A 72,089-nucleotide genomic window follows, 5' to 3' on the forward strand; every position below is an offset into this window, starting at 1 on the left:
ATGTCAACTCGTAACCTGACAATCGAGCACTAGTTAAATGCTGTGTCTTGGTTCTGTTTAACAACGTGTCCACTGCATGTGGAACCATTACGATTAATGTGTTATTCATCACTAAACCAGCAGACTGTTGGATAGAAACAGCAGCTGCCGCTGCCGCTCTTAAGCAGCTCGGTAGTGCCTTAGCTACTGGGTCTAAGGTTGAAGAGAAATAGGCGCATGGACGCTCCCTGTCTCCAAACTGTTGTGTCAAAACTGCTAACGCACAACCTTCTTTCTCATGGAAATACAATGTAAAAGGCTTGCTGTAGTTGGGGGTACCCAACACAGGAGCTGAACATAATGCATCACGTAATTCGACAAAACTTTTCTGACAATCTTCAGACCATGGGACGGGATTTGGTGTATCTTTACAAGTTAATGCCACCAAGGGTTTGGCTATTAACGAAAAATTAGGTATCCATAGTCTGCAATATGATGTAATACCCAAGAAAGCACGCACTTCTCTCTGTGTTCTTGGCACACTCATTGCTGCAACAGCCCTGATTCTCTCTGGGGTCAGTTGCCTTCCCTCCTTCGAAAAGAGATGACCTAAATAGGTCACTTCTTTTTGACAATACTGTAACTTTGAAAGGGACACTTTGTGGTGTAAATCAGACAAATGACGCAATAATGACAATGTTGCTTCTTTGCAGATCTCCTTAGTATCTGCAGCAACTAGCAAATCATCGACATATTGAAGGAGAGTGGCGCCATCAGGTAACATAAGAGTGTCAAGTTGTGCTTTCAAAGCCTGACTATAGATAGATGGACTTTCACAATAGCCTTGAGGAGCTCTCTTAAATCTGAAGCTTCGTCCTCCCAAATTGAAGCCAAAAATGTCCCTGCTCTCTTCTGCAATAGGGATGCTGAAGAAAGCATTTTTCAGGTCTATCACTGAAAACCAAGTGGCTGAAGCTGGAATCATTGTCAACAATGCATTGATATCGGGGACGACTGGAAACTGTGGCACAACTATTTTGTTCACCTCTCCAAGATCAATTACAAACCTATAAACAGGTGGCTGAGTAGGGTCAGTATGCTTCAAGACAGGCAAAACAGGACTATTGCAAACGTTGCCTCTTGTCTCTTCAATTACATCCTTCTCAATCAGATCACGAATAATTGCCAACAACGCTTTTTCCCCTTCACTAGAGATCTTGTATTGGGGAATACGTGGCATTTTAACATTGGCTTGTAATGTTATCACATATGGCTGAATTTCCAAAAGACCTACATCATTAGGTCCAGTAGCCCAAAGAGTATTAGGAAGAGACGAAAATTCTGGTGGAAATCTATCCTTTGACAAATACATTGGTGAAACCACTTTCTTACCCAATGTGAGTTGCACTCCAGAAGGAGAGCAATACAATGTTGCATACAATCTCTTTAACAGATCTAATCCTAACAAGTTCTCGCCACAACCTGTCGTCAAAATAAGGGGTGTTTCAAATTTACAAGGTCCAACAGAAAGAGATATAGGGTTAGAAATCAGATTTCTAACTGGGGCGCCGGAAAATCCTACTGATACATTTGTTTCGCCAGACAAAGGTGCGCCAGGGAGTTTTGAGTGCATAATAGAACTCTTGGTAGCACCAGTATCCAACAGAAAAGGTTCTGACACACCTGATGCAATCACCTTAACATAAGGCCCACTCTGATCTACTGGAACTGAAACAACTCCCTCTCTTTGTCTATGGCTGTCCTAGCAATCATTACTGTCCCAATGCTCATCCTCTGTATAGTAATCATCAGTATAGTATTGAGCCGTCCTACCAGATGCATTAACCTGTTGATCAAATCTGTTCATTAAGTTTTGAGGGGGGAATGGGCGCGCGCTCTGGGGAACATATCCACGTCCTCTTCCTCTAGGTGCTTGTGGAACACCTCGACCTCTTAAACCAGAAGTACCATTTGCGCGCTGTAGCAAAGCAGGGCAACTATACTTGAAATGACCCTCTTCCTTGCAATATGAACACTGATTGGGACCTACTGGGATACGTGGTTGGGCATACTCGGCTCTTTGCGAGTTTCTCTGAAACGGTTGGGGCTGATAGTTATTCTGATAGTTGTTCTGTGCACCACTATTTTGACCACCACGTGGCGGGTACGCTTGTTGTAACAGAACCTTCGTTTTCAATTCTTTTGTTTTCTTCTCTACTCTATCTCTCTCATCTTTATCTCTATTTTCATAGTACTGTGCAGTAGCCAATATCTGCGCTGAAGAGGAAACTGCCCAAGAACTTTCTGAGTCTTTTAACTTTTTACACAACTCAGGAAGCAGATTATGCACAAATTTATCGACGAACAAACGTTGACCACCTTCCGTGCTCATATCTTGACCACTGTGGTCCACAAATGTTTCTTCAAACCTGGTGAAGAAATCTGATACCGTTTCTTCTTTCATTTGCTTACATGCAGACAATTTATCCCAGTTTACACGCATCACAGGCATTATAGTTTTCATGTAATCAATAATCCTATCAGGAAGCTCTGTCACTAAAGGCTCAGGTTTAGCACCACCAATTTGTCGGGCATCTGCAGCAGCAATATTAGCCCATGTGTCACCTAACTCTTGAGCATGGTCTGTATGGCGAATCTTTCCCCATAAAGGCTGTGGAACAACATTCCCAAACAACATGTCTATGTCAGCTAAATTCATAATGCAAGACCCCGCAGTCTGTGACAATTCCTTGTAATACCCTGTAGGATTCTTACGGGGATCAGGCAATGTCTGCTTAAGGGCTAAAACTTCAGCTCGTTTCCATGGAACGTGTACCCATACACGCTGGAAATGAGGCAGGACAGGTGGATTAGCATTTGGGTCCCCTTCCCTCCTTTGTGGGGGAACTTCTCTCATGGGGTACTGTTTCCCTTTCTGTTTAGCAGAAGAATCATATTTAAACAATAACCTGGAAACACCTTCAGTCCTAAACGACAATAACATCGCAACTGCTTTCTCGACATCTGAACCCACAATCAAACCTGTCGCAAAATTGAACCGTACACAACACAACTTAGGCGGATTGGGCTCCAAACCATTTTCCTCTAAATCCTCAGAAAGAAAAGTACACATTTTCTCATAAACGTATCTCTGTTTCGGTTCTTCCCACTGATGGAAGACATCCATAACAGACTCTAGTTCATATCTCGCTGGTTCAGTAACCCATTTATGCGCCAAATAATTCAGTGTCTCTTTCTCCATACCATCAGGCAATTGGCTACGCAATTGTTTACGCTCTGAAACTGGGGTCGTAGCTAATGACCCAAAGAGAGGGGATAAAAGACTAGTCACAGTGTTTGTCATTCTCTGACGGATAGAGGGAGAGGTTGACAAATGAACAGGAGGAAAAACAGAATGAGACAAGGCAGAGACAGAAGCAGTGTCAGAAACAATACCAGGAGTGGTAGTCGCTATAGTAGTCAAAGTTGTTGGAAGTAAAGGCAGAGCAGATGTCAAAGCCGGTGGCCCTTGAGGAGGCTGCACCGGAGGAATAGGAACCAACTGAAGAATAGCTGGTGGGTGCTGGGGAGGAGCAGGAGGCAATGCAACCACTGGTTGTGCAACTAGAGGTTGCGGAGGTGCCGTGGCATTCTGCGCATAGGGTGGTGGCGAACTTAGCAAATGCGACATTAGGGGATCTTTTTCAGAGTCTTTTGCTGCATCTTGCTGAAGAGGCGGCAAAACTGGATAGCATTTATCTACTGTCATTTTATGTCGCCTATGCAACTGCTCATTCAACTGTTCTACTTCGTTATCTTTAAACTGTATAGCAGCTTGCATAATCGAAATACCTTTTTCTCTCTTATTTTTCTTAGCTAATTTAATTTCCTTTTGCTTGGCTTCCTTACGCCATAAGCGGAAAGAATCAAACATTGCCGGCCGGGCTTTCTTCTTAAAAAGTCTAACTTCGAGGTTATCTAAGATTTCTGTGTCAAAGCTACCATTTTGGGGCCATTTTAAAACACCATCTTTTCTGGTGTAACGGATCCATACTTCATTATATGTGATGGGGCCTACTCCGTGCTTCACATATAGTTCATAGGTTGGAGTTCCAATCGGAGGAACCGGACATGAGTCCTCCAACCGGGAGTCCCTTTTACAACCAAGACAAAACAAATTTCCAAGTCTGCTAAGACCAGGCATCTTCGCTCACTAGTCTAGCTTCAAACTTCAAAGGATTATCGTTTACGATAGTCTCGTGAATACACGAGTCCTTCGGCTTTGGTACTTGCAAGTTCCAAATCAAAGTGATCCTGAAGGGATACCAAACCAAATGTCCAACTAAGGACCAAACCAAGTGTCCAACTAAGGACTGGGAGACGCTCCACTGATACTTAACTGAAAATATTGATGACGTCACCAGAAGACTCGTCTTATCGTTTCGCTCTACCAAACATCAAGGGTCCAAATCAGGGCGATAGCCAGGGCAGCAGTCCTTCGTAGCCATCGGGAAGCGGGGAACCTCGCAGCAAAGACTTTCGGACCACGTCGATATGCAGGGGTCGATGAAGTGGCGGCCTTCCTCCAGAATTTTCACACGAAGCTCCTCACGGACCTCAGGCTTGGACCGGTACCGCTGGTATCGCCCCACGTTGGGCGCCAACTGAGGTACTGGGTTTTTCAGAACCGGTACTGATCCGGTATCCCAGTGGTGCCAGGGTACACCCAAAGACCTCGGGTACTTTCCTGATTCAGACCACAGAAACTCAGAGTCTTCTAGGTGAAGTCAAAGATCGAATTTATTGGCTGCAACCAAGTAAGAAGCGTCCTAGAAGTACAACAGCACGGTTTGTATGTTCTCAGGAGACTGTCTTTCAATGCAAAGTCAGGTTTCCTTATATACAGTTTTTTAAGCTTCAGGCAAACATTCTTGACATTTTGGTTGGTCATTCACATGTTTTCACTACAAAGGAAAAAACTGTGTCATGATGAAACCTCATATTTCATGTCATCCAACCCATAATAAATTACCCGGCAAGGCCTAGTATTTTACATCAGATAAGTGTGGACCCCCAATAAAAACGGGCACCTCCCCCTCGTAAAGTAAGAAGAAGAAAAGAGCAGGTGCAGGTGTGAGCAAGATTAGGCAGGGTGTGTGAGCGATAATAAGGGTTTTATGGCATGGTGTGCCTTGATGCTATCTGATTCGGCCACTGGGAGAGGGACTGACCAAACAGGTTTGGCCTGAGGCAATGGTTCCAGCTTGCCCAGGTCAGAGAAAAGTCAATCAAGGTGTACGTGTCCTTGGAATCAAATCTGACAGTATTATAAGCCTATGTGAGGGCAACTTTTTAAAAATGGCTGCCGTGTATAAAATGGGAGCCACGAGTGCAGGACGAAAGTGGCGATTTCGAGGTGAAAACGCTGCTGGAATTGAGCGAAAATGCTCATGCTTAGTGTACTAGTCATTATCGGTCTTTTGATACTAAAATCGTACTGCTGTGGCAAAGTAAATTACATGGGTCCAGAATTTTTAGAACCACATAGCCCTGAGAAGGGGATTGGCTACCTTATCAGGTATGGACCTATCAGGAGGGGTCTCTGACTTCACCTGCTGGCACTGGCCACTCAGAGCCCTCCAGAGTGCCCCCACAACTTGCAAAGCAAGTTGGCTGAAGTCTGGGACACACTGGAGGATCTCTGGGCACCACCCCTGGGGTGTTGATGGACAGGGGAGTGGTCACTCCCCTTTCCTTTGTCCAGTTTCTCACCAGAGCAGGGGAGAAGGGGTCCCTGAACCGGTGTAGATTGGTTTATGCAAGGAGGGCACCATTTGTGCCCTTCAGAGCATTTCCAGAGGCTGGGGGAGGCTACCCCGCCCCAGCCTGTGACACCTATTTTCAAAGGGAGAGGGTGTAACACCCTGCTCTCAGAGGAAATGGTTTGTTCTGCCTTCCTGGGACTGGACTGCCCAGACCCCAGGAGGGCAGAACCCTGTCTGTGAGGTGGCAGCAGCTGTAGCTGCAGTGCAAGCCTCAGAGAGCTGATTTGGCAGTACCTGGGGTCCATGGTGGAGCCCACAGGATTCATGGAATTGTCTCCCGAGTACCGGATTTGGAATAGGGGGACAATTCCATGATCTTAGACATGTTACATGGCCTTATTCGGAGTTACCATTGTGAAGCTACATATAGGTATTGACCTATATGTAGTGCACGCGTGTAATGGCGTCCCCGCACTGACAAAGTCCAGGGAAATGGCCCTGAACTATGTGGGGGCACCTTTGCTAGTGCAAGGCTGCCCTTACACTTAGTAACTTTGCACCTAGCCTTCAGCAAGTCAAGGTTAGACATATAGGTGATTTATAAGTTACTTAAGTGCAGTGAAAATGGCTGTGAAATAGTGTGTGCACTATTTCACGCAGGCTGCAATGGCAGTCCTGTGTAAGGGTTTGTCTGAGCTCCCTATGGGTGACAAAAGAAATGCTGCATCCCATATGGATCTCCTGGAACCCCAATGCCCTGGGTACCTAGGTACCATATACTAGGGACTTATAAGAGGGGTCCAGTGTGCAATTGACATTGGTAAATGAAGTCACTGGCCTACAGTGACAAATTTAAAAGCAGAGAGAGCATAAGCACTGAGGCCCATATTTGTACTTTTTGACGCAAACCAGCACCGGCGCTGGTTTGCGTAAAAAAAATTACCGCCGGCTAACGCCATTCCTACGCACTAGGCGGTTCACCTTATTTAAGGATTGACGTTAGCTGGTGCTGCGGGCTGGTCAGAGTAAAAAAAAAAGCCTCTAACCAGGCAGCTCCGGCGTAGGGAAAAGTGGGGGTTGTGCGTCAAAAAATGGTGCAAGTCAGGTTTGAGTAAAAAATCATGGCTCAAACCGGACTTACACCATTTTTTGACGCACAACCCCCATCAAAATGACTCCTGTCTTAACAAAGACAGGAGTCATGCCCCCTTGCCCAATGGCCATGCCCAGGGGACTTCTGTCCCCTGGGCATGGCCATTGGGCACAGTGGCATGTAGGGGGCCCAAGTTAGCCCCCCCATGCCACTTAAAAAAAATAAAAGAATTATACTTACACCAACTTACCTGTACTTACCTGGGATGGGTCCCCCATCCATGGGTGTCCTCTGGGGGGGCGAGGGTGGCAGGGGGTGGCAGGGGTGTCCCTGGGGGCAGGGAAGGGCACCTCTGCACTGCTTCAATGGTCAGAGACCATGGAAGTGGGCCCAGATGTCCCTTAACGCCTGCCCTCACCCAGGCGTTAAAAAACGGCGCACAGGGTTTTTAAGGCCCGCCCCCTCCTGTGCATCAAAATGACGTACGAGTATAAATAAGGCACACATTCCTTAAAGTCATTTTTGGGGTGGAAACGCCTACCTTGCATGTCATTAACACAAGGCGGTTTCCCACATCCAGAAAATGACGCACACAGAGGAATTTTGAAATTCGCAGGGTCGGGCGTCAAAGTATAAATATGGGGCAAGGTTTGTGCTGAATGTGCGTCAAAATTTTTGAAGCACATTCGGCGAAAACAGTATAAATATGCCCCTAAGGTTCTGATTAGCAGAGCCTCAGTGACACAGTTAGGCACCACACAGGCATACATACAGTATTAGGCCACAAACTATGAGCACTGGGGTCCTGGCTAGCAGGATCCCAGTGAGACAGGCAAAACACACTGACATATAGATTTTTATCTATGAGCACTGGGGTCCTGGCTAGCAGGATCCCCGTGACACTGTAAAAACACACGGACACACACTCACAAACAGGTCAAAAGTGGGGGTAACCATGCTAGAAAGAGGCTACTTTCCTACAGCTGGGCAGTAAGGAAAGTAAAGACATTTGACTTACTCTACTGCACAGTAAGGTAGATGGCTTAGATAGGTAGGTAGAGCTTTTGCAACAGAAAAATAGATGGGCGTCACTGATCTCTCTACAGAAGAAGAGCTCCCTTCTTTATTCATCCAAGCAATTATTCAATCATCCTTTCATTTTTCCCCTATATGCACCCACAGCCACCATGATTTAAGCTTTACTTTCTCATCGTGATCGGTTCCATGAACCTCCCACACTATAGCTACAGCAGTGGTTGGGTTATTTATGGCCTCTTCTGTCTGCAACTCTGCAAAAGTACACATAATATATGCTAAAAATATGTAAAAATTTAAACTGAATGTAACTTACCTCCGAGTGGAAGCCACATGCTATTTGGAAAAAAGTTAGCATTGTAGAACGCAACACAATAAAAATACATTACTCTCCAAGCTCTGAGATCTCGATACCTAGCAGGTCGAACAGGTCCTGCTCGCGGTTGCCTGTTATCCACCCAACGGTATGTCAGCTGCAGGGTGGTGCGCTGGACCTGGATGGGAGCCCAGACCAACCGGCATTACCTAGTCTAGTGCTTCTGATGTTCCTGCAGGGAGTAACTGCTCCCAGGTCTGCCTCCTTTTGCCAGCATGAAGAGAAGGTGGCTCTGCAAATACAAAAAAACAGTGCTGCCACCTCCTCTTCGCTGAAGATCGGCTGAGGCTGCACTTCTTGATGGCGGCGCAGCCCAGAAGGCAGGCAGCCTCTGTTGCCCCGCTCCGCCATGGTGCTGGGTGGGGTAGTGAGGTAGGGTGAAGAAGAGAAGTAAAGAAACAGGGTGAAAAGAAAGGAAGAAATAAGGGAAAAATAAACATAAATTGAAAACGTCACAAAAAACAAACAAAAAACAATGCAACAATAATCAGACACATTAATACAATAAATAAAAAATACGGTAGATCATGTGTAAGGATGGAGGACTACGAAGACTGGGGTTGGATTGAAATTTGAAGACCCAGCACCATGAACAGAGTGAAAAACAAGATGGCCACGCCCATGCGAACCATGTGGTGCCGTTCACTCGCAATTTTGGCTGCGAGTACGTATTTTGCATTGCGTTTGCCATCAAAATCAATGTCAACGGGTGCAATTTAGAACTCTGCGTAGCCACTTTTATAGCCACTTTGCAGAGTTCCGCATAGCGTGACTCTGCGCACTCCTCCCAAGCCTAATTGTGATACCCCAAGGAAATCTGTGAGAGCCAAGTCCAGCCACTGAAGGCACAGGACCTTAAGAGTCTCTGCCTCTCTTACCAAATGCATATATACGGAGATATATCACTATACCACTGGACAGATGTGGTGAACCCTCTTTGATTTTCATCTGAACCTGAGTTTGTCTTTGTACTAGATAGTTCTTGATCTGCTGCACTGTGTATACTGCAGAACACTTGGACTATGTAGTTTTTTGTGGGACCCTCTGTATCATTTGGGACCTGAATGGCAGTGCACAGTTTCACATGAGTTCTTATTTCCTCTGCTTGGCTGCACATTTTATCTATGATGGAGTATTGCATTTTGCAAGTTGTATCATTCTCATGGCTGGCTTTATTGACTCAGTCACCTGATGGTCACAGCTAGCAGTGCTGATGTCACTGCTTTTGTCTACCATGGAAGTTCTGGCACCTTATTGCAACCCTGAATAGATTTATGTAATACATTTGCTGGTCTGAATTATGTTTTATGTTGCTTTTATAGAACATTTAACCATTTGGGTCAGGTATGTCAAAGGCCTCTACTTGCTAACGTCACTGTCAGTGGTCGGGGTTCAGAGCATTCTATGTTATATACATTTCAGAGTGTGCTTCCAATGATCGCAGTCCAATCATAAGCATTTGTATTGCTGTCCTTTCATGCATTGCTCATAAATTGTGGCATAAATTGATGGTGAGTTCTAGATGTTGGTGCTACTGGAATGCAGTTTGTTTACTTGTGGAGTGGATTTGGGAGGTTCTCATGTATTCCATGATTACTCAATGTGCCCTTCTGATATTTTTTGTTTTCATTTTCAGTCTTAAGGGACCTCCATCTGTGACCAATTGTTTCAATAGGCTGACATCACATCTGACAAATAATTTGTTGATTTGTGTAATGTACCTCACCGCTCAACCATACTGTATTTACAGGGGTCTAATCAAAGACTTTAATTAATTCTCCGTACTCAATTTTAGTTTGAAAGGTATCCTGAACCTTGTTTGTGCATCTGACCTGACTGATTTCATACAAAATACATACATAACATATTTCACCGAGCTCAGGCATTAAGACGTTTTTGGTACACTTGGGCACTTTCACTTTTTACACAGCTCTCTCCTTGATGAAGCAACAGGTAGAATATTAAATACTCTTCATTTAATGTGAGTATATCATTATTATCATCACATAACAAGAAGTACAAGAACGTCACTTGGCTTGGTTCTTGACAATGACACTCATGTCGCCCCCACAAGGGTGTAAAAGTGAACAAGACACAGACATTTGAACATTGTTTGTCTTTGGAAGAGCACCTTCATATAGTTGACTGCTGTGGTAGGAGCGAAACTTGGAGAGTTTATTTGGCTTTCAATATACCCTGTGGACCATGACAAATGGTCTTCGAGTGTGACTAGCAAAATCAATTTATAAATCATATTCATTGATACTTGGCATTGATTCTGTACATGCAGATTTTGCTAGCATTCCACCTTTACATGGTGAGCTAGGTTTCTTCTTTCTTCTGCCTAAATAATTATACTATTTGCCTACTTCTTTTTTGGAGAGAAATAAAGGATAAAACCCCTTCTTCCGTGCTAGTTCTAGATTGAGATTTTAGCTCCTCTTGTTTTACACTAGACAGCAACATTTTCCAGAGATATTCGAATTATGAGAGAGTTCATGCTTTAACCTTCTTGAGGTAGTTCTAAGGTCTATGATGCCCACTGTCTATCAGCTTGCCCCAGTTCATATGTTCAGCTGAATCCATAGGAAAAGATAGATTGTCTTTTAAGCACTCCAGCTTGCACAGAGTCCTAAATACGAACTTCCTACATCTTTAATGCATTCTTCAGTAACTTTCACCTACCTTTTTAAAAATATGGTTGGAAAAGCGGTACAAACAACCTTCCATCGTTCGATATTCTATCATAACATTTAAATGATGACTCTGTTTTGTCTCGTCCAGGGATATAGTTAATACTCGGAAATGCTTCATCTAGAAGGGCCAGCAAAGTCAGTCCACCCTTCCTTAATGATATTTGAAAATTCATACACGACAACCTGTTTCATTTTGACTCCCACATGAAGATTCCAAATTTCCCTTGAATCTTAACCTCCTGTTTTGCATCCACTTCAAGGCTTAATTGGATCAAAGAGAAACTTACATTTTGGAACGTTTAGCATGTTCAAGATACTCACTGCTCTTATTAGTGTTAAGGGTAAGCCAAATCATCTTTTTATCGGGTGCTCAACTTTTTATTAACATTAGTAAAGTGACAGTTAACTCTAAACATCTTACATCAGTTTTTAATGTGGGCGAAACATATACTGCACTCCATGTTAATGACTTTAATTAGCATAGAAGACCTCTTTAACACAGAAATCGTTATAATAAAATAGTATTAGGTCTGCATCTAACGATAACTGTTCGACTGGTGGCTCTATTAAAAGGTCAATAAAGGCTGGAAAGAGAGGTCATCCTTGTCTGGTGTTTTCTCCATTTTACATAGCTTTGTTGCATTGCTATTCATTGTAATTTCACAAGTCCGTTTAGCTTGACTGCTAATATACAAGCAGCTATTTTAGTGCAGGTCTTTTAGAACTAAAACCTTTAGGATCCGGCTTCAATATCAACGTTATTGATTTTGTTGTTTGTTGCCAAGATACAGACTATAATTGCCCACCAAAATTCAATTAAAGTGCTTATGCCGAAATGAATATTTTTCTTTTCTCCTATAAATTTATACATCTCAGCTGGTAATCCATCCACACCAGCCGCTTTCCCTTTCTTCAGTCTTTCGATCTGAACTCTGCTTTCTTCACTGAAACTTAGAGCTTCAGATTTTTCCATTGTTCATTAAACAAGCAGGGTAAAGGTGGCTTACATAGCCAGGGATCAAAATCGACTTGATTCGGTGCTATTTCTATTATAACCTGTACTATAATAGCTCCTGAAGACCGATTCAGTACCTAGCCTGAATCAACTCAACTACAGAAGCACGATTTTCACTGGCTTAATAAACTGTCTGAAATTGTCCACTCTATTTTTCCAGGCAAGCAGGTCACTACCAGATTTCCTATATTTAAAATACTGCATTTGGCTACGTTCCCATTTACACTAAAAAACATCGCCTTGTCTGCTCCTCAATTCAGCCTGTTTCTGCATAACATTTGTTAGAACTATTGTTTAATTGAAGAGACTAATTGTAATTTCCAAAGTCAATTTTCCAGATTGCTGAGTTCTAACTCTTGCCATTCTATTGCAAAAAAGTATTCAATTTTTAAGTCAATCATTTATTTTACAATCTGTTTAAAAATTAATGAAGATGAGAGTAATGGACATTTATTTAGGCAAAAAGAATAACTTTTTAATGCTCACAGCCTTATCTCTCCCAATGTCACACATCTCAAATTATTTCACCACTTTCTTTAAAAAACATACATGTTGAGCTGAAACAATGTGGGATCGGTTAGATTATCTACATAGTGCCTCCTTTAAAACAACATACAAATTATTCCTCATAATATGCAGCACTGGAAAGATTGAAAAGACATTAACAGTTTTTTCAAATGGTCCTGCATCTCTGCCCGCTGTTTTATTTCCCACTTAGATGGTTTGTGCTTTTCTGACACAGAAAAAATATCTGAACAGAAGAATTTCACTAAAATTGTCATGAAGGTAAAATTATACTCCAGGTAGTGCCTTTTCTTGGTTTGTTGTAAATCTATAGGACAGTGTGTCTAGTGTTGTGCCACAATATCTCACTTGACCCTGATTATTTTCTTTACCAGCTAACTTTACCCCGAAGCCAGGAAAGTCTTCTTTCCTCCCAGCCTTGCCACACAGCCACTGTGCCTTAAGTTAACTACAAGAGGATGGAGAACTCAACGGAGGTGCAGTCACAGTCTCGGGGAATATGACCGCAGTGATTCCTTGCAGAATGTCCACAAAGACAGAGACCCACACTAGAGTCAAGTAGGTGGAGACTGTCTCAATATATTCCAACTCGGCAGGAAAACACATCAGAGGTGCTAAGAACAACATTGTTAGTCAATGCATCATGTGGCTTACTCTCCTCACTGGCATGTCAGTAGACTATCATGTGCTTCCAATGTGTCCTTCTGATTTGATCATGATGATCCTTTGTGAGGCCTCGTGATGATGCTGTGGACATCTTTGTGTGTGGCATCCAGGATAGAGGTGGACTTTTGGAATAACTGTCATTGTTCTAGTGACACGTGGGGCCCATAAACAAGAGAAGATTAGGAATGATTTAAAGTCCTTGGCATATTTAGTGTTCTGGTAGTTTATGCTTCGTAGCCATCATAGGTACACAGAAGAAATATTGTACTCTTCCCTTTAGGAATCCGCAGGACATTTTTGCAATGTGATGGTGAAAATTGTGTGACTTTGAAGCTTTTCTGAACTCATTCATTTGTTAAGGGTTACTGTGATGGGGCTAAGGGTACTGCCTAGAGGAAATATGGTTTAGCAGTGAAGCTGATGACTTTGGAATCCATTTTTGTGGGTTTACCTGACTAAAGATGTTATCATTCTAGGGTTAACATTTAGGGGCATATTTATGAGACGGGTTGCGTCACTCTTGCACCATGCAATGTGGTGCATGCGCATCGCAAGACTAAAATGCAATTTATCAAGTCATCAAGGCCACCTTGCATGGCATGATTGGCTTAATAAACCCAGAGTAAAGGAATGCAGCACAAATTGCTGCATTGCATTACTCTGCCCCAGGGAGACATTCCATGGGTGTTGTGTGGGTGTTCCAAAGCAGGACCCATGGATTTTGAGGCATTCCCAGATTTACCAAAAGTAATAGACCTGGGGATGCAACAAAAATGCTTTACCAGGTAAGGACGTAATGAGGAGAAATATCTTTATGTCTCCTCGTTACTTGTCATTTCTCTGTGAGCTGCATTCTGCAGCGCACATAGAAAGAGGAACATCCCTGAGAGGATTGTTTTTGTGCAGGAAGATGCTCTTTCCTGGACAAAAACAATCTTCCTTACAACACAGGCACCCTTGTACCATGCTGTAAGTGTGCCTGCCTTGGCACTTGGCAGCCAAAATGGTGCCAGCTCAGGAACAAAGGCAGGGACGCACCATATTCTTTTAAATATGGTGCATTCCTGTTCTTTCCCTGTCACATAGTGCAGCAAGGTAACTTGCTGCGCTGTGCTTCGTGACCTTGTTATAAATACGCCCCTTGTTCTCCTTGTGTCTAAACGTGTAACTATGTGTGACACACTAAATTGTAAATATGTTATATGTGAAGTCATTGTGAAATATAAGAGTGTAAATCACCAATTATTGTATATTATCATGTACTGTCTCTCAGCAACAGCCTCTCCCGTTCAATATCAGTGCTGCATAGTTTCCTCGCTAGTTTTGCACTACATAAATCCTAATACATACCACATGTAATTATTTATGTTTCACTTCAAGCAAACTAAGAGCAGATTAGAAATCTATTTCGTGGTCTCAAACACTCCAGAGTTTGCAACTGCAAAGAAAACGTTTTTCGTATGTACCAATTCCATTTTAAGAGTAGACAACGTTTGACCAACTTCTAAAATAGGGATACGAACGGATATCAATGCATTATTTGAAAAGGGATTGTTGGGGCATCCTTGCCAAATGCAAAAGCATTATTCAACATAACAATGGTTTGCAACCGTAATACCAGCTGCAAACTGTTGAAAAGTTACTGACTTCAATGTGGATTAGTAACTGTTTCACAAATTAGAAGGTGTACCCTTTGGATTCCATTCTCTTCGTAAATATTTGTAAATGTTTCAGGGAGAAGTAGGCTGCGATCCAGGCCACTACTGCCAACTATCAATGAAACTTTTAAAAACGAAGCTTTTACCCTTGAGAAAGACAGGCTGATTAAAAAATTTTTATTTTAAAATCCTCACAGACTTGGTGGTCTCCTGACCCACGCAGGCCAATAACCATGTTATTTTGTCCAATAGTGTTAAGTCGAAATTTGCAAGCGATCACATTAATAAAATTGAGGTAGGTCAGACTGTGACCAATTGCAGCTCAGTATTTCACAAACCAACCTATAAGTACATAGATCAGTTCACAAAATTCAATAATGGCTGCAAACAGATTTTTCAAAAATTTTAACATTTTTTATGACCACGACATCTGAACCTACAAGGGAATCCATCACAATAACAATACATAATTTTAACATACGACTTCAATTCAGTTAATCGAACAGCCACATTTCATGGGCGTTTCTATAGAGTGTTAAAGTTGGGCATATATTGGTATGCTTAGATAGCTTACTCCATAGCCACGTATCCTGGACAGAAAACCTTTGTCTACAAAACAGTTGCATCTGCACCTCGGGACCAGTAATTGTACTTGCTGTTCAAACTGTTAACTGACAGAAAATGAACGGTGTAATGTTATGTGCTTTTACAACAGGAGCCCTTGTTTCTCTCTCCTCAGAAGGAATGCAGAATCTCTTCCGGCAAAGGGTGGCGCGGGTGCCTTATTTTGAACTTAATGCAATCATCGGATAGTTTAGTTTGGCTGTTTTAGATAAAGGACATTTGAGATTTGTGTTTATTACGGCTACAAAAAATGCATTTTGTAAATACCAGAGCAAATTGTGCAATTTAAACACTTTGACTTGTTTAATTTGTTAAAATGGATGCGAATTTAGTTGCAAGTGTCAACTATAAAGAGAGAAATGATGCATTCCTTAAATGAAATTTCTTTAAGTTTTTAAAAAAAAGTAATACAGCACATGCGACGTTCCTGTATCCACTTGAACTTATTTCACATTCCAAGCTGCCAATGGGAAGAAAAAGAAAATCGGCCATTTATGCAGCATACAAAACATAAATTGTCTGTGCTTTATTTTCAGGTTGTAAACTTGCCCAATTCAAAGGGTAATTTTAATCAGCAAGTCAATAATGAAAACTCAGACTCCTTATCTTTCAATTTTAGACCTCTCACATCTTGGCGTCAGGAATTTTAACCCAGTGAGTTGTTATGCTTGCATTGCAAGCTGTGACCAGTTGTTAAAAGCAGATCTATGGAGCAGGTGTGACACATCCTGAACTTCCATGGCAGCAAACAGTTGAATGCAGTTAAAAAGAAATTACTCTCGCTAAGGACGGCAAAGAACATTCTTATATTTACTTATAATCAGTGTACATGCTGTTGAATTTGTTTGCCTTCTAAGACTGATACTGGTATCTAACAGCTGCATCACTTGCTTTAGAGCACATCCACATTCATCGGTGCATCTGTCAAATGTGTGTCAAATATTATTCCTTATTAGCTGAACAAACTGAACTCGAAATGCAAATGAGTTTTGTACAATAGTACTTCTATAGAATATCAGTCTGAGGATCTGAATTATCAGTGGCCCAGTGTTGAGAGTAACACAGTATCGAAAGGGGCTCTGATTTGAAATGGCTTGGGGATACAACTGTTGTCTAATATTATCAGTTTTTCACTACTGGAAGTATTCCAGCATCATCAGTGGTTCACCAGCAGTCGTAAAGCTGTCCTTATCTTTGGCTGCATGGTTATCTTCATCCAAATTCGTTGGATTTCTACCAGTGGATTAGCGCCATCAGTGGCTCAGTAGCATCAGTCAGTTAGCTTCATTGTCATCAGTATCATAAGTGATTCAGTGTCATCGGACACTGTCATGGCTTAGTATTATCAATTGCTGACTTCTAACCGTGTGAAAATAAGCATTATCAGTATGTTTGTAGTATCAGGGCATGTAAATGGGGCAGATCCTTGTTATATGTTACTGAGTAATTCTGGTGACTCACTGCTATCAGGGGCTCAATATTATCAGATACGTGTTTATGTGCGAGTTTTCCATTGCACCACAGCCAGCCACCATTAGGGCTCATGATAATGAAGCCTTTGTGTTGTCCTTGCATCAAGCAATGCGACATAAGGACAAAGCAAAGACTTCAGTAATATTTACAAATCCACAAATGGCCTGATTTGTGAGGCCATGCATGGATTTGTAAAGGAATGTAACACAAGGCACCTCCTCGTGCTGCATTACATTTCAATGTGCAATGAATTCCATGGGAGGAGCACAGGTGTTCTCATGAATATACCCATAGATTTTGGTGCATTCCCAGATCTACAAAGCCCATATGAATCTATGAATAAGTCAAAATGCTACGCCTTCCCAAGTGAGGCTTAGCAAGGAGAAATATCTTTACTTCTCTTCATTATTTCCTCTTTTCCCTGTGCAGGACTCTGCAGCACACATACAAAGAGGAAACTTCCTCTAAGGATTGGTTTTGGGCAGGAAGATACTCCAGTAGCACACAGCAGGCCAGCACAGAGAGAGATCAGAAATGCTCCATAGCTTTGTAAATATGGAGCATTTCTGCTCTCTCCCTTAAATGCAATGCAACACAGTGCAGTAACTTTGCTTGTTGTGACTGCATTGCGTGAAAGTTTAGTAAATGTACCTTAGTTTCTTCAGCACTCAATAAGGGCTACTCAGAAAGGTAACTTACACTTGTGAGTAAGTTACACAAGTAAGTTTACTCCTACACTTTTGAATAACTTCACTACTTTTGGCTATTTATAAAACCTGAGTGGAAAGTTTCTCAAAAGTGTAGACTTACACGTACCCACCCCTAAAAAGCAGGGGGGGGCAAATTTGCAAGTTAGTTATTACCACCAAAAACCAACAGTAGTAAATCCAGCATCATTTATGGACAACCACTGGTAGTGCAACACCCTCTAAAAGAAGAATGTTTTAATATTTAATAATAATATAAATAAATGTGTATATTTCTTTTAAATGCTCACCCATCAGCACAGTAGGAAGAGGAGAGGGGACACCGGGGGGACACTCACCCAAAAAACAGCACCAAAAGTGAGTCCGTGTTTTCCCTGCAGTGAAATCTCTGCAAATCCAGTCAGCCATCCATGACTGTTAAATAGTAAAAATGTAAATGTTGATAGGCATTGCAAAATGGAGTCGGACTGGTTATGATAAATTAGCCTAGTCAGGAGCTAAAACTGACCCCCTAGAAATATGGATGCTACCATGCAAAGATTGATTCCCTGGAGCTGAAAATAACAGTATTCATGTGCAGACTTTATACTGCAAGAAATCAGCTGCTGTATTGCTAAATGCATCTAACAAACAATTGTTCAAGAGGGCCCTTGGCTTATATTCCTCATTGAGTAGAGCTGGGAAACTTCACTCACATTCACAAATGACGAAGTACCTAAACTTCAAAATTTGTTCATCCTTAACTGTATTAAATTTCATTTTACTAAAACATGATAACATTCAGATTTTATGTAAGATAATTAGATTTACGACTGAAATTCCACAATCAGCAGGTGCAAGACCCGTCATTCCACTGCAATTCACGTTGGCAACACAGCTGACAATCACCATGCCTGGATATTTTGATGACAACAATTTTCAAAGGTCGTTGATATACAGATCATAGAGCTTCTGGATTTTGATAAAGTTGAACGAGTCTTGAACGTAAATGACTCCTGTCTTCCAGAGCTCTCTGTGAAAATGTAGAGAACTTTGGATGTGATTCGGCTTTCAACAGCAGCCAATGATTATCTTTTAAAAGAGGATGATTTGCACTTGGTCAGCTGATTTATAAATACATCAGTTGGCACAGTTCTGCATTAACAGTACTATATGTATGTATTTTAAGGAACATCCAAAACAATGGATTTTTCTCACTTTTACTGCTATGGCTCATTCTGGTGTCAACAACCCTTGCTGCTAGGCACATTTCTGTGAGCGATGCTGCTGTTATAACCCACTCAAGCACGGGAGGCTCCTTAATACCCTGATGACCATCTACAAGGTCTCAAGACCCCCTAGACCTACTTACACTCCTCTGTTATGAACGTCTCTCACCTCATGTTGCTTTAGCTCACTGTTTACCATATGCAGCTGTGTAGTGGGCAGTAGATTCACAGTTGAATTCTGAGCAGTGTCTCATTCTAGGGCAAGGAGCATCTTCTCAGTGTCGTCTTCATTCATCAAGAGTTGGATGGAGCTTTGCTTTCTGGGAGCTCGGGTTTCATGATTTTGGCAAAAGAGATCACTGTGCATACAGATGCCCCAGAATCAATGTCCACCAATGAAACAGTTCAAAAATTCTACTGATGTTGGGTTTACATTGTGGTGGTCTAACATAATATACCTATAAGAACCACATCCCCTCATGCAGAAGTATAAAAAGGCCATATCATGTATTTATTCATGCTTACGCACACTCCCAGACCGACTCAATGCACTGGTTTTGGTGAAGTGTTGCTGCTTTTAGTGCATACATACATTAACTCAGAAAATGTCAAATTTAGTGTGTAAGTGATGATGCTCGGGTCCAATATTCTTGCTTCATTTCTCCAGACAGACCTTTATAGGAGTGTTGAGGGATAAAGAGGATTTAAAATCAATACTTCAGTCCAATAGAAGTGTAACTTATCTGGTCACGCATTAAATCCAGGAGACATAGAGTAAAGTTCAAAAGTTTATTACAGATAAAGGGCCAACCATATGTAAACTAATCTAAAAACCATGCAATATAAGTACAGAATCACCAAAAATGAAGTAGAGTTTCAAATGAGATTAAATCATACAAGCATAAGGCATGCAAGAATTTCCATTGCAGCAATACAAAAGATAAGGAATAGAATCTGGTTATCAATATATCAGTCATGGTCCTCTTGTCTAATCATTGGAGAGTCTGAGTTGTGTACCATAAACTAAGCTAAAAGGAAATCTTAATTCAGTTTCAGGAAATATAAGAAATGATGAAAATATAGGAAAATGTCAGCATAGCAGAAACATCAGTAGAAGTTCTGATAGAGAGTTGTTGTGTAGCATAAAGCCACACAAAGGGATAAAAAGTAGCGAGTTCTGTACCCTACCAAGTCTCAAGGTAATCTGCTCTCATCAGAGGCTAAAGAGAATCCGCCCTCATCTAGCTAGGTAAATATCAATTAAACCTACAGAACCTTGAAGAAATCCAACGTTTTCAAACTTATAGCTATGAATTGGAAATCTCAGGTGCTACCCACCGGCGGGCAGCGACACTTAAGTGGGGCTGAACGGAAACAATAGCCTAGAGACGTGAAGAGATTAGAGGCCTTAGAAAATACCCTAAAGTCACAGACTGGGAAACACTATTATTAACTTCACACATCCACCCAACACAACCTGCCGACCCTCTGGGTGAACACTAGGGACCGTTTATGGTTGGACCAGATCACGATACACTCTAGAACATCTCAAGTGAGTGCCCCAAACCTATGTACCACTGCAAGTTGAGGTGATAATGTGATATTAGAATAAATTTGTGACCAGATTAGATTAAAGGGAAATTAAATCTATATGTTATGGGCTAAAAGCTCATCGCATGATGGTTTTCTTTGTGATGTTGTTGTTTTTGTTGATAAGGTTATGAACCGTGCACTCCTGCGCTTTTTGTTCAATGCTTCCTGATTGATGTATGATGTGATTGATGTATGTCATCATAAATTACAATCCTGCTTGGATTTCTGTAATGTATTACAATATGGTGGCCTCAATAAAAGTGGTTAAAAAAAATAAACACCAGCAGTTTTCCATCTTCCTTGCACAGTTGTAATTGGCAACTCCCATCAAGTTCTCATCCCACGAATCGAATATCAAGATGACCTTAGGCGTCTCATGGATCCTGGTAAACAGACAGGACTCCTTTCTTCTCAGTTCGGTAGCTTTGTCCTTGCCAAAGTATCCTCCCGTGCCCCACTATCTCAGATACACAATATGCATTTCATTAACTGTAGGACCAGAGGAAGGCACCTGCAAATAAAGAATATTGTAACACAAGCAAAATTTCACGTTGAAGGTTAGGCACACAAAATCAACATTACAGGCCTTTGGCTATGCTAACTCAATATGGTATTTCTGTGTAACATTTGAAATACATGATTAGACGTGCATCTTCTATTATAATCGCAAGATTATTACAAATGAAACATAATTAAATGTAAGCTCACCATAATACTTCTTCCAAGATACATGAATATAAATGTGCTTGAGTAATACATGTCAGCATATTAAAATCAAACATTGGAACACACATATATATTAACTAATAGTCTTCTATTGTGAATACACCTTCAATAATATGATTTAGATGCTCCGCTTTACATAAGTAACGTTAAGGCACATGATATGTGTATTATTGATTACATTATTATGCCATTCTTGTGACACGTAATGGCACATCCTCCTCTGATGACAAATTAGGTAATCATAATCATGATAAGCCTTCTAGTGAGACCAGCTTAAACCTTATGGCTTTCATCAATTTCCATTTAGACTCTTCCAGACCATTCATGCCATCATAATATTTACACTGACACTCCTCCAGCGCAACATCCGCTTCAGAACAAAACTTACAACTCCACTACCTATAGTTCCAAACCATTTGCCTGCAGCAGCAAATTCATCTCCAATAGCCTGCCATGCACCTGTTGCTTCCATCTCCTTCAAATCCTTTGTCAAACCAGGAATGTTTTGGATGTACTTCTCCAGATCTTTACTTTAGTCTAGGATGTAAGTACAGCGTTGCTGAACTTTTAGCATCCGGCAAACTCCACACTCTTTTGTGAGTAGAAGGTCTAATGCAAGTCTGTTCTGCAAAACCATATATCTTATTGGTACCATCTCTTTATTTACATGCAATAAGGAATTTGCTGTACTAGTTGCCAGTTTATCTGCTATTGAGGACAGCTTTCTAAATTTCGAATAGTTCCGAATCACTCCTACAGGCATATGGACTAATCTTCAAATCATTCAGAAACAGGTGGGATCAATGAACGAAAAATATCATCCACTATAACTCCAGCACTAACACCTCTTTTAGGTCTGGGTTCCGTATCCCACACAGGATCATTGAAATGTTTCACATACTAAATCTTCAGGAAAACTATACCAAAATAACATGTACCATGTTATCCTTTAGGTAACTTGACTAAAGCATACTGACTACAACATATACACTCCTGGAATCACAGGATCCTTTCCATCCAAAAACAATTCATTCTTTCCACTACCATCAAAAGTCTGTTCAGATTCACTCTTTCCTATCAATATTGGGTACAAATAACTCTGGCCAATGTGCATGCACAGCTTTCCCTTATGATGCCAATCTAAAGCTAATGCTAGTTGGTTTCACTTCACTTGGTGTTCAATTTCTTCTCTATTTCACCCATGGTGTTTCTTAAAATCTTTATTTGTTTGAGATTCAGACTCCAGATCACACCTTCTATCTTCCCCTAGATAAATATTTTTCCCTACATCCGTCATTGAATAAGTCATAATATGTCTGTGTGCATATGCAGTGTCTAGTAACTTGAGAGATACAAAATATTTGCATATTATTTGACCTTTAAATTAATGATTCTCTTTCAGATTTTTTAATATAGGAACTTCTGAAAAAACTAAATCATATTTTGAAAAGTAAAACTGAAAACTACCCAATCTAGAAAATATACTCATCAAGAGTCTGCAGGAAACTTCATATGTCAAAGGAATGTAGTGGTAAGGGATGCATTCTGAAAAGGAAGCAGGTAATTGCGTACAAACATAGCAATCCCTTGCATCTATAGTGTTGCTGTTCTCAGAAAGCAGTCTAAAATATACATTTGCAGAATAATCTCCTCTAGAATTATCTATGTGCGAAAGTCTTATCATGCAATCTATATAAGATTCTATCTCTATGACTCACTGTTTGCGTAGAAACACCAGATGGTAGCTCATTTACTACAGAAAGTAAAGGGGAAAATGCTCCTATTAATAAAACGATTAATACTATAGGAAAAACAAGCAAAACTGCACTACGAATATGCATTTACTGGATTCATTAGCTTCTATGACTTTTCTAAAGTCAGATCTTTAGAGTAGAGTTCAGCAGCAACAGAATATTCTCCATCAATGACCACCTGTGTAAAGTGGCAAAACAAAGTCCAAGTGATAAATAGCAACAGGTGTATTTACACAGTTTTCATGTGTTCTTCTGAAGGACAACCTTGCACTCCTTCACCTATGCGTAGGGCCTCGGTACTCATCTTAATTCCCTATCAAAGTCATTGCAAAGCCTGTAACATATGCACAGCTCAAATTTACTAATAGTCACATCCAAAATGAAATGTCTCAGTCAACCCAATAGCACATGAAACTCAAAATAGAATTCAAACACAACGTTCAGTTCAAGGAGGTTCAGTTGATCCCAAAACTCGCAAAACTTTCTCTCTCCGTCATCTTCAGCAAAGTATATCCATTCAGGTGAAGAGTACCTCTGACAGGGCACTTTACATGTTTTAGATCTCCTCAGTGACAATCCTTCGTTCTCACTTTCACTTTGATCAGAGTTTTCATTTCCTCTAGAATTGTCTGAGGCACACACTCTTCAGGCATGTTCAGTTGTTCTCTTTTTTGTCTTCTGGACCAATGATCTAGAGCTTTTACTCACTTTCTCTAAGCACTAGGTCCTTCCTCAGGATCTGAATCAGAATTTTACTCCTTAATCACTACAGGACAAGACACTTCAGCTGTGGATCTCTCCAGATCCCCCACTGACTGAACATGTGCTGTTTCAAGCTCTGTTTGATCCCTGACAGCTTGACTAAGTTGCTCCCATCGTGTCTCTGTTATCATTGGTACTTCTGGAACAGGTGCTGTCGTATCAAGAGGGCACTTAGCTGAACGAGTATGGGAATTGTGTATCTAGTTAGGGAGACCTCCACATTTAACTGCTATTATTGTCACCAAGATGACTTGATATGGCCCATACCAACAAGGCTCTGAACATGTCTTTCTTATGTGTTTCTTCAGCAAGACCCAGTCACCGTTACTGAGGTCATGGCACTATCCTGATGCAGAGGGGTCCGTGACTGTTTGGACCTGATGAGACAGAGAATGCACCATGTCAGCTAGCCCTTTGCAGTAATCAAGGATCATATCATCTGTAATCATCACTATTGCATTCACAGGAATAGCTTGCAATCTCATAGTTCTGCCCATGATGATCTCATGGGGAGACAGTCCTGTTTTCTGACCAGGTACACTGCAATGACTCATCAACACAAGAGGCAAACCATCATGCTATTTCAAAGATGTCAAAGCACACACCTTTGCTACTCTAGGTTTCAGTGTCTCATTTAACTGTTCAACAAGATCCAATGCCTCAGATCTATAGCTGCAATGTAGTCTCTGTTCCACTTGCAATGCTGCACACAACAGTCTCAGGAACTCATTATTAAAAAGATTGCTGCAATCTTATACCAGAGAAGTCAGAAAGCCAAACCTGGTTATGAGTTCTCTTAACAACAGTTTTGCTACAGTGACAGTATCATTTCTTCTGGTCAGGTAAGCTTCAACCCAAAGCGAGAAAATGCATACAATCACCAGTACATATCTCAGACAATTACACACAGGCATCTCGATAAAGGTCAATTGCACCCAGTTCAAGGGTCCTCCTGATCTTCCTATCTGACTAAGTGGTACTGTAGTTCTGTTTCCAACAGTGTTATGCTTGCACACAACACATCAGTGACACAAAGTTTTAGCTATCAACCTCAATTTAGGATTAAACCATGTTTGCCTAAACAATTGCACTATTGCATCTCTGCCAACATGAGCTTGACCATGAAAATGCCTGGCCATTGGAGACAACAAGCTATTTAGCAACACTGGTCTTCATCCATTAAAATCCAAATGTCATCGTCCTCTCTCTTAACACAACCTGCTCTGACCCAACTCTGCTGTTCTTCCTATGAAACTTCTTCCTTACGCCTCTACCTCTTCCCATGTGTCTACAGTTGTTAATGAAAAGTTGTAGTTGGTCTCCACTATTCTCTCATTGGTGTAGTCTCCATTAATGGTACAGTCATTGTGAGCACAGTATTTTGTGACCTCATTAGCATACTTGCTGCCAATGTTACATGATCATTTCCACTATGGTGTGCAAGACACTTCAGCACTGCAACCTGTTCACGCAACTGTACCGCTTCAATGAGGTTTCTCACTTGTTCACCATTCCAGCGTGGGGATCTAAAAAACTTCATGAACCTGCTGTAGGACCATAACTGTCCAAAGTCAAGAGCAACACAAAAAGGCATGTTGACTTTTGGTAAAAATCATCACTTTCTGCTGATTTGAAACACAGCATGCTCTAGTAACAAACAATAAATTCAACTGCCTGTGCGGAAAATATGCCTTGAAGCCAGGAAGCTTCAATAACTCCTGAAATTGTGCAGAGTATATTAGCAGCTCTCAGACTCCCTCCACTGTTTCATAAACATGAGCCATTAACATATACCACAAAATCAAATTCAGGTAGAGGTTCATCTCATATCTCTGGTCTTGGCTTGGTGCATAGTTCAATGACATCGAGAAAGTCATGCTCCATATCACAATCATCATTTTCATTGCCAGGTACAGGCAACATGATGGCAGGATTTAAACCAGCACAGTGCTTGACACTCACATGTTCGGCTGTAAGTATGACTTGTTCGTACTTATTGATGCAGCTACTTGTCAAATGCTGGGTTCTATTCCGCTTTAACGTGGACTCCACTAAATGGGGAACATCAACAGTTAGTGGGTGACCCATGATGATGTTTTCTCACCTCTCTATGCTGACACTGATGGTGTTCACTGCTTTAAGGCAACAAGGCAGCACAGAAGCCACAGGGTCAAGAGTAGCAGAGAAGTAGGTCACAGGCCTTCTACCATTTCTGTGTAATTGTGTAAGCACTGAGAGAGCACATCCCACCCTCTCACTGCAGAAAAGTGTAAATAACTAATTATAATCAGGCATTCAAATGGCTGGGGCACAACAGAGACTTTCTCTCAGCTCTAGGAAGTCAATCAAGCAATCATTACCCTAGGGTACGGGGTCAGACACATCCTTGTTTGTCAGCCTCTGCAAAGGCTTGGCCACTAGGCAAAAGTTGGTATCTACTGGCGACAGTAGACCATCATTCCCAAAAATATCCTGACTTCTTTCCGGGTAGGTGGCGGATTAATTTTCACAATTTCTTAAATCCTCTCTTGTGACGCTTTCCTTACTCCTTTCTCAAAATGATGTCCAAGATACTGAACCTCTTTCTGACAATATTTCAAATTTCCTGGGGACACTTTATGTCCATTCTCAGCTAGGTGGTTCAACAGTGCAATGGTATCTTGCTTCTTGAGTGTTCAATGCCACCAGTAAGTAGGTCATCGATATATGGAACTAGGACTGAGTTGCAAGGCATGACCATAGGCTCCAGATTCTTATTGAGAATATGATTGAACATTGAGGGACTCTCAGAATATTCTTGTGGGACTCGGCATCATGACAAAACACAATTTAGGAACTGAAATGCAAAGAGGATCTGACTGTTCAACGGTATCAAAAAGAAAGCCTAGCATAAATCAATGTCTATGAACTACTCGGTCTCACATGGATTCTGAAACAAAATCACAGCCGGATTTATTACCACTGGACATGAGAGAACAACATGGTGTTAACTTTTCGCAAGTCCTGAACTATGTGGTATTTCCCACTTGACTTCTGCAAGCCCATAATGGGTGATTTGCATGGGCTTTCCATAATATCCTTCAGGATTCCGTGTTTAATCATGGATTCATTTACTGGAGTAATTCCAGCAATCATTTCAGGTGTCAAATTATATTGAGGTATTCTCAGATATTTAGCATCTGACTTTACTAGGATTTGAACATGTTCAACACATTGGATCAACCCGATGTCTTTTCCCTGAAAAATCCCAAACCTCAGACCTAACTGCATCCTTAAGGTCCGGCAGTAAATTCTCAATGAAGAGTATGGTAAACAATGTACAGTAAGAACCATCATTCACCAACTTGAAGGCGACATCCTCATTATGACTTTGCATCTCTATACCTTTCAATGTACAATAGATGACACAGCTCAACTTCTCAAGAGACTCACTGGAGTAGAATCACACACCACAAATCGGTGATTCTCTTCAAAGGTTCCTATTTTCATAGGCATTTCTGTCATTTCTTGAGTGGCCATTTGTTTGTATCCAGCTCCTTTAATGTGGATAATTTTTCCAGAGAAGGGTAGGTTTGGGACTTCTTCTGTTCTTATAGTAGACTGGGTACCACCAGTGTAAACCAAGAATGACACAGGTTTGCCATTTGCCTCCCCATCTACATTCTATGAATGGACCATTGCGATCTACCTCCAAGACTGCGCCAAGTAGGCAATCTTTCTCCCACCTCAGGCATAATCAGGCTGACTGATCAGAGCCATAGTTCTCAAATGTCTCAAAACTGTTGGAAGGGATTATTGTTTTGAAATATGTTAAAAGGTATGTGTGGAACTTGATTAGAATTCAGTCTAGGGCCATTTGCATTTCACTTTGGCATCGGGGTTATGGAACCTGCATCTCTGGAGCTTGTGGTACATTGAAATTTTGCTTTCTCTGTCTCTGCACATTTTCCATCTGTACTGGCTTGTTATCCTGGGGTTGTTCAAACCCTGAATTCTGGAGTTGATTGACTGGTTTAAGATAACATTCCCTCTTCCAGTGCCCCAACTTGTTGCAAGAACGACAAAGGGGTGTCTTTTTCAGACTACCCACATCCATTCCTGTACTAGGATCAATTGGGACTCCTCAACCTATACCCTGCATCACAGTAGTACCCTGGTGATATATACCTTGCATAGCATCAACATTCCACAAATGGCTGGATCTAACTACTTCTCTGAGCAGCCTTCATCTGAGCAACCGTTAGCTTCTCCTTCAACTTCTTCTTTTTCATCATTGCAGCACTTTGCATACATCAAGATCTCATCAGCCTATTTATTCTGCCAACAAATTAAAATTCTGTTTAATCATCATTCTAATTTCAGGTCTCAATCCTGTCACAAACCTCAACACAAAATGTCCCATATCCTGGGGCTCAAGCATCTCCATTCCATCATACGTCTTGAATGCCTGAAACAGTCTTTCATATTATGTATAATTGACGTTTTAGGTCCCTGAGTTGTTCTGTCAATCTTAATCCAATCACTATTTTTGAGTAACACCTTCGACACCTGCTGATACTTCTTCATCACCAACGGCGAGGGGCCTTTCGTTCCTAGGCTCCCTGGTGGTTCTGACTCAGGCTTTTCAACAGATTTCTTACATTCTGCTCACAAGTCATTTGGAAGCACAATGTTGAAAAGACTGTTCAAATCGACCCACAACACTTGTGAAATCTTCACAAATCACTCATCTTGCTTGTACCACTCTACTGGCTCTTCTGTCAACTTTGGAAAGTCATTAGTGAATGATGCAAGATCACTTCTGCTCCATGGCCCATGAACATAACCTCCACCAGGCACTTCTCACTATGAGAAAATAGATGCACTCGCCTCTCCCGCTACAGAAAAGGTGGTCCCCCTGCCTGCTTCTTTGGTTCTTTCTTTCTTGACCATCAACTTTCACACTTATCTACCTCATTCCATTTTTTAATGCTCTTAATTATCTCTTTGATTTGTATTTTCATCCCTAAAGTTCTCATACAGGTCATGCCTTCCTCATTAAAGCATACATAGTAGTTTCTCTGTAATACTTTGGTCTTGTTCAAATATAAGCCTGAGCAGAACTCTTGAAGTTCTGCTATGCAAAATTCTGCAGAGTGCCTAAAAAGTTCATGGAGACTCCGCCTCACTCCGATAGTGAATAGAGTTGTGTTTGCACTGATTGGTGCCAGTAGCACATTCCGTTCTGCAAAGCGTGCATGAACTGCACCCTGCGGTCACGTGCGCGTGCAGCTTTTTGTGTTACTTGTTCTGCGCATGGTGCTGAAACCTATTTATTAATCTACCCTAAATCTTTGCAATCCTCCCCATCCCACACATCCACCCTCTTTTACATTTATTGCAGTAGTGTGTGTATTTATGTTTGTATATTTTATGTTTTTGACTTTTTTAATGTTTCCATGACTTTTGTACTTTGTGTGGTTTTCCCTTTACTTCATCATTTCTTCCTTTCTATTCCTTCCTTTTTACTATTTCTTTTTTTCCCCACCCAGCGCCATTGCAGAGCATGGGCATTGATGAGACAGCACCAGTGTGGCTGTCAACCAAACACCTTGCAGTTGCCAGGGCCACCTAGGGGTGCAGCCCTGTACCATTTTCATAGAGGTAGAGGTGACCTCATTGAGATTTTTTGTGTAGAGCTATCTTTCCTCCATGCTAACAGCAGGGGGAAGGCCCAGGAAAGGGTATTGCCTGCAGGAGCATCAGCTGCTGTGGGGGACGGTGCACCAGTGTGTGCAAAAGAGAGCTGGAGTCATGAGCACCCAGCAGTAGTTGACGCACCGACGGGCTGACATCCTCGACTGGGAGCAGAATCTACTGGGCATCAAGTTTGTGGGGCTCGGTGAATAATTATTTGTTTCTTATGTCCTACAATACTAATATTTTTTCATAATGCATGCTGCTCACACTTAGAGGTAAGTTAGTTTATGTAACATTATGATTATTATGTGATCTAATTTGCACAAGCCAGGTGCTTGGCGCTACCTAATTGTACTCATCGCTGTAGGTGCCTGCATGGGCTGATTATTTAAGAAATTATGCAGACTATGTCCTGTCGCTAAGATAGTGGTGATAGCAATATCGGTGAGTTAGCACTCTCTGTGTCTTTCTTTATATGTTACTTGTTCAGTCCCAAGCAATATTCCAGTGATGTGTTGTATGCTTCTATACATTGAAAGGGGAAATTAATTGGCCCACCAAAACGGGTTGAGAAGCAAAGATCATTCATTGCAATGCATTAGTAGTTCCAAATATAGTTTAGGAAATTTGGAATAGGGTTTAGGTTTAGAAAATTAGGAATAAGTCAACTCGATACATAGGCAATCTGATTTATAAAAATTCAATGTCAATATGTTACTGCGTTTGTCTTTGCCTGTCAAATTATTTTCTGGGAGACTAACTGTACCATTAATCCATTTATGTTATTTCTTTATTTCTTACAACTGAACCCAAGGGCAAGCAGAGGGCATCGGAGGGTCAGGCCCAGGTTGCCTTCAACAGTGCTGCAGCGTGTGGGAAGTAAAATCTCCACCACCAGCGCTGCAGCCGCGGCTCACAACTTTCCTGGTCCCAGTAAGTCCTCCTGTTAATATTATTTCCCTGAATTTTACCTCTCCACTTTTAGAACATTTTTTCCTTTTTTTATGCTTTTTTTAAAATCCTCTTCATTCTATTTAATGTTTGTTAATTCTTGTTATCCCTGCATTATCCTTTTTTCTTTATTGTATGTTTCTGTAGCTGACTTCGTCCTGTCTGTACTAATGCTTTCTTCTGCTTTGTCATGCTTTACCTCTCTCTTACCTTATATGGCTGGTACTGTAGGACTAAGAGAATAGATTTTACTTACTCTACTGTGAAGATAGCAGACCCAAGCAAACTATTTAATGCTTGTTTGCTAAGAAGCCTTGTTTTCTTGCTCATACTTAAACAGTAAAATGAGAGAGTGTCCATGGTCATGGTGACCCCCACACCAATATTGTGTGGTGTTTATTATTCAGTATACCAGCAGTTTTGATGATGGTGCAGCATGACAGGAAAGTAGTATGAGGACGGTACTACTGCGTTTGCCAACCAAACCCATGTCCTTCATTGACCAATTTCTTCTACTGCTTCATTGCACTTCAAAATGACTAACAAACATCATAGCTCTGCCCCTCCATTATGAAATGTTTTTGGTTGGCTTGACTATCTGGCTTTTCTAACACTGTCAACCAACAAAATGCCCAAAGTGACGTTTTCGATAGAAGAGAGGATACTGCCAACAAAACCATAGTGATGCATTGAAGATGCATTATTGTTAAAAAAAAAGTGGAGGAGTAGCTGGCATCTAAAATTTGTAATTTCTTTTCTAGTCGCACAGACCACCAGACCAGACCAGTTCTGAGGCCATTGTCAGTGCACCAGATGCGGAGGTGCTTGGAGTGGGAGTCCCAGCAGCAGCGGGGGCGAGCAGTGATAAATCACATTGCTTGGTTATTAACAATTACTAATATACTCACTGTATTTGTTAAGCAAGGCAGATCCCACTAGTCATCATTCATGACCTTCCTGCCCATGACATTTTGCGACCCATGACCTAACTGCAGCTGTGCAATGTAAGTCTGCTTCAGTTAATGTGGCATTTGCAAAGTTTTCAATGCATGTCAGATTGAAATGAAAACAAGGTGTTTCACTTCTCTTTAATAGCCCACTCAGTCACTTACTAGAACTTTACCGACTTATTCTTTCCTATAATTCTGTCCCAGCCTACCAAAACAATTGCAAAATCCATTATTGGCACGCACTAAATTTTTCTGGCCAAGTAGTTCATAGATTTAATTGCTGCCATAATGGATGTATGCTAGTTCAAAGATTTCCATTTTGACTTTCATCATCTTTCAACTAAAGTGACTGACTAAGCTAAAGCTTGGGTACACGATGATCAGTGACATCCCACTATTCTCTAGGAAAACCTTTACGTACCCAGCCTTTTCCCTCTAACTTACCGTGCAGCATATTACGTCAGATTTCATTTCCTTACTAACAAGCAAATGTGTTTGTTTGAAATAATTTGTGTTTGAGGGCAAGGCCAGGGAAGAAAGTAGAATTAAGTGCTTGTGATTTTATGTTTTGCGGATTGGATACTCTGTGATGAATGTGTCAAATTAAATCTATATATCCTGTTCCTTTCCCAGTACTTTATTACATTGTTTTTTCCGACCATCTACTTATGGCAGACAGGATATCTATTATCTGCATATTTTATACAAGAAATGTGTGGCAAATATTAATCGGTTTAAAATCAGGGTAGAATTGAAAGGCATTTGGAGAAGAGTGGAGACATTGAAATTAAAGTAAGATAATTGTCCATTGAAGCTGCACCAGCTGCAGACTGCAGGTAGCATCATAGTAGTACCCGATGTGCTAGCCAGCATGCCTCCATTAATTTAGCACAGCAATAACACTTGTACTCCTTAGTGCATTATGCCTTCCTCTACAGTTATTTTCTCTTTTTCCACACAAAGTGTCAGGTTGTTTTTTTGGAAATTCTTTACAAGAGAAAAAACACTGTTTCCTCCTGTGGTGTCATGCTGCCTTAATTCCTTTCAGCCAATCAGTGCTTTTATGTTAGCCATGTGTGGGTAAAATCATGTCCCTGTGACTCTCCATGTCAATGTTAGAGCCATTGGAACCTGGCAGCTGCACGTACTACTATTGATGACTCCCTCAGACTGCTTGCTCCAGTGCTGCGTGCTTCATGAGCTGGTATACTTGGGCTGTTGGGTGGTATGCCTTGAGGACTTTAGTTTTTTTGGACATTGGTTGTGGATGGAGTGATTTGTTTGGAGAGAGGGGTGGGTCTGTTGTGTGTGGAGAAGGTGGATTGTCTACCTTTCTTGAAACTGAGGTCACTAAAGGGTTATTCTTATACATTATGCCTGGAATCGTTTTTTTGTGTTTTACTTTTATTTTGCACTGCTGAAGCAGCCTGTTTCAGATTAAGAAAGTGTACATCAGTTACATATACCCTTGCCCTACCACTCTCTGTAACTATATTGATCATTGGGGGGTATGCTGTCATTGGCTATATTGCCTACAACAACCTGGATAAACAAGAACTTACTACTTATCTGCAGTAGAAGTCAGTTAGTTACTAACTAAACAAGTTCACTTCACTCCATAGTTCTCTTATCTGAATCGATGATGAAACGGCTGCTACCTCTCCCTCTTCCTTCCTGCAGGATTTCTCAAGGTGCCTTCTTAATGGTGGTGGTAGTGCACTAACAGGGAAGGCATGACAAGTAAGGTCCCACTGCCACCTGGTTGAGCTCCAATTGTAGGATTAATCAAAAGGATTATCCATCACAGGCAACTAAATAGAAAGAAAAGCAGTTAGGCCCTCATTAAAAGACCGCCGGAGCTGGGGGCGCCAACATACCGCCAGTGCTGCCGGTATGTTTGGCGCCCTATTATGACATTTCCGCTGGGTCAGCAGATGGAAACAGCATTTCCGCCCACTGGCCCAGTGGAAAAGTCACCACAACATTGAAGCCGGCTTGTAATCGAGCTGGTGGCAATCTTGTGGTGCGTCTGGTGCAGCAGCACCCGTTGTGCATTCCGCGATGAGGCCCCCAGGGGCCGTCTGGGTCTCCCATACCGCCAGCCTTTCCATGGTGGTGTTTACCGCCATGGACAGGCTGGCGGATTGGGACTTGTAATCCCTAGGGCAGCGCTGCTTGCAGTGCTGCCCTGCAGGATTACAACCACCGGGACCGCCAGGCTGCAGGCTGGCGGCAGCCTGGCAGTATCGGCGGTTGTACCGTTGCGGGTCCACCACGGTCATAATGTGATGGTAAGTACCGACCCCTTAGTGTGTTATATATTTATATCATAGCTTTAGAAAAACTGAGATCAGGCTACGACCACCCTGAAACAACAATGAATACAAGATACTAGCAATAATAAATTATTCTGAGCAAAGGTAAGCATGAAATGTAATGAAAACTAATGTTTTGAAATCTTTCAGTCAGCAAAAGTGAACTCACATGATGGAGTAGAGTGAACAAGGTTAAGCTTTTATGGAACACGAGACCTGAATGATGATGTTGACGTTGACGAATGATGTACTTCTACATCTAAAATATATGAATCCTTTTTGTGCATGGCTGGGTAAGAGGGGATAGTGTAGGCTATTGCTCAAGTAATCGAAGATCCCACAGTGGAATGGTGTTGCATTTAACCACATTCGCCACACCTAGTGTGTGATCCATTTAGCATAAATGAAGTCACACCTCAATAAATCACACAGCCCAGAGAAGAGGGTTAGGGTTTTGATGAATGGATGGGAAAGGGGATTTGGGGAAAGGTGTGAAAAAGACAAACACTACATAACACAACAATAATATTCATCAGGGCGAGGAAAAGCACATCAATATCAATCTGTTGTGGAAGGAACTGAAGGAATGAGTATGACAGAGTTCAGTTAAATGCATTGCAAACAGTCCTTCAGCTCCAGGGACCCATTAGAAATCTAAATGTTCTGTCATCTAGGTATCAAAACTACAAATTGTGGAAGTGTGAAGTCATCCCACTGAGTTCTAAAATGTATGATTGTTAAAGAAAAATGATACTCTAATGCCAAATTAGGTGGTACATCTGCATTCTTCTCAGAATGCCCTTCATTCTTGGGTGCCTGGCTGAACTGGTCCGGTAGCAAAGCAGGAGTGTTGAGCTTTTTCCTTTCGTTCACGCAGGAGAGAAGGTCTGTGGATTTCAAAACAGAAACTGTAGAGTCAAGAAGAGGGACAGAAGGAATTAAGCTTCATGAGAAGTATAGTAAGAAGACTCAAAGGCAGTGGATGAATATAAGAGGAGTTTCAAGTTGGAGCCAGCAGTAAAGCACACACACTGAGCAGCATTTACCAAATCAATGCACTTCTCTCCAGACCATAGAGCTGAGTACTAGGCCTCACAGTCATCAATATCAAGATTTCCCCTCAAAGTCAATAACTTCCTTCTTCTGGCTGTTGAGGTAGTCACACCGTGAGTCCTTCCATCCTTCTCCTAACTCTAAGTAACTCCGTCTTACTCCTGACCTGAGCAAGATGGACCTGTAGCACACGGCTGTGGAAGACGAAGTAGAGCAACTCAACAGAACTGGAGTATTTTCTGTAGATTTGTGTTTGTTAACTAAAGTGGCTGACCTGGTCTCTAGAGAAGCAAAAAAAAGGAGTGGACCCTACAGGTACAATTTTCTAAGTTTGAAAGGGTCAATCACCTTCAGAAAAAATTATCACCCTTCAGCCCCCAAGCATTGCACATTATCTAAATCAAGCTTACCAATCAGTTAAACAACCTCCCTAACAGTCTACCACCATATCAACCAGCACTCACAATCACTCAATAATATATAATCACTCATTGGTGCAATAGTTACCTCTTCCAATCCAAGCACGGTGGCAGGTATACAATTGTATCTCCTCTTTGATGCAAGTATCACATTGGAATTTAGCAGTTTTGTAAATCAATGATCTTCTGGGGCAGCCCTGCTAGGTGATAAAACAAAACAAGAATTTGCAATGCAATGGGTCTCACGTTTGCTTGAGTTAAAGCCATTAACGTTGTAAACTCCTAACCAGATTTTTCTTGCCACATAAACTGAAAATGAAAAGTAAAACAGTTTCAAATAAATAGACAGACTTTTCTTGCCACATAAAGTGAAAATGAAAAGTGAAACAGTTTCATGTAAGTGAACCGACGGCCGCCATGAGTACAAAGCAAACACACAAAAGAAACAGTGAAACGTATCAGCAAAAGTGCAATTATCAATGTAACCTGCAAAAGTGTAATTTTCCATGTAACCAGCAAAAGTGCAAATATCCAAGTAACAGGGTCGATGTCATGCAAATCGCTCAACTAGTGCCCAGCAAGATCGCGCTGCCTACGAAATAAAGAGAAAGAGTAGTTCAGAAACCATACGGAAAACCTTGACCCTTGTATATTTTCAGTAGTTGGCCGGTGCACCCAAGGCGGGCTAAAGTCCAGAAAGGGCATGACATAAGCATCCCTTTCACTAATTATATCAAGTGAATTTTAAAAGGTGAGCCCACAAACCTACCAAACTGATGAGCGTGACATGGACGTGGTTAAAAGCTCACAGAGAGATTGCACCAGGGACAGAGCGCTTTGCACTCGACCCTAAAAAGGATAGGCATTGGAGGCAGGCAGGCATTGTTTCCAACATCTTATATGGAATGGGGAAGTTCCTTCACTGCACACTGGGTAAACCTCCATCCAGCTATACATGTGCCTAACAATAGTGGGGCAGCATAAATCAGGCTGAAACATAATGTTGCACTAGCATTATCAGGTTTTTTTTGGTAAAGAAAGAAGTTTGACATTAAATGATTAAAAAGTACTATGGGGTCATACTCTGTCAGGAAAGTACAATTCATCCCAAAACTCCGGTGATTTGCCCAGAAGTTGGTCAGCTAACAGACTTGGGTCAGACCAATCATCATTCCTCTTCTTCTATGCTGTTTCAGGAATAGTGTAATTGTGCGGTTTGAAATTCTGTTTAATTTTCATCATGGTCAATCTCTCCATGTTTGGAGGTGAGAGACTGGTCCTTCTCACTGTGACAATTGCACCAGCTGCATGGAACATATGGTCAGAAGATGCCTTTGCTACCGGACAAGCCAGATAGTTTATTGCAAACTTTCTGAGCACTGGCCATTGGTGCATCTTCACATACCAATACACCAATGGGTTTTGATCCACCTCCTTTGGGTCATCTAGATACTCCTGGAACATCTTCTCTACGGTCATTGCTGCTGCCATGTTCTGTGCAAGCTACTCACCTGATGGGGCAATGCCAATTCCCCAATTCCTGTGAGGACTAACATGACCGCGATAAAGAGTACATTGCCCTCTCGCTAGTCTGCAAGGGGAGTGGGGTTTGGGAAGAGAAAAAGAGAAAATACCAGCTTCTGCTTGATCCTTAACTGCATGTCTTGTTGTTTATTAGGACTTCTGATTTCTCAAAATCTCAGTCTTTGGTTTTTAGGATTCTTGGCCGCAAAATAATTACTTCATTAATACATTGAACTAGCACAAACTATTGCGGAATTATACATTGCATAATGTCAGTTATTGTTAACAAACAGTGCGATCTTTACATACGTTTCTTGAAGGCTGAACAGGTCTCTTCCTCTTGTTACAATACTTCACAGAGTCTCTGAAGCAATGTCCAAACTCAAAAACAATCAACTTGACAAAAGGGCTTCTTAGTGTGCTGGCCTAATCTCTTGTCAATAATAGTTTTGATAAACTTGCTCTATTTCTGATCTCCTAATTATCAGTAGAGCAGTTGTTGTGGGAAATATATCTTTCCTTATTTTCAGTTTCTTTACTTTGAAGTGAAGTAACTTGCTTGAAAACTTTAGAAGAGCCCAAACTGTTTTTTTTCACCTTTCGTATTTTCTCTCTTCTACAGGGAACAGGGGATTGTTGCCAGAAGATGGGAGAGGAGAGCCGGGTCTCCGCAGAAAGCTGACTGGAGGGCGAGGATCACCAGAACTCGACTGGAGGCTCTCCGGAGGGCAAGAAATGCTGGAACTCAACTGGAATCTGTTCAGAGAAGGAGGAACACTTGAACTTGGCCTAAGGCAGACTGGAGGAGAAGGAACTTAACTTAACTGGATGCAGGTAAGTAGAACAATAGATACGAAGCCAAGCATTCCCTCAGACTCACAAGCATCCTTAAATAATCAAATGTGCACATATGCTTGTTAAGGAAATAAGCACTTATCCTCTTGATCATGGCACATGTTCAGTACAGATCACATTGTGACAAGCATATGTTTTGTCCGTTACAATTGGAGCAGGTGGAAAGGCAGTTGGTTGCTTATTAAGGAAATGAGCAATTATCATCCTGATTGTGGCACATGTTCAATAAAGATCACATTGTGATGAGCACATGCTTTTGCAGTTACAGTTGAAAGAGTTTAGCAGGTGGGATACAATGTATATAATCCACAAGCACTCCTTATTATAAATGAGACATTTAACAAGGATTGGTTATAGCAAACTTCATATTCAAGGATATAATTAATATACCCAAATAAGTCTGAATGTTGCAAGCAACAGCACCTTAATGTAAACAAGCTCTTGGATGTACTACTATACCCACAACATGTAACTTGCACAATCTCTTTTGCCTTCACCTCTGCACTGGACGTAAGACCTGCCACCTGAAACAAAGCCAATGCAGAGTTGGGGACAATTCTTCTGTTCCTGTAGTTGTGGTTGTTGCCGGTGTTCTAGTTGCTGGTTGTGGCTGCTGTGAGACACTACTGCCCCTTCTTGAAGTTGAAGGCGGCATCCAAGAACTTTTGCCCGGGAGTGGAACTCTTGTAATTTCCATCCATTCGTCTTCCAGGTCTCCAGCTTGCTCAACAATCCACCTCTTGCATTTTGAAACATCCCCTTCAGAAAACAGAATAAAAATGGCCAGAACGTTTGTGTACCATGGACCAAGTAGTGTGGCACAGATGTACACTTTGGACAACATGATGTCTTTTTGCAGCCTTGTATTAACAGCCAATCAAAGGATTAAACTCTCAACCAAGGCCTGCACATCTGCATTTTTGTTCACATCTCCGAGTGCAAACCTTCCAGACACCTTTTCCAACTGGTCTAGTAGCAGAAGAAACTAGCTTGGCCCATCACACTGTCCTCCTTGCTGACTTCCTATGTTTAAAACCTCAAAAGGAAGGAACATTTGTATCAGACATTTGACTAGGCCCCATTTGTCTGCCACCTTGATCATGCTTTTTCCAATCGCATCCCCTCCTCTTTGGATGACATTGTCATTGATTTATCGGTACTGCTCAAACAGAAGTTACAACATGTAATAGTTTGAATTCCAATGTATTGGTACCTCCTGTATGCGAGCTATAACAGGTACTCTATTAGCATACTGAATAATCCTCATCTGTTTCCAGGCTTTAAAAGAATGGCTGAAACAAGTTGAGATTCTTCTGCAGGTGGTCAGTATGCTGCTGACTTCGTCTTCTTTTTTTGAGAAAGTCCTGCACAGCCAGGTTGATGCAATGCGCCAAATACAGGACCCTGAAGAAGCTACCATCTGCCATGGCCTTGACTACATTATTGTCATTGTCTGTGTCAACAAATACCATTTTTAGATCCCTGGGTCATAGCCAGTCACACTCCTTGCTGTTAAAGTCTTCCAAGATGTTTGCAGCTGTATGGACTTGTTCCATGCCAAACATGGTTACTGTTGCATGCTACAGAATGCCTCAAAATGATCTTCAGTGCTGAGACCTGTGGATAGCTGTTGCCCAACCCAAGGCAAAAGAGATCCAGAGTACAGTGATAGACATGTAATCAGTTGCTTGACAAATGGTCCATCTGTCTGTCGTCAGGTGGATAGTGTGAACAGCACTTTGCTGCAAAGCTTGCCCAACTAATTGCAGCATATCTTGATGCAGCCCTGGAACAGCAACTCTGGCAAAATAGGTCAGACTTGGAACCTCTCATTTTGGGCACATGGCCACCAAAAATTCTAAAAATCCCACCCCTTGCACTAAAGAATATGGAGGAGGTCCAGTGCTAACATTTGAGCTAGCTTCCCATTGTACAAACACGCCATTGTGTGGTTGCGGTCGTAGTACCCTTCTTGCCTAAACGGTCCTGTAGTAGTAGACTGGATTTTCTTCTTTTCTGGGGCCCTTGATGCAGGCAACTTCCAAGACGTAGGGGGTGGCAGACTCAATGTGCATCTTGAGACAGTCACTGTATGCCATGGTGTCTCCATCTAACTCTTGTGCTATTTTGAGGTCGCTGAGACAGGGGTTACTGGTCACTGCTTCGGAGAGCCCTGCTTTTCATAAAGATGCCACCCTCTTCTTCCTCATCACCTCGCACCGTGATTGGAGCTAATGATACCCGCTCTCCTCATCTTCAACTCCACCACTTGCTATAATTTTTTTAAGGTGCTCCTCCCACTGGATTGGGTGATTTTTTTTCAGGTGGGTAGTTTGGCCTCCAGTACCATAGAGAAACCAGGCTTACCTCCACGAACACTCACATGGCATATGGAGCATATTGCAATGTTATCCTCCTGCTTGCTAATCATAAAAAAGGACCAAACTGGGGAGGAGAAAATTCTTAGTGTGCCAGTACCAATGCATGAAGAAGAAATGGAGGTAGGTGGGAGTGTCATTGACTGCCTCTCTACCTTGCATTCTTTTGAGGAAGGACTTGATGCAGGTTTCCGCAGGACCCTTATGAATACGGGAGCTGGTGCTGGCGGTGGTAGCTATGCCACATCCCTCTGAGCAGGTAGAAGAGGAGTGGCAGTGTCAGTCTCCTCTGGGTCAGCTTCAATAACAGTGACTTGCCCAACTAATTGCAGCATATCTTGATGCAGCCCTGGAACAGCAACTCTGGCAAAATAGGTCAGACTTGGAACCTCTCATTTTGGGCACATGGCCACCAAAAATTCTAAAAATCCCACCCCTTGCACTAAAGAATATGGAGGAGGTCCAGTGCTAACATTTGAGCTAGCTTCCCATTGTACAAACACGCCATTGTGTGGTTGCGGTCGTAGTACCCTTCTTGCCTAAACGGTCCTGTAGTAGTAGACTGGATTTTCTTCTTTTCTGGGGCCCTTGATGCAGGCAACTTCCAAGACGTAGGGGGTGGCAGACTCAATGTGCATCTTGAGACAGTCACTGTATGCCATGGTGTCTCCATCTAACTCTTGTGCTATTTTGAGGTCGCTGAGACAGGGGTTACTGGTCACTGCTTCGGATAGCCCTGCTTTTCATAAAGATGCCACCCTCTTCTTCCTCATCACCTCGCACCGTGATTGGAGCTAATGATACCCGCTCTCCTCATCTTCAACTCCACCACTTGCTATAATTTTTTTAAGGTGCTCCTCCCACTGGATTGGGTGATTTTTTTTCAGGTGGGTAGTTTGGCCTCCAGTACCATAGAGAAACCAGGCTTACCTCCACGAACACTCACATGGCATATGGAGCATATTGCAATGTTATCCTCCTGCTTGCTAATCATAAAAAAGGACCAAACTGGGGAGGAGAAAATTCTTAGTGTGCCAGTACCAATGCATGAAGAAGAAATGGAGGTAGGTGGGAGTGTCATTGACTGCCTCTCTACCTTGCATTCTTTTGAGGAAGGACTTGATGCAGGTTTCCGCAGGACCCTTACGAATACGGGAGCTGGTGCTGGCGGTGGTAGCTATGCCACATCCCTCTGAGCAGGTAGAAGAGGAGTGGCAGTGTCAGTCTCCTCTGGGTCAGCTTCAATAACAGTGACTGGCTCGTCACCCTCCTCATCCTCCTCAATAATTCCAAGGCTTTCAGGAACATTTTTTTACCTTGCCTCTCCTGGCCAGTTTTGGACTCTGCCGGGGTCCAGATCGTCATCAGAATGGGTGCTTGGAGAAGATGATGAAGTACCCTTCCTTTTTCTTGCAGGAGTTCTGGGGGCCAATGATTCTAAAAGAGGAGAATTTTTCTCAGGAGGAACCTCAAACTCCTGTTCTTCTCCAACTTCAAAAATATCTAATATTTCTGGCTGCTGTCTACTTTACTGTTTTTCCTCAAACAATTGGGTACTAGTTTGTCAAAGGGACAAATCCAATTCAACATCACTGCTCATCAATGTCACCATGATTGCAGTGTCTGCCTTGCTGATAGGCATGGACTTGGGCATAGGTTGGGCTTGTGCCATTGATGCAGGAGTGCTACTCCCATTTTTTTCCCTGGAAGCTTGTGTGCAGGCACAACGTTCGGGAAAAATGGTGTGTTTGGCACACCAGTGGTGTAAAGCTGCTTCTTCTCACTAGCCATTTTTTGCAGAACATTTCTTTGGAGCCATCTTAAAGCTATCAGTTGGCAGTGGCACTGAGCTACACAAGTAGAAGCTCCCTAGAAAAAATAGCGTTGGAAACTGAAATTAATAAAAGGTGGCTGTACAACAAGGCCTCTGGCCACATGGTCAAACAACAACGGCCATCGAGGAGGCACGGAGAACAAAGACCACATACAAGCCTTTGGCAAAGTACACCGGTTGGCTATAAAAAATGACCACCTGCCACATGGTCAAACATCAACAGCAAGCAAGGAGGCATGGAGAACGAACAAAGAACAAATGCACACCTACTGCAAAAACACACTGACTTGCTGCACAAAATGGACACTGGCCACATGGTCAAACAACAACACAGAGCAAGGAGGCATGGAGAACAAAGAACACATGCACGCCTATGGCAAAGCACACTGTCTGACCACACAAAATAAAAGGTGGCCACATGGTCAAACCAATTGCAGCAAGCAAGGAGGAATGGAAAACAAAGAACAAATGCAACCCTTCTAGCAAAAGCACACTGACTTGTTGTATAAAATGGGTGCCAGCCATATGGTCAAACAACTACTGCAAGCAAGGAGGCATGGAGAACAAAGAACACATGCAAGCCTATGGCACAAGCACACTGCTTACTACACAAAATCGCTGCCGGCCACATGGTCAAACCAACAACAGCAAGGATGGAGATGTGGAGAACAAAGAACAAATGCAAGCCTTTGGCAAAACACACTCTGACTGGCTGCACAAAATGGCCACCAACCACATGGTCAAACAATAACAATGAGCAAGGAGGCATGGAGAACAAAGACACATGCAAGCCTATGTCACAGCACACTGGCTGGCTACACAAAATGACCTCTGGCCACACGGTCAATCACCAAGCAAGGAGGCATGGAAAACAAAGAACACACGCAGGCCTTTGAACACCGACTACACAAAATGTCATCTGGCCACATGGCATGGAAAACAAAGACAAACGGTGGCATATAGCACAATCACACACACACTGGCTAGACAAAGAAAACACCATTAATTCAGCAATGGCAAACATGAAAATTACCTAAGCTATAAACAAAATTACAATGCACAGCCTCCTGTGGCATAAAATATTACCCTAGATATACATTTGTAGAAAAAAAACATGCAATACAAACAATCACCCACATTTTGAATTTAATAAGATGCCATCCCTGTCCTAAATTATGTTTTAAGTAAAACAACATGCACCACAGAAACAGTGGTTTTATGCACTGATGACTGGTGAATGTTTTTCTCTCTGCAAATGACTAGTGGTGGGCCTGCTGGCTGGATGGCCCATTCGCAGACTAGGCCACATAATATTAAATAAATTAATATTGCAAATGTAACAAACATGGAGAAAATTTACTGAACTGTGCAACATTTTTCTTTATGAAAAATTACATTTAAAAAAATAGGTAGGTTCCTACCAAAACTCCAGCCACCCACCAAAATCACAATCAAATGTAAAACACGAATAAAAGTACAAAGAGATACTGTTGTATTCCCTCTATTATACAAACTACACCCTTATACAATAGTTTTTGAACTTGTGATATCACAAAAGTAAAGTCTTTAATTCAATGATATAGATACAGCAGAGGAAGTTAATGATCCTTCCACATGAACATCCAAGTGAAAAATGATCAGGAGATGGACAAATCACTCAGAGTAGCCTGCTGGACAGGAACAGGAAGTTGAGGTCTCTGGGGCACTTCCTTCCTGTTGAAAAAGAAAATGTGTCTCACACTAAAACAACAGGAACAATCCGTTGAAGTAGAATATCCCCTATCTGCTTCTCAAGTAGAGAATCTACTCGAGGTATGGACGTGGTCACTCATGGTTGCTCATACTCACTAGCAGCACAAACATGGCATTGTCATGGCTGGAAGCTGTGCTAACGGTTGTGAAATCTTGCATGCACTCGTAAGTGGCCTAGAAGTATTGTGGAGCTCACCAGTCTTGCATGCGCTAATGAAAAAAAAAATCTGCAATGCACAATGCTGGAATTCATAGAGAACTCTGCATTACTCACAGTAGTGGGGAGTCTGAATTCTGCAACAAACTACGAAAACAGAGGATTTTTTTCCCCCACCCCTATTCAAGTCTAAATGAGTCATTTCAAGATTCCTGTTAATCATCTCATCTAGTTCTAACTTCAGCTTAGCCACACCCACCAGATTCTCTCTCACAGTTGACAAAATCATTCCCTGACTCAACTCAGAAATCCCACTATCACTCGAAGGAGTATCAGCCTTAAAAGCGTTCACCACTCCACTATTTCCTTAGCACTAAGACTCCGCGACACAACAGAGACCTTAGAGATATTCCCACCTCCATGAGCACCACCACTAGATTTTAAAGACAGCTCTCATATGGGTGGACAAGAAGTTGACATTCACTGATATGTACCTATGGAACTGCACCCTGAATATTCAAAGTCAAATCAGCACTCGCCACACATGGAGAACTTGTGTGTGTCAGGATGAGAGGAAAAAATCCTCTCATAGCAGCAGTGTTGCAGCACTACTTGCAACAACTGCTGCAACTGGGACAGCCAAATTACACATTGTCTTTCCTGGAAAATCAGATTTATACATGAGGACCATAGGACCAATAGTAACAGGGACAACAAGAGCATTAGCAGTGTTTAGGATAGTAGAGTTAGCAGGAACACAAATTCCTGAATCTCCTCCCATTAGTTCAAAATGTACATTCACCAAAGTAACCACAATTGAACTAGGATTTACATTTATTGGGGCAGTAGTTCATCCAATATTTCAACCACCATTAGCGCTATCTCCACCCCTGCTCAGGTCATGTTATACCGAGGTGGACATTCTGAGAATAATACATCTAAAAATCTATCTCCATAATCACTGTCACTAATCTCACTCATGTTATCTGCCTCTTTTTGCTTTCCATCCTTTGCTTTCTTGTCCTTTTTCTTTTCTTTTTCTCTCTCAAATGCTTTTCTTGTTAAGGCTGGATACAATATTACTCTATCTATCATGCCTGTTCTCCCTTTCTTTTGTTCAGCATTCCATCTAGTCTCAGCAGATGTGTGCACTGCTTTTCGAGCTTTTCCCTGATACTTCTCTTTCTCTCTAGAATGAGCAGCACATTCCCAATTGTGAAGCACCTCATACCTTTCAGGTCTGGGAGGTGGATTCATTTCATATAACACTCTTCTCAAGTTTTCAATGATTCTCAAATTAAATATGCCATAACGTGGAAACCTCAAAGCACCTTCTTTTCCTGTGATCTTATGCCCTTGACATACAGGTATTGAGTCCTACATCTATTTCCATATAATGACCTGGGGTATTTTCAGGAGGTGCCTTTTTTCCACTGCTACTAAGTGTAGGCACATCTCCTCTAAACAAATATCATATGACCGTAAAACAATTCATTTTTAAACCAAATGTCAATAGAATTTTGTTCTGGACCAGGAAATAACTCTTTATCCACAATTCCTTGTTCAGCAGTAGTAACCTACTGCAACGTGACCCTTTCTGATGTTTACTACCAATGCCAGCGTGGCACTACACCAGCTGATTAATAGCAGCGAAGCACACTTTGACGTCAATCTCGTTTCTTGCAGCAGCTCACCCTCACTTTACAATTTGCACACACGCATTCTCCTCAGCATCAACCACATATAACAAAATACAATACAATAACCTTGTCTGCCCCACTAAAGAATTGACAGTATTTAATTAAGCAAGAGTCAAAATAATCAAGCACTTTGAACAAAATCGTGACCTGCAGGGTTTCATTCAGATTAGTATAGATTTTCCCTGCACATTAGGATTGGGCCTGGGTGGAGTTTGCTTAACCGTGCTATGCGGAACTCCTTGAAGTCGCAAAAAAAACTCCATTGCACTACGCGAAGTTCCTCTGGCAGGTGGAGTTTCTTTCTGCACCAATTCGTGTGACATTTAACGTCATTAACATCGCAAAGTACGCCATTGTATTGGAATGCTCACGTGAACGGCACCACGTGGTTCCCATGGATGTAGCCATCTAGTTTTTTATTTGCTTGTTATGGCGCTAGGACCTACTTTTATATCCCTCTATATCTTGTCCCCTCCCATACTTTTAAAACCTACTTTCCCCCAGTTTCTGTTTATTATATTACCTCTTCTCTTTGTGTTTTTCTATTTTAACATTTCTCCAATTTTTTGTGTGTTTTTTGTGACTTTTTTACTTTTTTGTTTTGATTTCTTTTTTTCCCCCTTCCTTCTTCCTTATGCCTCCCCAAACCCTGAGCACCATGGCAAATCAGGAGAGTGGCAATGCAGGGCCCCAAACCACCACCATCAGCCACCTTCCATGCATACGGCAATGTGAAGGGGTGCAGCCCGCGCCATTTTGTCTGAGGTGGAGGTGGCTGCCTTGGTGTTTAATATGCAGCGCCATCTACCCTCCACCTTGGCAGCAGGCCCAGGTCTGGGTACTGTCTCAGGGAGCACCAGCAATGCTGGGAGAGGGTGCACCGTGCTGTGAGCCTCAGCTCTGGGGTCCGGCGCACCCACAATAGCTTACGCACAAGAGGGCCAATATCGTGGACCGTGAAATGGACCTGCTCGACCTGCTAGGAGTAGAGGCTGTGGGGCTCGGTGAGTAATAATTAATTATTGTTAGACCTGACAGTCTTAGGGTGGTCACCCCTAACTTTTTGCCTACCCCTCTCCACTTGTTAGATGCTGTTTTTGCTGGTTTTAAGACTCTGCACACTTTACCACTGCTAACCAGTGCTAAAGTGCATATGCTCTCTCCCTTTAAACATGGTAACATTGGATCATACCCAATTGAATTATTTAATTTACTTATAAGTCCCTAATAAAGTGCAATATATGTGCCCAGGACCTGTAGATTAAATGACACTAGTGGGCCTGCAGCACTGATTGTGCCACCCACTTAAGTAGCTCCTTCACATTGTCTCAGGCCTGCCATTGCAAGGCCTGTGTGTATAGTTTCACTGCCAATTCGGCTTGGCATTTAAAATACTTGCCAAACCTAAACTTCCCTTTTTCTACATATAAGTCACCCCTAAGGTAAGCCCTGGGCAACCCGTAGGGCAGGGTGCTGTGTAGGCAAAAGGCAGGACATGTACCTGTGTAGTTTACATGTCCTGGTGGTGTAAAACTCCTAAATTCGTTTTTACACTGCTGCGAGGCCTGTTCCCGTCATAGTCCAACATTGGGGTTACACTAATATACTGTTTGAGTGGTATCTGCTGATCTGAAAGGAGTAGGAAGGTCATATTTAACATGACCAGAATGGTAATACAAAATCCTGCTGACTGGTGAAGTTAGATTTAATATTACTATTTTAGATATGCCACTTTTAGAAAGTGAGCATTTCTCTACACTTAAATCCTTCTGTGCCTTACAATCCACGTCTGGCTGGGTTTAGCTGACAGCTCCCTTGTGCATTCACTCAGACACACCCCAAACACAGGATACTCAGCCTCACTTGCATACATCTGCATTTTGAATGGATCTTCTTGGGCTGGGATGGTGAAGGGCATAACAATTACATGTCAAAGGACAGTAGCCTGCCCTCACACAAAGGACTGCCACACACCCTACTGGGACTCTGGCTGGCAGGATTGAAGTGAAAGGGAACCTTGTGCACTTCTATGCCACTCTTTGAAGTCTCCCACACTTCAAAGACCCATTTGGGTATTTCAACAGGGCCTCTGCCCCTTCCAACTCAGACACTTCCTGGAGAAGAGAACCTGAACCAGAATCTGCAACCTGCCCGGAAGAACTGCCTGGCTGCCCAAAGGACTCAGCTGTCTGCTTTCTGTGAGGACTGCTGCCTTGCTGTTGCCCTGCTGCTTTGCTTCTCTCTGGCCGTGGTGGGAAGTGCTCTCCAAGGGCTTGGATAGAGCCTGCCTCCTGTTCCCTGAAGTCTCAGGACCAAAAAGACTTCATCTCTACAAGAAGGGCTCCTTGTGTGGTGAAAATCGACGCACAGCCTGGCTGAAACCAAGCACAGCCTGCACCGAGGTGAAAAATTCACTGCACGCCGAAATGGAAAGATGCAGCCCAACTTTGCAACAAGAAGATCGACTCAGTGCCAGCGTAGCGACTGGAAATTCGACGCAGAGCCCACTGGATCGATGCACAGCCGGAATGATGCAGCCCGACTTCCAGGAATCGGTGCAGCACCTGCAGTGCAGTAGAAATGTCCACGCAACGCCCACTGGATCGATGCAGCCCCTGTGACTTTGTCCTGTCAGCACCGGCAATCGACGCATCGTCCCCGGGGCATCTGAAAACCCCGGAACCCGAAGAGGAACCATCACCGAGCACCAGAACTCGACGCACAGCTATCCCTGCATGAAAACTAAACGACGCATCGCCGTGTGCGGCCTGAGAAATCAACGCACACCCCCTTGTTTTCCCTGCATCTCCTCCTCTGCGGTTCTTTGCAGAGATTTTGCACATGCACCAGGTACTTTGTGCTTGAAAGATACATTTATTGCTTTTAAAAGACTTAAGACACTTTATATCACTTCTACAGTGATATCTCAACATATACTTATTGCATTTTAATTGTTTTGACCTGCATCTAGTTTTCTAAACACTGTGTGCTGTTTTTCTGTGGTTCTACTGTGTTATTGCATGATTTATTGCACAAATACTTTACACATTTCCATCTAAGTTAAGCTTGACTGCTTAGTGCCAAGCTACCAGAGGGTGGGCACAGGATAATTTGGATTGTGTGTGACTTATCCTGACTAGAGTGAGGGTCCTTGTTTGGACAGGGGGTAACCTGACTGCCAACCGAAGACCCCATTTCTAACAAATATTAGTTGTGTTCCATGATTGAAGTTTCTTCCCAAATAGCAAGCATGCTGCTCACACACAGGTAAGTTCACTTTGTTACAAATATAATATTATGTGATCATCATCTAGACTGGTGCTCGGCGCTACGTAATTGTACTTGTTTTTGGAGTTGCATGGACTGATTAAGAAGTAATGCAGAGACTCCTCCTGTGCCCTGTCTAATATAGTCATTATTTTTAGTGTTAGTGAGTTAGCATGTTCTTTCACTTCTCTGTGCCTTTATTTTTTGTAGCTCATACAGTGCCAACTGCCAAGCAATTCCCGGTGAGGTGCAGTAGTTTTGCATGTCTGCATCCAATCTATGCATTGAGTGATTTAGAATAAGGTGAGAACTGTAGAAATTATTCATTGCAATTTAGTAGTACCTCCAAAATGTAGTTTAGGAACTTTTTAATAGGGTAAGGAAATTTTTAATAGGATGGTCCATGAAAATAGTATTATTATCATACAGACGCTCTGAACAGATGATGTAGAAATGTCGCTGTGTGACACTTTTCCTTTAAAAACTTAGGCCCTCATTATAACCCTGGCGGTCAGTGAAAAAGCGGCGCTAACACCGCCAACAGACCGGCAGTAAAAAAAAATTGAATCATGACCACGGTGGAAACCGCCAACAAATATAGCCACTTTAACACACCGACCGCCACGGCGGTAGCAACAAACACCGCGGTGGTAACCGCCAACAGCCAGGCGGAAGACAATGTACCGCCCACTACATTACAATCCGCCAGATTTTCCGGGGCGGTACCAACGCCATCAAAAGCACAGCGGAAACAGACACAGAAGGGAAACAACTCACCTCTTGTCACTCAAGGATGAACCAGGACACCATGGAGCCCGAGCTACAGGTGTTCCCCATGCTGGTTTATCTTCTCATACACCAGGAACATGAACGCCGGCGACGAAGACCACGTTGAGTACTGCACTTAGCACACAAGGGAGGGGGGAGGAAAAAGAGAGTGACACACACACGCAACACCCCCACCCCCACCCTCACTCCCAACAGTATGCACACAAACACATGTCACAACATTACATATACACCCCGTAACCCTCTGGAATAACGCAAGGACAAAAGGAATGGAGTAAAATGAGTGTAATATTAGTAATACTGAGAAATACGTTCATAAAGAAAAAACAGTATGTACAATATATACAATATATACAAAAGACGGGACAATGCCCACTGAAAAATTGTTCGTGGTCCACTGGGCCAAAACACATAGGCCAAGCCCACATTTGACTCCTGCCTCAATACGGAGGGAACACTCCAGGGTCATCAGGTCGAAAACACACAGGCACCTCAGTGGGACGGGAAATGGGGGGCACCTCAGCCGGAAGATGGTACAATGCCACTGCTCCTGGAGGGGGCTCCATGCCCACTGCTTGGACCTGGGGAGTGCAAAGCCACATTCTCTCAAGTGGGTGGTTTGCCCACTGCTTGGTCCTGGGGAGTGCAAAGCCACAGTCTCTCTAGTGGGTGGTTTGCCCACTGCTTGGTCCTGGGGTGTATAAAGCCACAATCTCTCAAGTGGGTGGTTTGCCCAATGCTTGGTCCTGGGGAGTGCAAAGCCACAGTCTCTCTAGTGGGTGGTTTGCCCACTGCTTGGTCCTGGGGTGTATAAAGCCACAATCTCTCAAGTGGGTGGTTTTCCAATGCTTGGTCCTGGGGACTGCAAAGCCACAGTCTCTCTAGTGGGTGGTTTGCCCACTGCTTGGTCCTGTGGTATGCAAAACCATATTCTCTCAAGTAGGTGTTTTTCCCACTGCTTGGCCCTGGGGACTGCAAAGCCACAGTCTCTCTAGTGGGTGGTTTGCCCACTGCTTGGTCCTGGGGAGTGCAAAGCCACAGTCTCTCAAGTGGGTCCCAGTTTTCCACTGGTTCTGGATGGAGCTTTGTGCCCAGTGTGCTTCATCCTGGCAAGTAGGGGCTGAGTGGATGGTTTCTTCATCTGGTTCTGGAGGGGGATTTGTGCCCAGTTTGCCTCATCCTGGCAAGGAGGGGCTGAGTGGATAGCTTCTTCCACTGGTTCTGGAGGGGGCCTTGTGCCCAGTGTGCTTCATCCTGGCAAGGAGGAGCTGAGTGGATGGCTTCTTTCACTGGTTCTTGAGGGGGCTTTGTGCCCAGTGTGCTTCATCCTGGCAAGAAGGGGTTGAGTGGATGCCTTCTTCCACTGGTTCTGGAGGGGGCATTGCGCCCTGTGATGCAGATGTTTTGGAGTGCAAGGTCCCAGTCTCTCACCTGGGTGTCACAGCGACAGCTTTTGCAGGGGCCAGGACACACTGCAGCCCATGGAGTCACCACTACACTCTGCTCTCTGGTGGTGACGGCTGCTCAATGTCTGCTAGGTGACCGGCAGGAGGTGGTGCTGGCAGTTGTGGTGGTAGCCTCCAGGCCTTCACCTGCAGCCTCGGACGGCTGCCCACTGGGGCTGCTGCTGCTGGCAGTGGTGCTGCTTGCAGTGGGGCAGGTGGTGGTGCTGGTCGCAGTGCAGGTGGTGGTACTGCTGGTGGGGATGGTTGCCTCCAGGCCTTCACCTGCTGCCTCATTTTGCTGCCCACTGGGGCTGCTGCTGCTGTCAGTGGTGCTGCTTGCGGTGGGGCAGGTGGCAGTGCTGCCCAAAGTGCAGGTGGCAGTGCTGGCCACGGTGCAGGTGGTGGTGCTGGCCGCGGTGCAGGTGGCGATACTGGCAGTTGTGGTGGTAGCCTCCAGGCCTTCACCTGCAGCCTCAGGCGGCTGAAGTGCTATGGCTGGTGTTCTGTGCCCCTTCCTGCCCTTGGCAGATGGTGGTGCCTCCTTGCTTCTGCCAGCTGGAGTCTTTGACTTGGCCTTGCTGGGTGGTTATGCCTCCTTCCCCTTGCTGGATGCCGGTCCCTTCTTGCCCTTGCCAGGTGGCGGACCCTTCTTGGCCTTGGCAGGTGTTGGTGGCACACTGGCTGGGCTGCCTCCTTGGAGCCTCTCACAGCTACGGAAACCACAGTGGCCGTGGACTGGGTGGCTGAGGTGCTGGGCTGGGTTCTGGCCACCCTGGCCCGAGGTGAAGGACAGGGGGAGGGGTTGGGAATAGGTCAATGGTGGTGAGAAAAAGCTTCTTAGGGACACTAGGGTGGGAAGAGGGTGAAGGTTTCAGAGTGGAGGAAGAGGTAGTAGATGTTGGAGGTGTCAGTCTGCTGTATTTGGGTGCAGGTGCATGGGCTGGATGCTGTTGTGAGGTGGATGCCTTTGGGTGGGTGTGTGCTTGCGTTTGTGTACTTCGGGAGGAGGGGTCACAGACACAGTGGGAGAGGACACGGGACGTGTGCATGGATGTGGGGGTGGTGACTGCCAGTGAAGGGCGTGTAGTGATAGGTGTGCTGGTGATGGAGGTAGTGGATGAGGATGTAGTGCATGCAGGTGTGAGTGGAGACGCTACTGGGAGGGGGTGGACGAGGAGGAGGAGGGGGACACAGTGGAGACAGTGGATGTTGGTGTGTCTGCATGGGGATGGTGCTTGTGTGTGAGTGCCTGTGAGATGAAGTGTGGTGCTTGTGTTTGCCTGAGACACTTCTGTGTGTTGATTTGGTTGCATGCTGGTCTGAAGGTGTGCTTGGGATAGGCTGGGGTTGAGGGGATTGGGACTGGGTAGAGGAAGTTGGAGGGAGTAGGCTGGAGACAGGGCCAATGGATGCCATCAGTGCAGAGGCCAGAGCCTGGAATGCTCTCTGTTGGCCTGCCACGCCAGAGTGAATGCCCTCCAAGTATGCATTTGTTTGTTGCAAATGCCCTGCTACACCCTGGATGGCATTCAGTATGGTTGACTGCTCAACTGAGTGGGATCTTAGGAGGTCAATAGCCTCCGCACTGAGGGCAACAGGGCTGACTGGGGCAGGGCTTGAGGTGCCTGGGGTGAAGGAGATGCCCATCCTCCTGGGTGAGAGGGCACAGGAAACACGCTGAGGGGCTGCTGAGAGGGCAGTGCTGATACGAGTGTTGGTGGCTGTACCTGTTGTTGGGGTGGGCACAGACGTGTCTGCCACCACCAGGGAGCTTCCATCGGATGAATCGCTGTCCATAGTGTCCCCTCCTGTCTCCGTCGTGGTGCTCCCCTCGCTCTCCGTCCCACTGGTACCCTCACCGTTGGTGGATTCGGCCTCCAGGCCCATGTGGGATGCAGTTCCCTCCGTCGCATAGAAAAAAGTATGAGTCATACTGTCCGGCCTGTTGCACTCATGGCCCACCATATACCTCCCATCCACTTACGCACAGACATTGACCACCAGACATGCAGCACTCTGCCCAGGACCCCTCAGAACCCCCCTACACAAGGCTTAAAAACACAGCAATTCATACTTTCATGGCCCACACATCATGCTCACAGTGAACTCACCTGTTTGTCTGGAGGACCATAGAGTAAAGTGTACTGGTGTAGGACCCCTTCCACCAGTCTCTCCAACTCCTCCAAAGTGAAGACGTGGGCCCTTTCCCCAGATACTCGAGCCCTTGTTGCTTCCAGGCATAGGTCACAGCAGCACTTGCAGTGTAGGTCCTCTCCTGTTGAAGGTCAGGTGCAAGTGAGTGAACAGATAGAAAATGGCGGTCACGTCCACAGCGGTGCGTACGGTCGCCGCCGGCGTACATCGCCATTGGCTCCTGGAGCCCTTAGGGCCCAATGATAACCAATGCGAAGTTGCGCGATGGTCCTAGACCGCAATGGCGCACAACGCCAGCAGAATTACCTCATTTCCACTTGTCTCTCCTCACAGGTCAGGCAGCTGCCATTTCAGGGGGCACACGCCATGGCACCTAACTGCGTCACAGCAGACATTGGCACATCAAATGACTCTCAAGTTCACATACTGTTTCTGTAAAGGAAGAAATGCATATTTATTTTAACATATGTGTGAATATGACCTTCTGCTCACAGTTTTTCACCCTAGAGTTCAACCGCTGAGGATGAATAGTAGATGAGGACATCCCCCCATGTACAGACCGCTGGTGGACCTGGCGACAATGGAGGACAGGCACATTATCCTAACCTACAGACCTGATAGGGGCACAATCTAAGAACTGTGGGGGTCATTACAACCCTGGCGGACGATGTTAAAGCTGCGGTAATACCGCAAACAGGCCGGCGAAAAAAAAGAAGGGAATTATGACCGTGGTGGAATCCGCCAACATAGACAGCCACTTTAACACTCCGACCGCCACGGCGGTACAGACAAGCAGCGCGGCGGTCACTGCCAACAGACAGGCGGAAGACAAAGTACCGCCCACAGTATTACAACACACCAATCCACCACCTTTTCCAGGGCGGATTCACCGTGGATAAAAACATGGCGGAAACAGCTTTTGCAATGGGAAAATGCTCACCTGAACACACTCCACGAGGAAGGAGGCCACCATGGAGCCTGAACTCCAAATACTCCCTGCGATTGTGTTCCTGCTCCTCTATGAACACCAGCAACGGCGGCGCCGAAGACAAAGGTGAGTACTGCACCTACGACATAGGGTAGGGGGCAGGCAAAAGTCACGGACACACACACGCAACACCCCCACCCCCACCCGACCCTCACCCACTACAACACACACACCAATGCATATCCAAACATCACAGTAACAACCCCCCCCGGAAGAAAGCAAAGCCAAAAGGAAATGAGTGCAACCATTGTAATATATCAAAATACAGTAAGCTCATATATACAGAAATATATACACATAAAAAATATATACATCACGATTAGTAGTGCAGGTATGCACATTTCAATATCCGTGGACCACTGGGCCCACAATGCATGGGCGAGGCCAACACTAGATACCTGTCCACAAACGGAGAGAACACTGCAGGGGCATCTGATAGAAATACAACAGGCACCTCAGGCGGAAGGGAAGGGGGGCACCTCAGCTGGATGACTGCACCACGCCAGATCCAAGACGGGGCTCCATGCCCATTGATGTATCCTGGGGAGTACAAAGCCACAGTCTCTCAAGTATCTACAGTGGTTGGTTTGCCCACTGTACCATCCTGGGGAGTGCAAAGCCACAGTCTCTCAAGTCTCTGCAGTGGGTGGTTTGCCCACTGTACCATCCTGGGGAGTGCAAAGCCACAGTCTCTCAAGTCTCTGCAGTGGGTGGTTTGCCCACTGTACCATCCTGGGGAGTGCAAAGTCACAGTCTCTCAAGTCTCTGCAGTGGATGGTTTGCCCACTGTACCATCCTGGGGAGTGCAAAGCCACAGTCTCTCAAGTCTCTACAGTGGTTGGTTTGCCCACTGTACCATCCTGGGCTGTGCAAAGCCACAGTCTCTCAATCTCTGCATGTCTCCACAGGTTCTGGAGGAGGACTGGTACCCAGAGTGCTTCATCCTGTCAAGGATTCAGGTAGTGGATGCAGTTCTCCACTGGTTCTGGAGGGGGACTGGTGCCCAGAGTGCTTCATCCTGTTAAGGACAGAGGTAGTGGATGCTGTTCTCCACTGGTTCTGGAGGGGGACTGCTGCCCAGAGTGCATCACGCTCCCCATGACGGTCCCAGTTCAGTCACTGTCCCAGCTGCACATGGGCTAACGATGCTTGAGTTGGCGGTCTTTGCCCTGTTCAGCGGTGCTTGACTTTGCTGTCTCTGACCTGTTCAGCGGTGCTTGACTTTGCTGTCTCTGACCTGTTCAGCGGTGCTTGCCATGGCGGTCTGTGCCCTGTTCAGCGGTGCTTTGCCATGGCGGTCTTTGCCCTGTTCAGCAGTGCTTGACTTTGCTGTCTCTGACCTGTTCAGCGGTGCTTGCCATGGCGGTCTGTGCCCTCTTCAGCAGTGCTTGACTTTGCTGTCTCTGACCTGTTCAGCGGTGCTTGCGATGGCAGTCTGTGCCCTGCTCAGCGGTGCTTTGCCATGGCGGTCTTTGCCCTGTTCAGCGGTGCTTGACTTTGCTCTCTGACCTGTTCAGCGGTGCTTGCCATGGCGGTCTGTGCCCTGTTCAGTGGTGCTTTGCCATGGCGGTCTTTGCCCTGTTCAGAGATGCTTGACTTTGCTGTCTCTGACCTGTTCAGCGGTGCATGCCATGGCGGTCTGTGCCCTGTTCAGCGGTGCTTTGCCATGGCGGTCTTTGCCCTGTTCAGCGGTGCTTGACTTTGCTGTCTCTGACCTGTTCAGCTGTGCTTCCCATGGCGGTCTGTGCCCTGTTCAGCGGTGCTTGACTTTGCTGTCTCTGACCTGTTCAGCGGTGCTTGTCACGGCGGTCTGTGCCCTGTTCAGCGGTGCTTTGCCATGGTTGTCTTTGCCCTGTTCAGCTGTGCTTGACTTTGCTGTCTCTGACCTGTTGAGCGGTGCTTGCCATGGCGGTCTGTGCCCTGTTCAGCGGTGCTTTGCCATGGCGGTCTTTGCCCTGTTCAGCGGTGCTTGACTTTGCTGTCTCTGACCTTTTCAGCGGTGCTTGCCTTGGCGGTCTGTGCCCTGTTCAGCGGTGCTTTGCCATGGAGGTCTTTGCCCTGTTCAGCGGTGCTTGACTTTGCGGTCTCTGACCTGTGCAGCGATGTGTGGCTGCCGGTGCCCTCCTGGGCACTGATTCTGGTGGTGGTCTCCGGACCAGTGACGATGGGGCTGCCCTTCTGGGCACTGACTTTGGCGGTGGTCTCCGGACCAGTGACGATAGTGCTGCCCTCCTGGGCACTGACTCTGGCGGTGGTCTCATGACCAGTGACGATAGTGCTGCCCTCCTGGGCTCTGACTCTGGCGGTGGTCTCCTGACCAGTGACGATGGGGCTGGCGGTGGCGTCCTGGCCAGCGGGGAGGATGGCGGCCTTCTCCGCCGTGCTGCTCTTCCCAGACTTTGGAGACTTCTTCTGCCCCTTCACCACCTTGTGAGGAGTCACAGTTGACTCGGCACTCCCCCCGGGACCCTTGTGAGCGGCTTTGCTGGCAGGAGTCTTCACCCTCTCCCGTCGGGGACTGTCCAACTTCTGGTGCTTTACAGGGGTGGACTGGCAGTGCTTTGGCTCCGTGTCACACTGGCTGCCCTGGTACCCGGTGCACTCCATATACCTCTAACACGCACCACTGGAACTGGACTTTTTTTGGCTGAGGTGCTAGTACGGGACCTATGAATTGGAGGGGGGGTGGTGGGAAAGAGGTCAACGTTGCTCAGGAAAAGTTTCTGACGAACACTGGGATGGGTAGCTGGAGGGGGTCTGGGAGTGGAGGAAGAGGAGGTGGTTGTAGGAGGTGTAACTTTAGATGATTTGGGTGCAGGTGCATGTTCTGGAGGCTGTCATGAGGTGGATGGATGTTTGGTGTGTGGGTGCCCGCGTTTGTGTACTTTGGGAGGGGGCATCACAGACACACTGGGAGAGGACACAGGGGACGTGTAAATGGTAGAGGGGGTGGTGAGTGCAGGTGAGCGAGGTGTGGTGCTGGGTGTTCTGGTGCGAGTCCTAGTGGCTGCAGATGTAGTGCATGCAGGTGAGAGTGTAGACGACACTGGGAGGGAGGAGGGAGATGACGAGGAGGGGGACACAGTGGAGGCAGTGGATGTTGCTGTGTCTGTATGTGGGTGATGCTTGTGTGAGTGCCGGTGGGATGTGTGGTGCCTATGTTTGCCTGAGCTGTCCTTGTGTGTTGACGTGTGTGCATGCTGGTCTGATGGTGTGCTTGGGATAGGCTGGGGTACAGGGGACTAGGTCTGGGTGGAGGAAGTTGGAGGGGGAGGCTAGACACAGGGACAATGGCTGCCATCAGTGCTGAGGCCAGGGATTGCAGGGTTCGATGAAGGGCAGCCTGACCAGAATGAATGCCCTTCAGGAATGCATTACCGTGTTGCAACTCCCTTTCTACACCCTGGATGGCATTCAAAATGGTAGACTGCCCAACAGTGAGTGACCTGAGGAGGTCAATGGCCTCCTCACTGAGGGCAGCGGTGGTGACTGGGGCAGGGGCTGAGGTGCCTGGGGCGAAGGTGATGCCCACCCTCCTGGGTGAGCGGGCACAGAGCGTAGGCTGAGGGGCTGCTGGGAGGGCGGTGCTGGTAGGTGGGGTTGGCGGCAGGGAGCTCCCATCGGAGGACGAGTCCGTGTCGCTGTCTGCTGATCCAGTGACCGACGTGAAGCTCCCCTCGCCCTCCGTCCCACTGGTGTATTCGGAGTCTGTGGTGTGACCCTCCATGGCCATGTGGGATGCAGCTCCCTCATGCTCCGGTGCCACTGTACCTCCGCCTGATGATGCTGATGCACAAAAGAACAGGGAGAGCACAAAAAAGGGTGGCGAAACAGAAGAAAGACAGGTTGAGTGCATGGCTTACCGCTACAGTTGGCGGACAATACAGACACAGCAGTCCCCTGCACTATGCCGTGCTCTTGGCCTCTACAGATGCAGTTCCAGGGATATGGCCTACATGGCTATGAGTGTCATCTGTCCACATAGATGACACAGGGGCATGTATACCTGTATTTGACACTCTACAGAGGTGGGGTGGAGTGGCACATGGCCTGCATTCCGGAGGGGCCTAGCCTACGGAACTCGCCCTGGCCTAGGGAAACCCACAGCCCTCCTCCCCCACCCAGACCCCTCCACTGCACGCAAAGTCATCAGAATCTGAGTGTACTCACCCCCTTGTGTCTGCTGTGATGCCCTCAAGCACCCATCCAACTCAGGGTAGGCCACCGCCAGGATCCGGAACATCAGGGGGGTCATGGTGCGACGGGCAACCCTCCCACGTTGGGAGGCCATCCCCAGCTGAGCCTCCGCCGTGTTCTTGCTCCAGCGGCGAATGTCCTCCCATCTTTTACGGCAGCGGGTGCTCCGTCTCTGGTGGACCCCCAGGGTCCAGACTTCCTTGGCGATGGCACGCCAAATATCCTTCTTCTGGTGGGCGCTGACCTACATGACATGTACAGGGGAAGAAGAGAAGTCATTAGCAACAGCACCGTTGAAGTGAGTGGCCCACATCCCTGCCCTTACCACGTGGCGCATGCATTCACACTCCTTCATGCTCGCATTATTCTGCCCCCTTCCTACTTACATCCAGGCCTCTCCACCCATGCATAGCCCATACAACTTGCACCCTATGTACTCACCTGTTGGGCTGGAGGACCGTAGAGTAGCGTGTACTGGGGGATGACCCCGTCCACAAGCTTCTCCAACTCCTGTGCAGTGAAGGCAGGAGCCCTTTCCCGAGACGCACGAGCCATTGTCTCTTCCAGACCGAGGTCACAGCAGCACTTGCAGTGTAGGTTCTCTCCTGTCAAAGATCAGGTATCGAGTGATTCAACAGATAGAAAATGGCGGTCACGTCATTGGCTCCTGGGACCCATAGGGTCCAATGTTAACCAATGCAGCATTGCGCCGCTGTCTTCGACCGCCTACCGCCTCGCCTACCGCGACAGAGTACAACGCCAGCGCAGTTACCTCACATCCAATTGTCCCAGTTTAGAGGTCAGACAGCCACCATTTCAGGGGCCCACATGGCTTCATTTACAACTGCGTCACACATACCTAGGCCTGGACTCAACACACTTACAGACAACTTTTTGGATTATGTTTCGTGTACTGTGTAGCTGTGGGTATATACCTCTGAGTTGCTTGACTCTGTGTTCGCTGTTGTCCTTCCTAGGCACCATCAGCTGGGACATGTGAGGAGATGGCGGAATCCTCCGGTGTACCGACCGCTGGTGGACCTGTTGACAATGGAGGAGCGACATTTAATCATCACCTATAGGTTTGACCGTGCCATAATCCAGGAGCTGTGTACCCAGTTGGAGCCAGATCTGATATCACCAATCCGCCATCCCACAGGAATCCTCCCTGAAGTGCAGGTGCTGTCAGTACTCCATTTCCTTGCAAGTGGGTCATTTCAAACAACAGTGGCCATGGCATCAGGGATGTCCCAGCCTATGTTTTCCAACGTGTTGTCCAGAGTGTTGTCTGCCCTGCTGAAACACGTGAGGAGCTACATCGTTTTCCCTCAGGTGGAGGATTTGGCTACAGTTAAATGTGACTTCTATGCCCTGGGAAATATCCCCAACATCATTGGTGCCATTGATGGGACCCATGTGGCTTTGGTCCCCCCCCCCCACAGGAGTGAGCAGGTGTACAGGAACCGGAAGAGTTATCATTCGATGAATGTACAGATGGTATGTTTGGCAGACCAGTACATCTCGCAGGTAAAGCCATGTTCCCTGGATCAGTGCATGACACCTACATCCTGCGGAATAGCAGCATCCTGTATGTGATGGGTCAACTCCAGAGGCACCGTGTGTGGCTATTAGGGAACTCTGGTTAACCCAACCTGTCATGGCTATTGACCCCAGTGAGGAATCCCAGGACCAAGGCAGAGGAACGCTACAATGAGGCCCATGGGAGGACTAGGAGGGTGATCGAACGCACCTTCGGCCTCCTGAAGGCCAGGTTCAGGTGCCTCCATATGACAGGTGGTTCCCTATTCTACTCACCAAAGAAGGTGTGCCAGATCATCATCGCCTGCTCTATGCTTCACAATCTTGCTTTGCGACGCCAGATGCCTTTTCTGCAGGAGGATGGTCCAGATGAGGGTGTTGTGGCAGCTGTGGAACCTGTGGGCAGTGATGAGGAGGAAGCAGAGGAAGAAGACATTAATAACAGGGACTCTGTCATACAGCAATATTTCCAGTGACACACAGGTGAGAACACATTGTTTTACTATTACATTTACTTTCACACTTCTATCTCTATCCTGTCTGTCAATTTGAAGCAGTATATGCTAACTGAGTGGTACATTTCCATTATGGTTTCACAGGTGTGGTTACCAATGTGTGTCATCTGCTTGCATCCTTCATGGGCTTGTGATGTGTGACATAGGTATGTTGACATTACATTTTCTAACAGATTTTGTCATTGTCATAGCTAATACACATTTTCTAAATCACAGACTGACTCCAGATTGTTTTGTGGTTCAAGGGTGTTTATTGAAGTGCTAATTATTGGAGGGGGTGGCAAAATGGTGATGGGTGATGGTGGAGGAATGTCCATGGCAGAGTCCAGTCTATTAGTCTCACAGGTGCATTGCCCATATGGGCATAGGAAGTGGAGCTGGAACAGTTCCAATCTGGACAGGGTGACAAAGTGGGACAGTGGGATGACAATCAGGGTGGTCTCATTTCCTGGCGGGGGTCTTGTCATCTTGCTCTGTCCTGTTCCTGGATCTCAGGGACCGCTTGCGGGGTGGTTCTCCATCTGCAGGGGGTGGGGTGCTGGTGTGGTGGTCCTGTGGCGGGGCGTCATGTCCACTAGCGCCGGCGGAAGCGGTGGGCAGTTCATCATCTAGTCTAGTGTCAGGGGCCCCTTGGAGTGCCACGGTGTCCCTCATGGTCTTCTGTATAACCTTCAGCACCCCTACGATGGTGCCCAGGGCGGAGCTGATGGCTCTGAGCTCCTCCCTGAACCCTAAATACAGTTCGTCCTGCATTCGCTGGGTCTCCTGAAACTTTGCCAGGACCGTCGCCATCGTCTCCTGGGAGTGGTGGTATGCTCCCATGATGGAGGAGAGGGCCTTGTGTAGAGTGGGTTCCCTTGGCCTGTCCGCCCCCTGTCGCACAGCAGCCCTCCCAATTCCCCTGTGTTCCTTGGCCTCCGTCCCCTGGAACGTGTGCCCACTACCACTGCCCCCAGGTCCTTGTTATTGTTGGGGTGGTGGGTTATCCTGGGTTCCCTGCAGTGGTGGACACACAGCTGGTTGACGTGTCCTGGGAACGGAGGTATGGGCCCGCTGGGTGGGTGCTGTGCTGGTGTTACCAGAGGGTGGAAGGTCAGTGTTGGGCTGTGCCTGTGCGAGGGGAACCGACTGTCCCGAGGCCCACGATGGTCCGGGCTGGTCATCTTGACCCAGTTGGCCAGAGCTGCTGTCATCACTGTGGTCCTCTTCTGGGGCTGGAGTGGACATGTCTGGACCCTCCTGTCTGGTGACGTTAGGTAGTGGTACTGCAGGGGTATAAAAGCATGATTATTGCATGTGTGTGTGTCATGGTGTGCAATGGGTGGGTGACCGTGTACCCGAGTGCTAGCTTTCCTGTGTGGGGGCTTGTGTGATGATGGTTGGGGGGGTGTTATCGGTATGTGCAGTGGGCATGCTTTAGTGAGGGGTGTCCATGCTTTGTTGTGTCATGCAGGGCTTGGTGTTGGGATGTGTGGTTTGTGTTATTAGTACATTAGTGAGGAGTTGGAGTGATAGGGGAGGGGGTAAGGGTGGGGTTGTGTGATAGCATGCAGGTAGGGTGGGGGATATGATAGTTAAAATTTGACTTACCAGTGTCCAGTCCTCCACCGACTCCTCCGAGGCCCTCTGGATGCATGATGGTCAAGACCTGCTCCTCCCATGTTGTGAGTTGTGGGGAAGGAGGTGGGGGTCAGCCGCCAGTCCGCTGAATCCTGATGTTGTGCCTGGAGACCACTGAACGTACTTTCCCCCGTAGGTCGTTCCACCTCTTCCTGATGTCCCCCCAATTTCTTGGGTGCTGTCCCACTGCGTTGACCCTGTCGACGATTCTTCGCCATAGCTCCATCTTCCTAGCTATGGAGGTGTGCTGCACCTGTGATCCAAATAGCTGTGGCTCTACCCGGACGATTTCCTCCACCATAACCCTGAGCTCCTCCTCCGAAAACCTGGGGTGTCTTTGGCGTGCCATGGGGTGGTGTAGGTGATGTGTGTGGGGTGTATGTGGTGATGAGTTTGGTGATGTGTAGTGGTGTGTGGTATTTTGTGCGTGGATGTTGTGTGGGTGATGGTGTTGTGTGCCTCTGTGTGGTGGTGGGGTTGCCTATTGCTGTGCTCTCTCTCTGTCGCCTTCGTCTCTAATTTTTGGTCGTAGGGGTTTGTGGGTGATGTGGGTGTGTGTTTTATATTGTGTTGGGTGTGTTGGAGTGGTGTGTGTATGTGTATCAGGTGTGTGTATTTGGAATTGTCCAATGTGGCGGTGTTTTGGAGATGTGTGTGTATTTTGAGCGTGGCGGTGTGTACCGCCAATGGAATACCGCGGTTGAAAGACCGCTCGTGGATTCGTGTGTCGTAATAGCATGGGCGTGTTTCTGTTAGCATGACGGTGGAGGATTTGTTTTCACCAGTTTATCACTGACCTTTGGTGTGGCGGACTTGTGTGGGTGTCTGAATTTCGGCGGATTCCGAGATGTGGGTCATAATAGCTGTGGCGGATTTCCGCGGCCGCGGCGGTGTATTGGCGGTCTTCTGCACGGCGGTAAGCGGCTTTTACCGCCAATGTTGTAATGGCCCCCTGTGTGCCCAATTGGAGCCAGACCTGATTTCAGCTATCTGTCATCCCGCAGGTATCCCCCCTCTAGTGCAGGTCCTGTCAGTGTTCCATTTCCTGGCAAGTGGTTCCTTCCAAGCGACAGTGACCATGGCATCAGGGATGTCTTAGCCAATGTTCTCAAATGTGCTGACCAGAGTGTTGTCTGCCCTGCTGAAACACATGTGCAGCTACATCGTATTCACCCTGGTGGAGGATTTGGCCACAGTGAAGGCTGACTTTTATGCCCTGGGACATATCCCCAACATCATTACTGCCATTGATGGTACACATATTGCATTTGTTCCCCCCCGGAGAAATGAACAAGTGTTCAGGAATAGAAAAAGCTTTCACTCTCTGAATGTGCAGATGGTGTGTTTGGTGGACCAGTACATATCCCATGTCAATGCCAAGTATCCTGACTCTGTGCATGATGCCTTTCTCTTGAGGAGTAGCAGCATTCCATAAGTGATGTCTCAACTCCAGAGGCACCGGGTGTGGCTAATATGTGAGCCCATGGTCCCCACCCAGTTGATGTAGGTATATGGGTGTGGGTTTGGCCCTAAGGGTGAGTGTGTGGCTAACAGGTATCCCTCAATATTTACAGGTGTCTCAGGTTACCCCAACCTCTCATGGCTACTGACCCCAGTGAGGAATGCCAGGACAATGACAGAGGAACGTTACAATGAGGCACATGGGTGAACAAGGAGGATCATTGAGAGAACCTTTGGCCTCCTCAAGGCCAGATTCCAGTGCCTCCATCTGACAGGTGGATCCCTGTACTACTCACCCGAGAAGGTGTGCCATATCATCGTTGCATGTTACATGTTGCACAACCTGGCCTTGAGATGCCAGGTTCCTTTTCTGCAGGAGGATGAGGCTGGAGATGGTCATGTGGCAGCGGTGGAGCCTGTGGACAGTGACGAAGAGGAGGCAGAGGAAGAAGATGTGGACAACAGAAGTACACTCATTCAACAGTACTTCCAGTGACACAGAGGTAAGACACTTTAACTTTACCTTCCATTGCAGTTTTGAGTTTGACATTGAACATGGCAGCCTGATTTCCCTATTTCTTTAGCCACTTACTGTTCTCTGGCTTCTGCCTGGATTGCAGGGACCGTTCGAGGGGAGGGTTCTTCTGCAGGGGGTGGGGTGCTGGTATGGTAGCCTGTTGTTCCTGTGGTGGGGCCTCCTGTCCACTAGTGCCGGCGGAGGTGGAGGGCTGTTCATCAGTGTGGCTAGTGTCAGGGGCCCGTTGGTGTGCCACTGCCATGTCTGCCAGCACCCCTGCAATGGTGGCCAGGGTGGTGTGGAAGTCTTTCAGGTCCTCCCTTATCCCCAGGTACTGTCTCTACTGCAGCTGCTGGGTCTCCTACAACTTGTACAGTATCTGGCCCATGGTCTCCTGGGAATGGTGGTATGCTCCCAGGATCCCTGCAAGTGCCTCATCGAGAGTGGATTCCCTGGGCCTATCCACCCCCTGTCGTACAGCAGTCCTCCCAGCTTCCCTGTTGTCCTGTGCTTCTGTCCCCTGAACCGTGTGCCAACTGCCACTGACACCAGGTCCCCGATTGTCCTGTAGTTGTGGGGTTGTCTGGGGTTCCTGTAGTGGTGGACACACTGCTGATTGATGTGTCCTTGGAACAGAGGTACGGGCCCGCTGGGTGGGGGCTGTGCTGGTGTTTCCTGAGGGGGAAGGCTCAGTGGTGGTTTGGGACTGTGGCAGGGTCACCGACTGTCCCGAGGTCCCTGATGGGCCAGGTTGGTTATCGTGATCCAGGTGTGCAGAGCTGCTGTCATCACTGTGGGCCTACTCTGTAGGGGGACTGGATGTTGCTGGCACCTCCTCTCCGGTGACGTTGAGTGGGGGTCCTGTGGGGATGTAAATGCAGTGTTATTGCATCTGTGTGTGCAATCTTGTGCATGGATATATTTCCCTCTATGGTTGTTATTAGCAAGGCAGCTTTGGCTTGTGTGAGTTGTGCTTGGTTTGGCTAAGTGATTGTCACTAGTGTGCATGCTGTGGTGATGAGTGTCCATGCAGGTCTGTGATGGGGGTCCATGCATTGGTGTTGCATGCAGGGCTTTGTATTGGGATGGGTGGGTTGTGATGGTGTTGGAGTGCTGGGGGTGAGGGTAGGGGTAGGAGTTTGAGATGGCATGCAGTTGAGAGGGAAGTAGTAAAGATTTGACTTACCAGAGTCCAGTCCTCCTGCTACTCCTGCGAGGCCCTCAGGATGCATGATCGCCAAGACTTGCTCCTCCCATGTTGTTAGTTGTGGGGGAGGAGGTGGGGGTCCACCGCCAGTCCTCTGTACAGCTACATGGTGTCTTGCAACCAGGGAACGCACCTTCCCCCGTAGGTCGTTCCAACTCTTCCTGATGTCATCCCTTGTTCCTGGGTGCTGTCCCACGGCGTTGACCCTGCCCACGACTCTCCGCCATAGCTCTATCTTCCTAGCAATGGATGTCTGCTGCACCTGTGATCCAAATAGCTGTGGCTCTACCCGTATGATTTCCTCCACCATGACCCTTAGCTCCTCCTCTGGGAACCTGGGGTGTCTTTGTGGTGCCATGGGTGTAGTGTGTATGGTGTATGTGAGGGTGTGTGGGGTGATGTGTTGGGGTGTGTGCTGAGAGGTGCGTGGATGGTGTATGGGTGATGGTGTTTTGTGGCTCAGATTCAGTGTGTGCTCCTGGCTTGTCTCTCTCTCAGTTGGCAATAGTTTTTTTTCGTTGTAAGGGGTTGTGGGTATTGTGGGTGTGTGTTTTTATATTGGATTGGGTGTGTGGGTCTGGTGTATGTATTTGTGTCAGGTGTGTGTATCTTGAATTGTCCAATGTGGTGTAGTTTTGTTTGTGTGTGTATTTTGAGCACTGCGGTGTGTACCACCAATGGTTTACTGCGGCTGAATGACTGCTGCGGTGATTCATGGGTCATGATGCTGTGAGCATATTTCTGTTGGCGTAACAGTGTGGCTTTTGGTTCTGCCAGTTTATCACTGACCTTTGGGCTAGCAGACTTGTGTGGGTGTCTGTATTGTGGCGGATTTCTCTGTGTGGGTCATAATACCCGTAGGGGTATACCACCGCCTTCACTGTATGTTGGCGGCCATCAGCACAGCAGTAAGAGGCATTTACTGCCAATGTTGTAATGAGGGCCTCTATTAACAGTACTACTAATCTTTTCTATTTTTTTCTTACATCATCCAGCATCCAGGGGCAGGAAGAGGGCTGGAAAGGTAGCTTAAGATGGCCCCTCCACAAGTGCCTGAGCAGATGGCTATCCTGGCCCCTGTAGGTCCTCCTGTTGTTGTCAATATTAATAGTTATTTCTCTTACTTTTACTGCTCCACGTTTAGAATTATTTTCTATTTTTTACTGTGCCTGTATCCTATTTTTTTAAAACTCCACTTCAATTTATCTGTTTCATAAATTCTTCTTCTCCAAGCATATCCTACGTACTTATTTTCTATATTTCAAGTTTCTTTACCTCAAACTGTCTGGCTGTAATAGTCTGCCTGTATTTCCCTTTCTTCTGCTTTGTCAGTGAGCTTTCCCTCTCCTCTTATTTATCTTATCTTGTGGAGTGGTGGTAAGGCTCTGAGAACTATGGGCCAGATGTAGAAAGCTTTTTGCATGACGCAAACTACGAAAATCGCAGTTTGCGCCATGCAAAAAGCCTTTTGCGATGCTCATTCACAAATTGCGAGTCGGTACAGACTCGCAATTTGTGAATGCGACTCGCAAATAGGAAGGGGTGTTCCCTTCCTATTTGCGACTCGCATCTCAATTCAGAGTTGCTTTGTGACCGCGAATGCGGTCGCAAACCAACTCGCAGTTACCACCAGTGTCACACTGGTGGTAACTCATTTGCAAAAGGGAAGGGGTCCCCATGGGACCCCTTCCCCTTTGTGAATGTCGACAAAAATATTTTTTCAGAGCAGGCAGTGGTCCATAGGACCACTGCCTACTCTGAAAAAACTAAACCAAATGGTTTCGGTATTTTTTTCATTTTGCAACTCGTTTTCCTTTAAGGAAAACGGGCTGCAAAATGAAAAAAAAAAAAACTGCTTTATTTAGAAAGCAGTCACAGACATGGAGGTCTGCTGACAACAGCAGGCCACCATCCCTGTGAGTGCAGGGACTCGCTATGGTGTTGCAAAATGCGACCCACCTCATGAATATTGATGAGGTGGGTCTTTGCGACCCCATAGCGAGTCGCAGACGGTGTCTGAGACACCATTCTGCATCCGTTTTTGCGACTTGCAAATTGCGAGTCGCTCAGACTCGCAATTTGCAAGTCGCAAAAACGTATTTTGCTACATCTGGCCCTAGGTACGGAAGATTGCATGCCCATGTAAGGTATTCTACACGTGTTTAGTGAGAAAGCTTTGTTTTTTTGCTCCAGCTCAATCTTGAAAAAAGGTGTTTTTGAACGTGATCATGTAATTATTTGTACCCTCCAATGTTGTGTATGTATCAATAGCATACTAGCAGTTGATGACCGCACACCACGGCTGGAACTATGAGGAGGATGGCCCAATTGCATTAGCCAACCCTATGTCCTTCATTGACCAATTCTTGCACTCTTTTATTTCTCTTGAAATACTGAGGGGCATATTTATACTTTTTGATGCACAACTGCGCGAACACAGTTTTGTCTCAAAAAGTTTAGCGCTGGTTAGTGCCATTTTTTTAACGCCACCCATGCGTCATATTTATACCATAATTCTGGGTGGCACTAAAACTGGTTAGAGTCAAACTTTTTGACGTTAACCATTGCATCTTGTCGTAAGGCAAAATTATGTTAACTCCGGAAAAATTACTTTAACCTGTTTTACGACATGTAAACATGTCGCAAAATGGATATGCACCATTTTTATCTGCGATAGCATCAAATTCAGATGCTAATGCAGAAAACAGTGCAAAGGAGACACAAAGTGGACCCAGAAAGCCAGGAGAGACCCCAAGGTGAACCCACATAAACAGGAACCAGCCAGGAGAGCACAAACAAGTCCCAGGGGAGGGAGAAGAAAAAGCAAAAGTTTTGTTTTAGTGCAGAGGAGCATGAAATTCTTGTGAGAGAGGTGACAGAGCACCAGCAACAACTATTCATCACCTCCAAATTGCCAATTGGCAGGAGAGAGGCAATCTGGCAGCAGATAGTTGACAAGATCAACAGTGTGGCAGAGGTGAAGAGAATTGAAACTGAGTGCAAGAAACGCTGGCATGATTGCAAGAGAAGGACAAAGGAGAAAATGGCAAAGAACAGGAAGTCAGCACTGCAAACTGAATGTGGAAGTCTAGCACAACAAGAGGCCCTGGATGAGATTGAGGCGATGGTTGCAGCGGTCATCATGGGGGAAATGGTCACTGATATCGCAGGATAGGACAGTGCAGACTACCAGGAAACACCACAAATGCAGGGTAAGTTGCATAGGGGAAAATAATGCAAAATTGTCAAGTGAAAGAAGTGGGAGACACATTGGACATACTCAATGCATATCAAATGAGCGCAGAGGGACACATTTCACATGAAGCAAGTTGCACCAGTCAAACATAAGCATCATATGTACATATGCCTTGGTAGTGCCATGCACCATGACGCATGCACAACCTGGACACATGTTAACCACCAGGGAGAAATACCTACATGTACATATGCAGCACATAGGATGGAAGGCATGTGTAATGACTCTGTCCCTGGTTGTGTCATCACAACATCTCCTGCATGTAGTCAAACAACCCCTACCAACACAATCAACATATCAGAGACTAGTAAGTCAGTCAGTACCATTCCTGGGTTTACGTCATGGTAGTGTCCCTTGCAGAAACACCTTGCAACAGCCTTGTTCCATTGCCAATAACATGTGTGCTGCATTTTACAGCACACAATACATTGAAACCTTTCCCAACAGTACCCAGACTAGTGCTGGAAGCACCAACACCCCACACATAAACAACACATACTCATACAGCAGCCACAACTCCATCATGCAGTAAGGATGCCACTCTAGGTTCAGGGAAAGTTAATCAAGGGATGTGCTGGGGAAATAGAACGGGGTATCCTGTATTACAGGAAACATGCCACTACCCAGTGTAAGTAAACTGATGTAGTATTGAGCCACACATTTTGACGCTGATTAGAACTGTGCCACTGGAGCAAATATGTACTACAGACTGCAATCTGTAGGTCACAACAAATAGAGGCTGACCCCACAACTACTCTGACACAACCATGTGAGACACACAGGAATGTGGAAATAACCACACAAATACAACACATGCTGTATGTCTGTGTACGTAATGGTGTTGTCAGCATCAGAGCAGTGAGCATTCTACGGGCGACTAGAATGCAAAAACCCAGCACTAACGTAATTCATGCATTGTGCTGATATGCTGTTGTTTAACCTTTTGCCTTGCAGAGTTTAATCCTGAAGACTTATGTTCAAGGTACATATAAATACTGTTCATTTGCAATGTATAGCTGCAGGCTTTCAGAGTGTGTCAGGGTGTGGTCCCTTTCCAGGGCCTTCTAGAAGCTTTCCCTGCAGCATGCCTGGGTGTGGTTTGTGGGCTGGGCCAAGACTCTATATAAGGGAGCCAGCCCAGCTCCACGTGCTCACTATTCAGAGGTCCAGGTGCAGAGCAGCAGTAACTTCCTGAGCTCCTGTTCCAGAGGCCTACTTTGATCTTCCAGGCCTCGCCCTTTCACTTTGTTCGGTGATTCTTGATCAGGGCGGTAAGACGGAGGTCGGGCTGGGCCCCCGATTCTGTTCTTGAAGGATTTCGAGTTCTTGGGCCTAATTAGCATGATAAAGCTATTTTGCTCTTGTGCGTGTGAATGTGCGCTTGACGTTTAATGGTATTTTACATGCTGGCATTCGAATCGGCAAGACGCGCAATTCTTTTCTCGAGTACAAATCTTGATATTCATTGTGCGCTACCATTTCATGGCATTTACAAGGTAGCATTTGAATCGGCAAGATGCACAATTAATTTCTCGTGTTTAACTCATGTTATTAATTGTACGCTACCATTTCTTGGCATTCATATAGTGGTTTTCGAATCAGCAGGACGCGCAATTAATTTCTTATGCTTAATTTGTGATACTTAATGTGCGCTACCATGTCTTGGCATTCACATGGTGGCCTTCGAATCGGCAAGACGTGCGATTAATTTCTTGTGCTTAGTTCATGATATTCAGTGTGCGCTACCATTTCTTGGCATTCACATGGTGGCCTTCGAATCGGCAAGACGCGCGATTCATTTCTTGTATTTAAGTCATGATATTCATTGTGTGTTACCATTTCATGGCATTTCCGTGGTGACATTCGAATTGGCAGAACGCTCAATTCATTTCTTGTGTTAAAACTCATGTTACTTATCGTGCGCTACCACTTCATGGCATTTACTTGGTGGTGTTTGAATCAGAAAGACGTGCAATTCATTTCTCAGGTCTAATTCATGTTACTCTTTGTGCACAATCATTTCATGGCAGTTACAAACCTTTGTGGAAATCTGTAATGTGCACAATCTATGTTCCTGCATTTTAAGAAAATCTAAGGTGTCCTAGAATTCAAGATGTTATATTGCATGTGCACAAGAAGTCTCTCAAGTACAATTCATATGGTGTTATAGAAATCATTCAGATTATTTCCTTGTCCTCATGCCAAAGTCTATGTTTGAATTTGAAAGCATAATTCTAGAAAATTCTGATGTTTGTAATTCATGTGGAACTTTTCATTGAGTGGTTCATTAGAAAGTTGTTATAATCTTTCATGATTCTCTCACAGGTAGCCATACATTTTTGAGGCCAAGTTATTTTAGTCCACGCTTAAGTTATCCATGTTTCCAGTGTGACAATGCTTAGAGTCATAGTCTAGTAATGATTAATATGATATAATCTTGATGTTGTGTGTTCTAACCTTTTTGCTTCCTACAGGTCTCCTTCCCAGCTGTTCCCTTCCTAATCCCCTTTTCCCCACTTGGACTCTCTTAGACTCTGTGACATTATAATCAGAGTATTGTAGCTGTCTTGTGGTGGGCATGTTGGGAACGTGCACAGACCCCGAGGATCTGGTGACTCTGACAGGTGTACAATATCACGTTGATGGGCGGGGAATGGTGTGTGGGCAAGTCTGGTGTTGGTAAGACTGCTAGTGCAGTGTACTTTTTGCGATTGGCAGTACGAGTAACATGCTGGGATGGAGGGTCAAAATCTGTATCCTCATGGTTGGTCTGTGGGGCAGTTACCACTACATTATTGATGGACCAAATAGAGTCAGTGCCAGTCTTGGCATGCATTGGGTGTGGCAGAACATGCTGCTCTTAGCTCTGCAAATCAGGCAGTGGAAAGCACAAAGGGCCTGGGCATGGGGCCCCCTGCACTGCCCATCTCAGGTGCATGGGCAGTGCAGGGGCACCCAGAGGCACACCATGCCACATCACCACCAACCTTTGCATGGGGGTTTCACTGCCATACAAAGGCTGGTGGAAAAGCAGGAACATGCCTCTAATAGCAAGTCAGTGATGTGACATGTCAACTGCCACAACTTTGAAAGATTGATTTCACACCATCTCATTGCAGAGGATAATGGCTTTCCCGCTGATCAACCTATCCTGGAGTTCCCCGATGACCTGAATGACCAGCTGACAACCATCAGCCAAGAGACCCTACAAGAAGTCCTAGTATCCCTCCAGACACCACCTGCAGTTGCAAGGAGGACAAATAATGTAGCGGCTATCTCAGACGCCCCACCCAACACCCCAATAGTACAACCTGCCTGCACCCACACAGCTTAGGACTCCAAGGATGCAGGGACCACCTTTGAGAGGACAGTGATTGGAGTTCATTGGGAGCTGGCCAAGCAGGTGTGGGTGTGGATGGAGACTGTGGCACCCAGCCTAGAAGGAATACTCATGTGCCTTGTGACAGCCAATGAACATAGAGCAGCCAAACGAGGCACACACTCACGACTGCATGAAGTCCAGCAGTGTCTGAGGGACATAGCTGCTGCAGTGAGGGAGAGGCCACAAAAACTGCCCTCCCAAACTGGCAGCAGCATGCTTGAGAACAAGATGGACTCCATGCAGCAGGAACTGGCCTCCCTCAGGGCAGACATGAGTGCCTACCACCGGGATGTTGCTGCTATCTTGAAGAATCAGCAGCTCCTCCTTGCTGCAGTGATGCCATATGTTGTTCCACAAATGGCAGCTGCCAGGAAGTGGGTTTCCACATCTTCAACCACTGAAGTAGGTGTAGCCTCCTCTTCCTCCACACCACCACCATCAAGGGCAGAGGAGACACCACATACATCGGAGGATGAAGATGTAGAACAGATCAGCTTTACTCAGAAGAGTACCTGGTAGCACCAGCCTAT

The sequence above is a fragment of the Pleurodeles waltl genome, chromosome 7 (genome assembly GCF_031143425.1).
Source record: "Pleurodeles waltl isolate 20211129_DDA chromosome 7, aPleWal1.hap1.20221129, whole genome shotgun sequence".
NCBI classification, from domain to species: domain Eukaryota; kingdom Metazoa; phylum Chordata; class Amphibia; order Caudata; family Salamandridae; genus Pleurodeles; species Pleurodeles waltl.